This window comes from Phragmites australis, chromosome 23 (assembly GCF_958298935.1).
Source record: "Phragmites australis chromosome 23, lpPhrAust1.1, whole genome shotgun sequence".
NCBI lineage: Eukaryota > Viridiplantae > Streptophyta > Magnoliopsida > Poales > Poaceae > Phragmites > Phragmites australis.
In genome coordinates, this window is record NC_084943.1 from 1,866,141 (window position 1) to 1,936,835 (window position 70,695).

A 70,695-nucleotide genomic window follows, 5' to 3' on the forward strand; every position below is an offset into this window, starting at 1 on the left:
TTACCGGTAATTCGATTTGGTTTGGTTTTGTCTCCGATTTACAAATTTAACCAAATAAATTTATCTGAATTCTCATCGAATTTTGACTGGTTTTCACGATAATCGTGAATTTCCGGTTACTGTTGGGTCCCGGTTTTCGGCCTCCAAACAATTTTGTAAACCTCGGAAGGAAACTCAGCTTGATTCGCAAGCCAGTGCGCAGTCCATGTTTGTTCTGCACGTGTGCACAGAATAGTGTATATATATATAGACACACACAAGTATGTATATGCGCGCGCGCACGGTTCCTTAGCGAAGAGCTCAATGTCGTCGCCGATTCCGACGAGCTCCATCTTTTTGTCGAACCTGAAGACGTGCACTCGGCTCCCGGTGCTGCCGGCGTCGAAGATAACGGCGTACGTCTCCGACCCAGCCGGCGCATTCTCCGCCGGCCGGCTCGTCGATGATTCCGGCCTTCCGGCCAAGCACGGCATCGGCAGGTACCGCGCTGGGGGTACGACGAGGCCAGCTGCAGTAGGACAAAACGCCGCGATGCCGACGACCTGATGAACCATTGCTAGCTAGCCTGCTGCTGCGTATTGCAGCGGCCATGCGCGTGCTCCAGTCACCGTCACAGCGCACAGGAGAGGAGTGAGATACTAGGTACCGAGTGTTGCGGCGGAGTTTTGCACATCGGCACCTCTGGTATGGTTTGCTCCGCAATTCAAGCCCCTGACAAAACAATACAGATTAAGTTTGTTGTTTTCACATGCACTACATCAAGAAATGAAACAGATCTGTATGCATGGGCTTCTCCATACTAAAAATTTCCAAAGTGTTCAGGTGCTGATCCTATATTACACAACCTCTTCGGCATGAATTAACAATGTTTGCCTGGATCTCCAATCTCCATGCATACCACGTTCATGTTTGATTACATATTTTTCCCTCAATACCTTTAACTTTCAGGGAAAATCATCTTTCCAACTTTTGATGGTGTGTTTTTTCTTTATCAAAAGGATCATGCATGTGCAAGAGGACAGTAAGGCCTTGTTTGTTTGGGCTTTGGGTTATAGATCAGCAGCTTACTGAAAAATCAACTTACTTTGCTTAGCTTGACTTTACTGTGCTCTTTTATTAGATTGTTGGATAGCTTACTTATGAAAAGTCTGGATTATCACTTGTGTGCATTTGGTTTCAATGATCTTTCATCCCCTTTAATCTGATATTGATGTCAAAATTTTGTTTAAAAATATAAATTACATATTTAAAACCAATATTTATAATACAAATCGGATTTTGAATTCTGAAATTCAGGTTTTAGAACTTAAATTTAATTTGAAAAATCAAAATTTGGAATTATTTATTCAAAATCCGAAATATTGAATCCGCAGTCTAACTTTAGGGGGCTTGATATTCTGAAATTTAGATTAAAAAATTTTAAACTTTTCAACACAAACTTTGGAATAGATGAGGTGTTAGTTGCATATATAGAAATTTGGATGGTCCTAGAGGCAATGGCATTATTAATTCAGACTCCTTTATTTAAAGGAAAATCATAAGAGCTTTATTACAGTAATGTAAGATTACAATCACAAGCAGTTATCTAAACTGCTCGCGTAGCACATGCAGGAATTTTTTTCTCTTTCCAGCTAAAGCGAGAAAGAGAGTAGTGCTTTGTCAATAGAAAGAAAGGTGTCAATCCTAATGTTATCTTGTATTGTGTCAGAGAAATCAAGTGGATAAATGTTGTAGTTGATATATGTGATCAGTTATTGATAATGTTTGAATTGATTTGGACTTGATTAGCATGTGTTTGTTAATACTTGTTCTTTTTTATGACTAACCCAAGTTGAAGGAGAATGGAATGATTTTCTCTGAGTCCAGGTGATTTGTTCTCATCGGATTATTCGGTGCCTAGGAAATTAGCTTTCTCAAATGATCCGTGATGCTGATGCCAGAGGTTTTCAGTTTAGCGGCAAAATTTGAAAGACATCGGATAATCCGATGTTGGCTACTTGTGTTCATCGGACTATTTCCAGTAGAGAAGGATCCAAACTGAGTTCTGGTGAGTTGTACTCACTGGACAATCCGGTGATAAGCTGTGTGAACACCAGATCTTTTCTTACAGAGAGCAATTTTTCAATGAATAAGGGACTTTTGTGCATAGGATTGTCTGGTGGTGGACAGTGTGCACACCGGAGTTTATCACCGGACTAGTTCTTGCAGAGAGCAAATTTTCAGTGTGAAGAAAAAGCTACACTCACCGGATAGTCGGCGTTTAGAGGGTGAACACACCGGAATATCTGGTGTTCATGATTTCTGCATGATGTGCTTTCATTTGAGGATTTTTGTTTTGAGATAACCTGGAGATGGTTTTGGAGTGGGAGAAACATGTTTGCTTATTTCATTGTGTGCAGGTAATGGATGCAATTTGACGGTCGACGGTGAGATGATCGGGGCCAAGTGGGTGCTTGGAGCAGGACGATTAAGGAGGTCGGATGGAGTCTAGAGTGATCCTAACAGTACACATGGAGGTCAAGTGAAGCATGAGATGATTGATGAACACGACGTGTTGACAAAGTGAAGCGAAGTGGATATCGGTGCAAGTGACAAAATGGCCTAAGGGATCACCAGCGGGAAAGAGTTGCCAGCGGTTAATATCACAAGATGAGAGACATACGTCGACATCAGAGCGCTTGCTTGAGACAAAGCAAGTGGCGGCTAGTCATGCTTTAAAAAGCATACTAGGGTTTCATGGTTTGGCCACAAAATCGTGGGGGGACTGGAGGGTCACGTGGCATCCTCCCGAGGCTTCCATCAAGGCGAAGCTAAGTGGTGAAGAAGTCGTGACCGTTCGATGAACGTAGAAAAAATAGACCAAAATACCCGGTGGTACATAGGAGTGTATTATCGGTGAGGGGTATTTTAGGAACAAGAAAATATAAGGGGCAAGGCATCTCCCTAAGTCTATAAATAAAAGGTTATGGTTATAGAGGGAAGTTGAGCTAGCCATTTGATAGCCTAATGATAGGTTTTAGAGGAGATGAGAGGATAGGGTTAGTCTTTGTAATAGACTAGAGTTTTTGTGAGAGAAACAACTTATAATCTGTTTAAAATAGGACTGACCTCTTTGAGTAATGAAGTTTACGTTTTTACATATACTTAAATTCCTTTTTTTCTAGTCTTTCTCTATTGGTTCCCTTGCAAGTTTGCAAGTTTTTCTTTTCAGTTGTAATTTTCGTTTTTCTTTTGAGTTGCAGTTTTTTCATCTTTGTGAAGTAATCATTCTTATTGTTAAAGGCATAAACGTTCATATGCTTATGTATTTGAAAGGATCTTGAATCTTCTTCCCTCTAAATTATTAACTGGGAGAGTTGCTTCTTTTAATGACTATCTTTTTGCTTTATTCTTCATTTGAGTTTCAAGCTTTTGTGCACAAAGATACATAGAAAAGTCTTGAATATAACATATGATCCATATTCTATCCATGAAGTTATATTGTCTTGAAACTTTCGTTCTCGCTTTGTGTCTATAAAATTTATACTTCTGTTGTGTATTTTTAAGAGTATTAAGCGAATAAAGAGTAAACTATTTATTTTTAAAAAATCTATAAGACACCTATTCACCTCCTCTGATCATATATATCGTCCTACAATGTCTTTATGCTTTGATTCATGGCTGTCTTTGTAGAGGATTACAGCTAGGCTAGCTCGGTGCACGTATATATGAATCCATCGTGAAAGCTCAGTATGATCTGTAGCTCTCTTCCACGGCCCGGCCAGGGCTTCTAGCAAAGTGTGGTGGCCTATGCATATCCCACGGCACAAATGACTTGGTGGGCCGCCCATCTCACTCGACAGGCTCACTAACTGAATTGCCTTGTCATGGATTCAACGGCCCGTTGAAAGTCGCCTGAAAAGAGTTCATGTCTGCAAAGAACAACCTAACAAATTGTTACTTCGTCTCAAAAACAAATTGTTGTTTGTATTTCGCCTCTGTTTATTGTCTGCGTGCGACCATCCGCACCAGAAAGGGTCAGAGCAGCTGTTTATCATCAGCTTCTCTTTTTTAAGAGAAAGCAGTTGATTGGTAGTACATGATTCCTCTATGTTGAGCAGGTTAAGCTGGCCATACAACTTTTCTTTTTTGAGGGCATTCAGCCTAACCTTCCTGTTTGCATGCGATTATCATCGCATATTTTCGACCTCACTGGACAAATAGTGAAACGGTTGTGCCTCGCAATCATGTTGTCCAGAACTTCAGATGGAGATGTCACCTGTATAAGCATTTAAGAGATACTTTAGGAGTAGCACCAGAAGGCACACCACATGTCTGAAGAAAAATAAACTGTTCATGCACAACAAATTTTGGCAAAACAATTGTTAAAATTGCAGTTACTGAGTCCTCTTTGTGTGATTGATTGCTTCCTAGTTCCTACTAATATAAGCTGCTAGCAAAAGGCAAATAACTGCTGTAGCATGAGCAAAACCAACAAACCTGATGCATCCTGATATTGACAATAGGCCCCTGGCATATCATATGAATCATTAGCCAAATTTCAAACAGGAACAAGGACAGCTTAATCATACCTTCTCATGACATATTTAACTCCAGTTCACGTCGCTTTGGCAACGACAACACATTGTGGGGGTCACATCCTGATTGATTAGTTCCCTCCTAAAAAGACATCCTGATTGATTACCTAAATTGGGATAACTAGAAATATGGGGCGACAATTGGTGCGCTGTATGACCCCGTCTAACACATTCCATCTTCTGTTGTGTTATCCTTGAATATTAATTGTTTAAATATTTATTTGCAATCATTTAATATATACATATAAATGTTCTATTTGCAAATTTGTTCAAATATATATTGTAATCATGAATCCAGCACAGACTCTGCAGCATTATCTCGTAGACTGGTAGTACAAAGTACCAACAGGCAACTGCAAATGACAACTAAATTAACAATGTCTGGGTGAGTTCACAATCCCCCATAGAAGCTTCTTTTTTTTAAGGGATAGTACCAATGATACCGATGTTATTAAAAAAGAAGAGAGTTGATTTCGTTTATGAGAGAAACTGGGCTAAAAAACTTAACAACTGGCTGGCTGAAAACCGACAGACAATCTCGAGATGACAATACGACTTCAACTCGAATAGAACGACACCCACACAAAAAGACACAACTAAACAACAGACAAGATCAATTCAACTCAACTCGCGCACTGACCAACCAAACAACTGCCTCCTTCACAACTCAGATCGACACCTGCTCCCATGCCGCAACCCGATCGGCGGAGCCCTGCTCCCATGCTGCAACCCGGTCAACGGAGCCCTGCTCCCACGCCGCACCTCTCTATCGCACAAGTTGTCAGCGCATCGCTTTGGAGGAGTGCGCATCAGACCAGAACGATGTCGTGAAGCACCAATCCAGAATGAAGAGTGGCTGAGAATCAAGGACGTAGTGAAAAACCTACAAAAGAAGCTAGCAGATCAAGCGAAAAGAGCAGGGGCTTCTATATGATAATGCCACCTCCAAAGAGAGAATGATGCCCAAGGGCATCAACAACATTGGCAGCAACTGGGCCGAGCTTTCGCTCATGGCTCCCTACCCCAAAAACCTGCACAAAAGGAAACAAACCAACAACCAAGGCAGCAGCTGCGACACCCTCACCACCGCGCCAGCCCAACGAACAGAAGCTCCCCTTGTGCCTGGCCTGAAAAAAAAGAGGCGACATGGCAAGGGGAGGAGCAAACGAAACACCGGAAGACCGACCTCGAACCACCGACGCGCCACCAAACTCCCCACATGTCCAAACTCTATCTAGAAGCTTAAGCTACAGAAGCAACGAGACCATGCACTCTTCGACTTTGTACGCTCATATAAATTGTACGTGTACCCATAAATGGCTTGGTTGTAAAAAAGTAAGGAAATTATAATATCTATTCGTGTCTAATGAGCAGCAAAATACATTCTACCAGATTTATGAAAATAAACAATTAATAATTCAGATTCTTGAATTTGGATTATAGAATTAAGCTGTATTTTTGTATTGATAATTGTTTTAGTTGTTCATTTACAAACATCCTTTGTTCCTTGTATAAAAGACATCAGTATTACATGTTTTCTCATACGACCTTTGTATCAAAATAAAGGTAGGGTTACATACCATACGACCATATGGTTTAATAGAGAAATAGCAGATCGACTAGCAGTTGAGCAATCTAGTGTCATTCAGGGCTTGCCTACAGCATGCATACCTGCAGGGCCCAGGAGAATAAAGTGTCAGCTGTGGATAATATTATAAGGATAGATTCTGAACAGTGTTTGTCAATTTGGAGAAAAATATTAGCTGTAATCGGGTACCAAATAATCTTAGGGACATAACAACCAATCAGGGCTCTTATCTGAAGTATTTTTATTAATTTTTGCCCTGCCCTCTTTGGTCGTTTCTTATACTTTGCCAACTGCCATTCTGGATTGTGTCGTATGAAATACTAGCTGGTAGTATTTGTTTATGCACATGTCCTTTGTCAGATTCGGCCGATGAGCAAACGGGCTTAATACAGGAATATCGAAAGCGAAAACAGTGATCCTCCAAAAAGCTATATCAGTGAGAAGCGGCGACACTTGACTGTCAAGTGGCTGAGAAGAATAAAAACTCACCTGGACGTCGACAGAGAACTTTTCTACTCGTGTATGAGGTAAGTGAGTTCTTACGAATTGAAAATGGTTGGTTAGGACAGTAACAAGGCCGTCGCATTGATCATGGCAAGCCCAGCATCAGCAGCATGTTAGCTGCATGCGTGGAACTCAAATTCGTATGCTTTTTGTGAACAGTTAAGCAGCTCATTTTGGAACAGTTGGATGTTTACAGCATAACAGCGGATGCGCTGATGACTCACCCTCTCATTTTTGTGTGCAATTAACTTTTTAAACTCGACCACTTATACAATAGAACCAGTAGCTTTGCTACATGCAAATAAGTACATCATTAACTAGTAGAATTATCGTCAAACTATTTACACCGACCATACAAAAATTGCACTTCTCATAAAAAAAAGTGCCCGCTTTCAAGCAAACCACATACATGCTCTGTAAGCAGTGCGTGTGGTTCTATCTAGCGCATGTTGAGCAAGTTCCAAAATCATCAACACACTAACCACTGTCTTTCTCCAGATAATTTTGAGAGCGACATGACACTCTCCAACTGAGAGTTGGGGATAACATTGTTGGCTGGGTTGTGTCGGACATTCTAACCCAAATCAATCAGGTGCGAATGATCTTTGGTCCACCGATTTTCTCACTGAACCAATAGCAGCCTAGCAAGTAGGACTAAAACTGTTTGGTGCACCAAACAGAATAAATGGACATTTAACATTGCCAACTCGTCTAACTGTCCCTGCATGAATTGTGTGCAGAGAAAAAGAGAAGGGGAGAAGATAACTTACACGTTTGAATTATATACGATTGAGAAGCGGCAAGCTGTAGCTTTGGTTTCTGGTCCCATACTTGACAGGATAAACTACATCTCTAGCTCAAAAAGTTCTGAAGAATTTGGGGAAAAAAAATGTAAAAAGTTCATCTGGCCCTGTCGGAATATGGAAATAGCTCTAGATTTAAGCGAAACACAATGTATTTGTTGTGAGATTCTCTAAATTTTACATGAAATCTTTTATTTCTAGACCAATCCTTAGATTCAGATTTGGGCCTTTCTTTTCAGGACCCATGAACGATAAAACATAGGAATAGAGAAAACACGGGTTTTTTTTAACTCCGGACCCCTCCCCGGTGCCTTCATTGAAGGTATTAAATGGGACTGTATCTCACGCTACCCTAGGCATCGAACGTGGGTGGCTCGGGGGAGCTCCTGGCTCCCCTGTCGTCGCCAACCGAGCCCAAGCTCGGATGCAAAAAACAGATAATCAAGTCCAAAACAGAAAACACAGTAACACAGTATTTTAGGCATACAAGTCCAAAACAGATAATCAAAAACACATGAAAACTGCAAGAATTACTGTTTGTTTGGAATGCAGAAAAAAATAGAAATTTAAGTAGAAATAAGAGACGAAGGAAATTTTCGTTAGGTTAAACCTCATATTGATTTTCATTTAAGTTCCTATAAGATTATGATGCCACCACTTTGTTAGATCTTTTGAAGAAAGGCATTTATGCAAAGAGGCGTATAAAAATATTTCATATAAAATTCAATCATAGGAAGTTCCGTCATAAATCCTATGTTTTGCAGATTTTTTTTAAGTCAATTTCAGCCTCTGCATGTGAAAATTCACGCAGCATGGTTCTTATTACATCAAATCAGCACCACACTGAATTTAGAAAGAATAAAAAAGCTGTTACATATTTGAAAATATATCAACCACGAGAGAGTCTATTATTTGAAGTCCATCCGCGCTTAGCAAATAATTTCATGGCAATGATCTCCAATGTGAAACATGTCACACGGGTCTCTTCCTTTGATTTCTCATGCTGCGACAACGCCTAATATCAGAACCAATAAGTACATATAGTGCTGCTCCCCTACCAAAATACTTTGTTTTTGCTTTTTCTCCATGCACCTAAGCCAATTGCTGACCATATGAAGCCAATTGCTGACCTTATGAAGCCAATTGCTGACCTTATGAGAGATGTTTCTAGGTAAGGGTAGACTGGTGGAAATTTGGACTAATGGCCAAATCTATTTGGAAACTGGCAGTTAAAAAATAAGTGTTTTATCATTTCATTATTATTACAAAAGAAATATTTCTTATTACCATTCTAATTTAATTTTGCCAGTTTATCCTTTGTTAAAATGACTCCACGCAGCAACACAGAACATGTCATCCGCGTCGGGTCATCAGTGACGGCTAGGCTAGAACCGGCACTGATGAAGTATTATTGCCGGTTCGTAACATCCCGTACTCGATCATTAATTGAGTCGGGTTGAACCGACACTAATACTCACTCTTGACACAAACCGATACTAATACTATCACTGTCGGTTTATAATTCGAGCCAGCAGTGATGGTTGGAGCGGACCCAAAATTTTGGTTCAATCCGCCTCATCGGCTCTCATCGGCCTTATTTGATCCCCCGTTCATCCTCTCTCTCTCTCATCACGTGATAGAGCTAGATTAGGCCACAATGACCTCCTCCATGGCTAGACCATGATGACCTCCTCTACCCCACCGGCCTCCTTCATAGCTTGACCGTGATGGGATCTAGCGATCCATATCTAGACACGGTGGAAGTGAGTTCAGCGTTGCCCAGGCTGGTGAGGTCGACGTCCCCAAGGTTGGCGAGATTGGACTCCTCCAGGCACGGCGATGGTGGCTGCGAGCTCACAGCAACAGTAGTTGCAAGCGTGCAGTGACGACGGCTGCGATGGCAGAGGGGAGAGTGCGGCGGTGAGGAACGGTGACGTGCTCAGAAGGGGGTGAATTAGGACACTTAGAAACTATTCGGCTCCAAAAATTTCACAAGATAAATCTATCTCAAATTCTATCTAAATGTGCTCTAGGTTTATCTAGTGTCTCTACTCTACCGCTTAAGAGGATTGCAACATACTCTAGCAAGGTAAATTGCAAATAAGTAAATGAAAAAACATAAATAAGGTAGAGATACAAACTCAGCACAAGGGATTTTCATCTCGAGGTATCGATGGCATGAATACCACTCCATAGTTCACGTTGGAGCTTCACCAAAGATATGCTCTCGATCGGTACCGATCATGACTATTGAGTCACTAAATAAAAACAAAACAAAATCTCAACCTGAATAAGCCACTAAACCACCAATACAAAGCCTCATTACAAACCTCTATATCCCCTGTAGACAACGGTGTCACCGGTGACAGAACTTAAGTTCAACAAACCTGGGCCGTAGCCCCCCTCCCACATTGAACAAAAGCAAATTAGCACTAGGTATGCAGCCATGCTGGCATACATAACTTCATTTTAGAGTTATTTTTATTATAATTTATTAATTTCATTTGAATATGTATTTTAAACCTAAGTATTGGAAATGCTAATGCACCGTTCTTTTAATGGCTATAAATTGTACCGTATGTTAGTATTACGATTTAGCTCTTGAATATTTTTTAATTTTCTTTGTTTTTGGCCCCCTTGAAATTTTGGTGCCGAAGCCAAGGCTGGTCGATGGCAAGTTGGTACTGCAGTGCAGTGTCGAGAGGGTGCAAGGCCATGCTCGCACGTACGCGTGGATCTCTGCTCCCCAACAGACAGAACGAAACAACTCTTGTCCCCCCTGCCGCTGCCACGCGGGTCCCGCAGCGCACGATCTTTTGCGCAGGCATGGGTCCCAGCAATTGACAGGTCGGTTCGGGCCCCGTGGGTCCCGTCTGTCAGTAGCCTAGCCCGACTTCCTGTTGTGGCCCTTACTTTTTCTGTGGGCCTTAGCCCTTTTGGACCGTAGCGAAAGCAACACCCACGCGGAGACGCAACACGAACTCCCCTAAACCTCACGACCATGTGGACCCCAGCTTTATCAGGGCCGACCTGTCAGTGAGAATAACTAACTCGTCAGCAGTGCACTCGATTTCACGTTGTGTGTACGTAGCCGTGGCACCAGGGGACAGGCACACACCACGTGACGGGGACCGCGCCCCAGCTAGTACACTCACGTACAGGTGGGCCCAGCATATATTGGACCCACCTGTCAGACGGGTTGATGGCTGCTGCTACTGTGTGGACTCATGCAGACTGTGTGCAAGTAAATTGTATAGGACCTTCACAGAAAGACTTCACGTTCTGATTCATATCGTTTTTTTCTTATTCAATGGTTAGCATGTGTAGTAGAGAAAGATGAAGACATGTATCGTGTTGAGAGAGATCTTTTAAGGACTGATTTTATAAAATTTCCTTTCGTGTATGTGAGGGAGACTAACCCCCTCCTGCCGTCCTACTCTCCATCGTACATACAGTATATTTCAAACTAAAAATCTCATAGAGAAAAAAGTGTTACGGCTCGTTTGGTTGGTAAAAATAAACAACTTATAGCATCGTATTTAATAAAATAGATAACATATTAGTTTATTTATAAATTTAACATGTGTATTTAGTATCTCGTGTATAACCTAATTTCAGTATGTGGGACACCGAAAAAGCGTGAACGTAGTAGTTTTCGACACCTAAAATATCAAATACTATATTGTGCAACATATTCGATATCTAAAATACCAAAAACTATCTATATTCAACACCTGCCGAATACTCTAAACAATGACGGTATTCAATACCTCGGTTGCCCAATAACACCGCAACCCTGCACGCAATGCAAGCGCGCATGACATCAGTCGTACCTGTCAGTGGCGGGCACACCTAGGTATTAGAGTTCATGGAATAAGCATTTTTCAGGATTAGAGTTCTAATTTAAATCAAAATATTTTTATTACAAGTGACATATACACACATATCACACTTACACATACATTAGTACGCCTATCTTTTTGGGTTTTTAAATTTCAAACAATTGTCACCTTCTTTATCTCATGATCTAATTGCATCGTGTTATGATCGTGGCTTTGTCCAAATGGTTTTTTTTTTAGGTTTAATGATTTTGTTTGAAATTTTTTGGCGATCCTGTCATCAATCCATATGGCAATATGAAGTTGCCAACCTTTTGCTAAAGGTTGCAATCATATCTCCATATGGATCGGCGATAGAGCCTCTCGCCACACAGGCATGATGACATGACCTCCTATCGTCATATGATTTGGTGACTGATGAGCCTATGACTCTTTCGGATACGATCAATACCGTCAATAATCCTCAAATCATAGAAGGTCCAATTAAAAGAGCACGTGCACGATAATTAGACCACCAGGTGAACTCGTTTCTCGCTGTTCATGCTTTCTTGGATAGATTACTATTGAATTATTGTGATGTTTTATTGCTTATGAACATAGGAGAAGCACTACAACCTTACCCGGATATCACCCCTCAAAGGTCAAGTCTACTCAGAGTCGAGGTTGAGCTCTAGTCGTGGTCGTGGTTGAGTCGCATGACAGCACGTCAGTAAAACAGGCATAACTCTCTCATACGAAGTCCGTTTTAGGCAATTTTAGACATTCTGAAAAGCTTACGACAAGTACTTTCCAATGGATATGATCATTAGCATCTTATACTTAATTACTTCCATATTTTTTCTCTTCAGCGAAGTCGAACTTCTCTAACTTATTAGGCCATAAGACGTCATTCTTGATCGAATCAGGAACCATGTGCGGATCACCTCGTTCGTCAGTCCCCAATCTGTAGCTGATGGGCACGTGATCCTTAACAACAATCTTATAAACTCACTTGTATGACCCTAGAACTCTCTCTGATGCAATTAGCTCCCTTGTTGATGAGACCTTCGTGACCACTCCCGTAGGAATCTTCAAGGGACCTCGGACACGATGTCACTCCTGTGATTCCTCATTATTGTGACCCTCCGGAGCATCAAGCATCTGCTCATAAGTGAAAAAACTATTGAGAATCTATACGATAATATGTAGAATAGATGCATTCATCTACTTATGAATTACCTCATCGCCTCTATAGGCATCTGTTTGGTCCAGGTTGAGGTAGTGGCTCAGGCTACCTTCTTCAATGTTTGACGATGGCACAGCATCTTCTTCTAGCACCTAGATTAGATTGGCAGTTGGTGATGCCATCCCTTCCTAGGAGTTCTGCATAAGATAACGACGAGTGGTTGAGTATTGTACATATAAAGAGCAGAGGAAGGAGGGAGATAGAGATAAAGCCGACGAGGGAGGGAGGAATGTTGTCAAAATAGTGAGATAACCATGAAGGAGTCGATAGATAGAATGCATACACATATAATATTTTAGATGAGTACGTTATGACCACATTTAACAAAAAAAAGGCACATCTCACATAGCAAAATAGGCATAAAGGTACTTACAGTTGACACATTGATTTTATAAGTCACATCGATTTTATAAGTCACATCATCTTACATAGAAAAATAATGATGATTACAACCAGAACTAGAATTATGACATCTTTACACATAAAATTACATTGCTTATTTTTGAAGTTAGACAATTTTAGCTCGGCTTGAATGACTTGACTGTTATATACCACAACAACTTCATGTTTGGACTTGTATCCTTTGTAACATCCTCATTTGAATCCATTAACATATGCGTGGTATTTCTTCCAACTGGAGAACACTCCACTTTGTCGACCACAATGAACAACATACTACATCATAGCAGTTCTAATTTTCAGAGAATATATATGCAAAAATGATATACTACAAACTACACTAACACAAAAGACCATGCAGACATAATTCATGAGCCAAAAATTCTAATTCTAAAACAACCTTGAAAAAACTGCACTCTATCCACAGAGTCTCTACCAAATAAATATATAGAGCACCCAGTTTTTCAGTATCGATCACCTTCTGTGCAATTGCATTGAAAAAGTGACATAACCATATGATGATCACCTTTATGTATCCTGGCTTGATAACTTTGATTGCACTAGGGAGCATCTGCATCATCATCACATGATAATCATGAGACTTCATGCTGATTAGCTTCAAATCTTTTATCGAGACTAGTTTCTTGATGTTAGATGAGTAATCAGTCGGGACTCTCACCCCACATAAGTACATGCACAATGCCTTTTTCTCCTCAGGTGTTAGAGAGTAGCTAGTCGGGGAAAGGTAATGTTTTCCATTTAGTCCATCTTCAGGGTGTAGCTTTAGTCTGATTTTAAAATATACCAAGTCCTTACGTGACTTGATATCATCCTTTGTCTTTTCTGGTATGTCCAGTAAGAGGCTAAGGATGCTATCACACACATTCTTCTCAATGTGCATGACATCGATGTTGTGACAAATATTCAAGTCCTTCCAGTAGGGCAAATGCTTAAAGAAAATTGGTATCTTCTTCCACAGCATGTCGGTCGGCGTCTTATTTTTCTTCCTCTTTTTACCCTTTGGCGGCTTCCAAAAATAACCTTGATGTTCTTGACCATTTCAAACACTAGTGCGCGCTGCGAGATTTTGGGCCAGTACCTTGCTCGATCATATTATCAAAATGTTTATTCATCTTGTGGTATTTAAGAGTTTTGAGTAAGAACCGTCGGTGTCGCGTGTATACTACCTTCTGTGAGTATGGAAGGTACACAGACACGATTTTATCCAAGCATACTACACATCTTTGCTTCCCTTTAAGCTGTCTCGATAGGGGAAAAAGGGCAGGATAATCACTGATGGTAACGAAAATGATGGCTTTCAGCGTGAAGTACTATCGTCGAAACTCATCCGACACTCGGACCCCATCGTTCCACAGTTTCGCAATATCTTCCATCAATATTTTCAGAAACATATCTATATCGTTGCCAGGTTATTTTGGTCCTTAGATAAGAATGAACAGCATAAGGTACTTCCGTTTCATGTATAGCCATAGAGGAAGGTTGTAGATGGTCAGGACCACTGGCCAAGTGCAATGTGAGATGCTCATGTCACCGAAGGATTCATTCCACCGGTATTCAACGTGAACCTTATATTTCTTGGTTCTTTAGTGAAATCTGGATACATGGCATCGAACTTTCTCCATTGTCTAGCATCAGTTGGTTATCGAAGCTTAGTTTCATCCTTCTTGCGCTTATCAAAATGCCAACTTATTAGTTAAGAGTCCCTAGGGTTCGAGTACAAACGCTGCAAGCGGGAGATAACTGGCAAGTACCACATCAACATGGTAGGATTTCTTCTGTTCTTCTTCGCGTTGGAAGAAGTATTTTATTCATCACAACTAGCATTAATCTTCTTTTTCTTCACGTTGGTGGAAGCATCTTCGTCCTCAAAATTATCATTCCTCTTGTACCGACTCATATTGCACACTGGATATCTATCCAAGCCTTCGTACTCTTTGCGGTAGAGGATACAGTGGTTCAGACACATGTGTATTTTTTGCACATCCAATGACAATAGGCAGATAAGCTTCTTCGCTTGATAAGTAGTGGTGGACAAGGAGTTATGCTTCAAAAGCAGTTTGCCAAGATACTCAACAGATCCGAAAAACTCTTGTCGGACCATCCATTGCTAGCCTTCAATCTTAGAAGTTCAAACACCAAATGCAACATCATAAACTCCTTATCACACCCATTCAATTCTTCGTATAAAAGTTCCTTCGATGCCTTCTGTAACGTCTCAAGATTATCTAAACCTCCCATGTCTCTTAAAGCATACGGTTCTGCGTGGCGCAACATTTTCTCCAAATCGAAATCAGCATCATCATCCATCGTAACATCAGTGTCGCATTCAACTCCCTCGTCATCACCATCCACTTGATCAGCAGCGATGTTGTTGTTTAGTTCGCATGTACGTTGTTCGCCGTGTTCGAACCAACATGTGTAATTCTCGACAAAACCTCTCAAGATCAAGTGTGATTATGGTTGGTTTGTCCCACAATTTTTGGTTCTTGAAGTCAAAATATGGACAATGTATTTCCTTTATCTTCTTAGTCAAAGCGTTATTCTCGGTGGCTTGAATAAAAGTAGAGTCCTTTGATGCATATTTATCCATGTCTTGGCGCATCTTACATCCATGCTCTGTCCATCTTTAACTTCAACCACAAAATTAAATACATAAATTAATTAATAAGAAAATCATAATAAAAAAGAGTTTTTTTAAAAAAAAATGAAAATTTGGGCTTGTTAAGATTATAATATATCTACGCAATTGAATCTATAATGGGAAAAATTGGCTCAAAATAATATAGATTCATTACTCTCTCTCTATTCTACATCTAGATCTATATCTAGATCTAGATATATTCAAAATTCCCCATTCATGATAAAATCTCCTAGATACTAACCTCCTAGATACTAAAAACATCAAATTCCAGCTATATATTTGAAATATAATGTTAGAATCATATGAATGTACACAATTGAATCAATATTAGTCACATATTTTAGTTAATTCGAGGATCTAAATGGCTAGAACCATGGCTAGATCATATCTAAACCCTAATTAAGCCTAAAATCTAAATCTAAACTTTAAAAAGATGCTAGCTAGAAATGATATGTGGTTTACATAAGAAACAACATGTAGAAATGATTAATTTTCATAGACGATTCTTTATGTGAGTCACCTTTAGAAATGGAGTTATTTCCACATACAATTAACATAAGAAATCGTCTGTAAAAATTAATTTTCACATGCGGCCGAAAACCGCACAGGGGTCTAGCCTACTACTCAGACGATTTATCACATAAAACATCTGTATGAATGAATCCTGAATGTCTAAAAAATAGCTATTGTAATAATATTTTCAAAATCTAAACAAACCGACCTTAAATAATTATCATTTGTGAGTGCAGAAGCAGATAAGTGTGGACATGCAATGTGAAAATGGGAGTAGTCGGAAAAGCATATCATCTCTGCATGCATGGATCGATAATGTATGAGTGGATGTACTAGGAAATGATGGACCTAGCTAGCAGTACAATCTATATCTATAGAATCTGTATGTGAGCATTGCTTGAGTTTTAAGATTTTTTAAAGCAATATATTCAGAGTTTTAGAAATTTATAAGTTGAACCTAAGTGTATATTAGGATTGTTTGGGTGAATCATCTTATTTATATTGTAGACTAGAAGTATATACCTAAATCATTTTATATTCACATATCAGCATAGATTTGAGGTGAAGTTAGGAGTCGGAGCTCTGCTAAATAAAGTCTATATACGTTGGAATTTGGATGATCGATGAGTGAATTTAAAGCTCAAATCATGTAAACTATGTATGCCATTATATGGACGGTATTGATCATTCTTACTCTCCCCTTGTGTTGATCATATTTTGAAACGCTCAAGGCTATTGAAAAATATAGTGAAATGGATGGAGTAGTTACTCCTCTCGATCGAGCTTGTCATGCATAGATGGGTGCACAGAAGCTAGTGGACCCTGGTACGTCAACATTATTTGTATCACTGAAACCCAACAAGTGCTGAATACTGCACAACATTGCATACTCGCGTCTATCTCCCCGTACTTTCCTCGCCAATTTAAGTTAGATTAGTCGGGCCTCTTCTTTTTTGCTTATGGCTGGGATTTGATATCAAGCAAAATTTGGACCACAATGGTAAGCAACAAACACGTATAGCTTTTGGATTCGGCATGAAAAAATTCCACTAATCCTTGAGCATGTATATACTGTCAAGAGCGTTTATTTATATTAAGATTCATGTTGAAAAAATAGATAAAAAATCATATGATATATGAGAAAATAAATAAATAAATAAATATCAAATGTAAAGAATGAGCTAATAGATAAACCATATGTTCACACCAACACACCCCTTGTGATGTTGACTTTTTCTTTAGATTCAGGTAAATGGAAGTAAATTTTATAAGACTCGATCCTATAAAAAAACTTTCTTCTCACCCCATGTGATATTGACTTTTCCTTTAGATTCAGGTAGATGGAAGTAAATTTTATAAAACTTGATCATATGAAAAACTTTCTTCTCTGTAATGACACATATCAACTTACTCTCAAATAAGCTATTAGATCACATGAAGATAACATAAAATGACACATATCAACTTACTCTCAAATAAGCTATTAGATCACATGAAGATGACATAAATGAAGATCTTTCTAAATAGAAACATATATAATTTACTTTCGAGATAAATAACACTGATTCAAATAAAACTCCCGTAAATTAAAGCCACCAAACATAAAGAGTGTGAGGACAAATGTTGCATGAATGCATGTCGGCCGTCCAAGCTCTTTCAAAAGAGTCAACACTCAAGGCTGCATCACCTGCACTGAAGCAAACTCCAACCACCCCTCTCGTCTCCTGAATGCACGCAGCCGTTCCTCGGCTCGTCGCGTCTCGAAACAGAATTTTGGCACCTGCATGCGTACGTACGTACGTTACCGGTGTAATTTGTAATCTTGCAAGCTTTATCATGAAAGGCAGTGACACACGTCACTACTGTTTAGTATGAGCACATCCTACGCATCAGCATGCACTGTGCAACGACATTTTTAGAAGCAACAGTATAACTCGAGGATAAAGCGCAAACTCATACCACCGCACACTCATACTTTGCAGTGACTTGATGAACAAATGAAGCAAAACATCGAGGCGTGCATGAAGGATATGATCCGGTTGATGCCAAAACAGTTTTGTTTCTGGCAAGACAGCCTGGAACTGAAAGCAAGCATCTATTAAGAACCACCAATAGGCTTGGCAACAAGGCGGGTCAGGACCGAGGTGCAGCAAAAACATACCTTGACTTAAAATTCAAATTGCAAAACCTGAACTGAGCCCGAAACAGCTAGCGCGTGAAAATTCACCCATAGCCCTGAACCCAATGGGACCCGGAATCAAGGTTTTGCTTACCGACCGGAGCTCGGTAACGGGCAATCGAAAATTCGCGGTTACTGCCGTAACCGAACGAAAATTCAAAAAAAATTAGACAAAATTCATTTGAAATTTTTTTAAATTTGGGGGAAAATCGTGATTTTACCCGCTCGGTAACCGGTCGAATTAGACTGGTTACCATGCGGTTTTCTCGAATTTTCCGCATTGTTGGTAACCGCTCGATTTTCTTGATTTATCGAGCGATTTTCTCAATTTTCAGTGACGTTAAAAAAAACCCAAAAATTATCTCAATCTTGTAAAACCAATAACTAATTCATCTGAGCTTCAAATTAAGTAAAACAAATTTTGTTGGTTTTCTTGTAACATGATCTACATGATAAAAGTATTTTTACTCATAAAAAAGTTCAAAATTTTCTGTGAGAAAATGTATTTTGTTAAACCAAGTTAAATGCATAGTTTACTCTTTGCTAATTCAAAAATCATGAAACTAATTTTTTTAGTCTTCTTACATGATCCTATATCTTTTAAAAATACATGAACTCATGAATTAGTTATTGTAATATGCAGGATTGTGTAAATATGTTGCGATTAGATTAATTCATAACTGACACATCACACCTCAAAAATTAGTGAAACCACTTTTATTAGTTTATTTATACTATGATTTACGTAGAAAAAATAATAGTAGACATGAAAAAGTTAATTACAGTGTTGTTTCTTAACATATTCACTTTATGCTTGTGAACTTTGTAAAAATTATAGAGAAATTAATAAAACTCTAAATAAAGTGAAATCAATTTTAAAGATCCTCTTAAGATACGTTTTACACAAGAAAAATATGTGTTTGCATGTTAAACTTTTCCTTAACATGAGTTAATAACTGAGCTGCATGCTTCAACTTTTTTCATTTTTTTTCAAACTTCCTTCCTATAGAATATGATGTAAACGACATTATTTTTGAAAAAAATTCACAAAAGTTCTTATAATTGTGTCTAGTTTTTTTTAAGATTTTTTTTTTAATTTTTTTAATTTTTTGAATTCAAATTCGGTTACCGTTCGGTTTCTGAAACCGAGCCGGACCGAGATGGCCGATTATCGTGATTTTTACTCGGTAACCGTCGAATTTTTGAACACTGCCCGGAACCCGACAAGGACCCTGCGGGTGGGAGCTAGGTGCTGACTGAAGAGCGCGGGCAGGAGAGATGGCCTGGGGCGGGCGGAAGCAGAGGCGGGCACAAGCGACGGTAGGTAGCGGCGTGGGCTAGGGTTAGGATTAGGCTAGGGTGGTTGGGCTGGGGCACCAATTTGGTGGGTTGGGCCGGTGACTGTGCATTAGTTGTCGGGTGTCTGTGGATGAAAACTGCCCCTACACTTGACCCGAACACATATCGGGTTCTCGATCCACAACCTTGTGGTGTAAATTTTACACTCGCCCCCCCCCCCCCCCCCCCCCTTTAGATCTAACATCTGTGAGGACCCAAACCGCCCCGAAGGATCCGTTGCTAGCCCTAACCACCCGTGACCTCAATACATGTTTGCTCTAGCGATTTTCTCCTCCTTTTAGTGTTGGTTGCACTAGATGCTAATTCCAACCAAATTGAGCAAGCACGATCAATCGTGTAGTGCATTCATGTAAAGAAGTAACTGTGCAGGCTCCCATTGTCACCACAGAATGAGTCCGAGCGATGCCTGGAGAGATCGGGCATGCATGTGCACGAACAAGTGAAGCAGGATCGGAGGGACCCGATTAGTACGAACAGGTACAATTCAAGATGATGGCCGGGGAGAAAGGGAACTCAAAGTCTCACCAAAGCAGTAGTAGCAAAGAGGTGCATGTTTTTTTTATCTAGAGTACAACCGAGACGCATACTTACTCATATATACTACTCACTTCCTACAGGTCCAGTGTTTTAATAATGGTTGTCCACTGCTAAAAAATCGATAGCAAGGTACGTTGTATATTTGAGCCGAAGGAGCTAAGATGAAAGCGAAATAAATAATTTCTGATCTGATCTGTACATATATGGAAATAGGTATGATAAGTTATTTTAGAAGTTCTATAGATGTGGATGCGGATATGAATAGCTTTATATAGATACGAATATGGATATGATATTAAAAAATTCGATAGATATAAATTGTCAGATTTTTAGTTCAGATTATTCGCATTTTACTAGGTCAATTTCCTCCGGCCCAAACCAATATTGTCTATAGAATAGAGTATAGATTTTATCCGTCTATGCAATGTAATATTTTAAATAATACTATTAACTATTTCCTACCATATTATACTCATGTTATGAAATCTATAGTATTTTTATGTGCCAGTGTGAATGCATATTTCTCACTTGTAAGAAATAGAAATAACTCTCAGTTTATTTTCGTTATAACCGAACCTTGTTATATATATATATAGCATAATATATATTATTTTATATGTACTTGCCTAGATGCTAGATCTGTTTGGACTCTTTTAGTCTTTTATTGTTTCCTAAAAAAGTAAGATTTTTGGCTATGCATATGAATGCGCATACTCACAGAAATTTATCCCAATGAAAATGATGAATGGCTTCGAAATAGAGACAAAACTCACACAATCTTAACATTAACCAGCATGATTGCTATCATGCTACTTGTTATATGCACGGCTATGTGCGCCAGTAATATCTGACTGTTTTAGTCTATTTCTAGTCCAATCTCAACTCCGAAACAATTCGTAACTGCAATATTCACATTTGACTATGAATTCGATAAAAAAAATAGATACGAATATGATAAGAGTATTATCCATCCAAATCTGATATATTTTTACTCTACTGAAAGCTAATTGGGTTTTGAGATGCTGGAGTGCAGTAGTGAAAAAAGACCCACGAGAGTATGTATAACGAAAATATTTCTATTAGGCTATGATTATAATTTTAGTGATTAATAACAATAATTTTATTGAGACTAACATGTTTGTCAAGAATATATGTTAGTAGACCTCATTGATGCAATACATTAAGAAGCCACCATAGCCAGAAGAAAGTTTAATTGAATTGGAGAAGTCACAAGAAAATTGACCTCACCGGAAGGTCTAGTGCAAAAGAGTTTGCACTCACCGGAGCTTTGTACGCATAAGGTTGATAGCCTCACCGGATAGTTCGGTGCTCTGTGTATTGAACTTAGCAGAGTATTTCTAACAAAGGGGGAGAAAACTGAGGACCTCACCAGATAGTCTGGTGATCTGTATAGGGTAATATCGGAGCATTTCTTGCAGAGAAGAATGCGAGTGCAGAAGACTAAAGATCAACTAACTGGAAGGCCCGGTGCTTGGTTTGTGCACACCAGAGTATAACATCAGAGTACTGAAGAATGAAGATCAACTCACCAGATAGTCTGGTGATCACAGAGATTGTTGCACCGGAGCATTTCTAGGGAAAAGAAAAGAAGCTTTAACTCACCGGATGGTCCGGTGTGAATGGAATGAACACCAGATAAATGCACCTGAGTATTTTACATAGAGAGGCTGCAAAGACTCAGATGGCTCAAGATAACTCACTGGAAGGTCCGGTGATGGATTTAAAGGTACATCGGATTGTACAGTATTCACATAGGCTTTGAGTGGAGTTCTAACGACTAGTTTCTGAGTTTGTACTCACCGGATGATCCGGTATTAGTACTTCTGTTCTCACCGAATCATCTGATGTTAATAACTTTTCTGAGCTGTTAGAAAAATGGCTAGTTGGCGGATTTGAGGCTATAAATACCCTTCCACTCGGTCATTTGACGTGTGGCATGCTGCTGGAGTCTAGAAGAAGCTCATATACACTTGAGAAGACATCCAGGCCACTAAATTACTTAAAGTGATCATCTAAGGCGATTGAGCACAAGATTAGAGAGTGTTTAGTCCTTATATACCTAGAGTGAGGTGTAGCTAGGTGCTGCAGCTTGAAGAAGGGAGTATGTTAGCACATTAGAGTCTTGATGATTGTCGGTATCTTGGGCCTTGGTGGCTCAAGTTTGTTGACCCTCTTACTTATTGTGGAGCGGCGCCAAGACACGTTTACGAGGACGCAGAGACCTTTTTTTAGTGGCTCAAGCTCCGAGGTGATCACAGCGGCAAGTGGCCGGAAGAGAGGTTAGTGATAAGATTTTTATCTTAGTGGCTTGGTGGCTCATCGTGCTTGAGACCTTGTCTTGATAACTTGGTAGCTCAAGTACCGTGACCGGAAGAGACTTGGTGACTGAGAGCATATCCTTTGTGTAGCTCCAACGTAGACTAAAGGTATCATTCATACCATCGATACCACGGGATAAAAATCTCTTATATTGAGTTTGACTCTCTGCCTTATTTACGTTTTTTCATTTACATACTTATAATTTACCTTACTATAGTAGGATGTAATCCTCTTAAGCGATATAGTAGACATACTAAATAAATCTAGAGCATATTTAGATAGAAATTGAGATAGATTTATCCGGTGAAGTTTCTAAGTCAATTTGTTTTATGTTTTTAAGTATCATAATTCATCCCTCTTAGTATCACGGTCCTCCACAATATGAATACGGTTGAGTCAAAATACATCACATAATTATTAAATTTTAACAACTATTGATATTAACATCTATTATATACGGTATATAGTCAATTTTTTTTAAAAAAATTAGTTTACATTTGTACATCTATATCCCAAGGTGTGCTCGCCACTATATACATATGTGCACGTCCTAACCACGTGTTAAAGACGCATTGAAGAGCTTAGACCTTTATTATGTGAGCACACACATTCTACTTAACACGCACGTTCGCCGCTTACTTAGAATCAGAATCATCTCAGTATGGATCACAAATTGTGCAATTTCGAGGAAGAGCATGCCAGCTGATGATAGCAATGATTGTTACTGATTGCATTTTGTACTGTTATATAAAGAATCGCGACTGTTGTTCGATGTTAACTAATCGCGGCATAGCTAAACAACATGGAGAAATGTCATGGTATAAAATTATAAATCCACCTCTTCCATATTTATCATGTAGTACTTCCCATGGAAAAATTGTGACGTTTGCCAAAGAATTTCTTATTCAAGTATGACGTTTCAAATGCTATAAATTCGTAGTTAATCTATGCAAAAAAAATATATATTGGGAAGACGATCTTCAACTCCCAATTTGTTGTCCGGTTGTTCCAATACTCCTTATTGTTTCGATGTGAGCACTAGTTGACAACAAATTTCGGAAAATAAAGTTGCCTATGTTTTTCCTACCTTGTATTCCAATTCTCAAAATGCTTTCACCCACTGTCTAATTATTGCCGTGTTCATCGGGATTCTATTTCTACGTGCATGAAAAGCTGGAGTCCGTTCAGAGCCAAATTGTATACGCCAATTATTAGTAACACCCGGTAATCATGAATAAATTCCAAAATTTGACCGTCGGTTCAAATTTCCAACTCCCCGCCCGCAATGTTTTAACCGCAGATGTAGCAATACTGTTGCTTTACAGAATTGCATTTACGAAACCTGATAATAAGAAAATGCGTTAAGAATCAATTTTTATACCCAACAAATATCCCTAGAATTTGGAAATTCTCTGGATCCGCTATTGCTGACCTCTCAATCCAAGCTTGAAACCCATCCACTCTTGTTGGGCAAGCAAAATGAACAGCCTAGAATTGAAGAGCAAAATGAACGCAATTCAAATCACTCCACCGAATTTTTCCCCAAATGTGACATTGATGGAGGGAAACTGAAACGAGGGAGAAGAGAAGAGCCCACTTTTCGTTCTCCTCCGCACCGTCTCCAACCAGCGTATTAAATTCACTGTGCCGCTGCAACTTTGTTGTCACAACCGTGCCCCACCCCAGCCCTCCCTGTAACTCCGCCTTTTCACCTTCCATCTCTCCTCTCCTCTCCTCTCCTCTCCATGGCGGGGGGCGCCTGCTCTTGGGACGCCATGGACGTCTACGAGGCCACCAAGGCGGTGTTCGCGCGGGTGCACGCGCTGGACCCCGACAACGCTTCCAAGATCGTGGGCATGCTCCTCATCCAGGACGACGGCGAGAAGGACTTGATCCGCCTCGCCTTCGGCCCCGAGCACCTCCTCCACTCCTTCGTCGCCAGGGCCCGCGCGGAGCTCGCCGCCAAGCCCTCGTCCCCGCCGTCGCCCGCGCTCGGGCCGGTGCAGACCGGGCCGCCATGGGGGATGCCGAGCCCCGGGGCCGAGCAGCAGGCGCCGTTCGCCGGCGACCAGGTGGGGTACGACGGAGGTGACGCGTTCTACCCTGAGGAGTACGACTGCTGGTCGCCGGCGAGCGGCGGGCACCGCCGGAGCTTCTCGCTGAGCGACGCTGAGGCCGCCGCGGCGGGCGCGTGGAGGCCGTGCCTGTACTTCGCGCGGGGGTACTGCAAGAACGGCTCCTCCTGCCGGTTCCTGCACGGCTTGCCCGAAGTCGACGCGGCGGCCGCAGAGCGGGAGATGGTGGTCATGCGCACTAAGGCCATGGCCGGCGCGCGGCCACAGCAGCTCATGGCGTCCGCGTTCCCCTTCTCGCCGTCGCCGGAAGGCCTCAACTTCCTGCTTGAGCAGCAGCAACAGAGCGAGCCCCAAAGGTGCCACCTTTACCGCCCAAGATTGCATTTTCGTTTCGGTCTCATGTCATTTTCGCGTCTTGCTAATTTTGGGTTGCTGTTTCAGGGCCGCCATGCTGCTTGGCGGCGAGGACATGTACAGGTTCTCCGTGCGCTCTCCTCGGATGGACCGCGGCGACCTCATCGCCAACCCCGCCGCGCGGCAGATCTACCTGACATTCCCGGCCGACTCCACCTTTAGCGAGGAGGACGTGTCCAACTACTTCAGGTACCAAACACGCCGCCATTGTTGCGTTATGTTCTGTTCGGACTAATGGATGAAATCGATGGATTGTTTTGCGATCGAGCAGCATGTACGGGCCGGTGCAGGACGTGCGGATCCCGTACCAACAGAAGCGCATGTTCGGGTTCGTCACCTTCGTCTACCCGGAGACAGTGAAGGCAATCCTCGCCAAGGGCAACCCGCATTTCGTGTGTGACGCGCGCGTGCTCGTCAAGCCCTACAAGGAGAAGGGCAAGGTCCCCGACAGGTTCAGGCACGCCACCCCTTGCCTTCCTCCACCGCACGTTTGAACATCGCTTGCTCTGACGATTTCCGTTGCTAAAGAAAAATGTTTTTTTACCGTCAATTTTGTTTGATTGCAGGAAGCTACAGCACCCGCACCATGGCGAGTTCACTGGCTGCACGACGCCTACCGGATTGCTGGATGCCAGGGACCCCTTCGACCTGCACCAGCCACAGATTGGTGAGTATTAACCGTTCTCTACATGCATGCATTCTTGCCGCATTATGCTACAGAATTCAGATGTTTAACAGGTTGATTTTGCAATTGTTAGGGCCAAGAATGATGTATGGAAACACTGCCAACCGCGAGGCATTTCTGAGGAAGCTCGAAGAGCAGCAGCAGGCAGCCGAGCTGCAGCAAGCCATTGAGCTGCAGGGTCGCCGGTTCATGGGGTTGCAGCTTCTCGACCTCAAGAACAGGGGTCACCATCTCAGCTCCCCCCTCGTCTCACCAATCGCTCCGAGACAAACTGATGACAAAGGCAGCGTCAATAGGAATGGCAATGCCGTCCATTTGGAGGATGTCACCATCCAAGGTCTAGCCTTTGATCTTGACAAGTTCTTGGCTCTTGCATTAATGAGGTGCTTGCAGGTTCAGAGGTTGTAACTCCATGAGTCCATGGTTTCTTGTTGTAGATAACAAGCTGCATAGCCTTGCCATGAGTGCTCCTGCATCTGCTGCTATCTCTGCAACTGCTGCAGAAAGCAAGCATGAAGAGCAGCAAAAAGAGGAGGATGGTGATGGCACTCCGAAGCAGGTAGTCAACCCTGGGGAAGAAGAGAAGAGGGAATCTGGCCCTGGGGCAACAACAGCCAATGTTGCTTGTGGATTCCAAGAAAGGTAAGATTGTTGTTCTGGGAGTAAAATATTGACCAAATGCACACTAAGGCCACAGGCTCACAGGGTATTTCTTTTGGGGAAAGGAAAGAAAAAAAAAGTAGAGAAACAAAGCAGACTTGCATTACCTTTTCCTTTCTTTATCTATATGTCATATGTATTCCCTCTGATTGAGTCAAATGTGCCTCTAAAAGCTATTGTAAAAGGAGGTGAGGTATATAGGGTGTTAAGAGTGTTGATCATAGGTGCACTTGATTGGAAGTAACAAAAGGGGAAAATAAATGCATTGGCAAAGGGTAGGGGAAAGGAGAAAAGGAACTAATGACCAGATGGGTCCCACAAATGTGTACATACATATATACGAATATGTGCATGTATGTATATGTGTACATATATATTTACATGTATGTGTAAGTATACATATATGTATATATATGTGTACATATACATAATCTTTTTTGCGAAATTCCAGAAAATAGCGAAAGTAATAATAGTTATATTGATAAATTGGCTGAAATAATCTAAAATGCATAGGAAAATATCTAAAACTCAAAAAACATGAAACAAATTTAGTTAGGTTCGTATCACTGTCGTGCACATGTTAAAATTATGTGCTTGTATAAAAGTACCACTGTTTTTCCCATAATTAAATGAACGTGTTAAATATTGATAAATTCATAAATAAATATTAAGATGCCCAAAATTGATGAACCTAATTTCTTTTGTCGTGTTCTGTCCAACAAAAAACAGGCGTGGCGTAGGCGCTCCAATCCGCCTAGTAGTTATTGTTATCCAGTTTCTTAGTGCAACATGTTCCCCTTTTTGGGGGATCTTTCCAGGATTGATATGTTTCTTGCTGTTTGAATTGTATTTATAGTGGCGTGGAGAATTTGCCTGATAGCCCCTTTGCACCCCCCACCAAGGCCTCCATTGATGCTGCTGCTGCAACTGCTCACAATGGTAACATCAACAACAGAAGCCCTTACCATGTGGCTTCATCGCTCTTTCCCTCAACACCCCCCACCCTTGAGCTGCCCCCCTACAGCTCATGCTTCTTTCAAGCACCCAGGTAAAACGCCAAACAGTTTATGTTTTCTTAATTGTTTGTTTCAGCAGAATTTACTATTGTTACTATGTAGTACTAGTAAGAACTTGTCCACTTGTGTTTCTTCAGGTTTTCCTCTGGGCATGAAGCCATTGGGCTGTGAGTATAATGCAAAAAGGGGTCTCCTCTCCTCCAAGCTGGGAGTAAGTATCAACAGCCTTGGCTTTTGAGTGTGCTGTAACAATCAACTGCTCAATCATGATGCATATAAAATTAGCCTCCTGTCAACCCCTCCTGATGGTTGTGTTATTGGTTTTTTATGTGTGTTGTCTGCAGGGACCATCATGACCCCATTAAGTGGAGGAAAGGGTAGAAAGATTTAACAAATACTAGGTGTATCTTCAGAGGAACAGCAACAACAACAAAGAAAGAAGTCTAGGTTGTTTAGCTCTAGGCCTCAAGTATATGATAGTAGTCGTATAAATAATAACAGTCGTTTAGTAGCTCCCGCCAGTATCAAGAACAAGATCAACAAAGCATCATCGTGTTGTATGCTCCTTTGTAGTGTGGATCTTAGTATGATACAAGTATACCTTAGCTGGTGTAGTAACTAGTCTTGGTAGCCGGTTGTTGTCAAGTGACATTGCTGCATACAGACATCCAAAGAGAAACAGGTAGAGAGTAGAGTGGACAAAAGCCAGACAGACAGACTGCAGTGACAGAAGGAAAAGTGGTGAGAGGGGCACTGCTGGACCAGATCACTCACGGGTGCAGAGAACCAAAGAGGAATCATCTCATCAGCAATTCAGCACTGACCACTCTCATCATCTGTATCCTCCTTTTGCCAATGCGCTAGTCATGTATGGATGCAGCAGCAGCACTCCTAGTCTCTGCATCCAACTTATGCTATTCTCCTTTCCACCCTTCTAGAACAGTAGAAGCTAGTAGACAAAGAATTGGAAAAGTAATTATCAGTCATATTTGTCTTTGGAGTAGTATGTTTTTACTGCCTACTATATTTATACTGAATGCGATCTGTTTGTTTAGATTCTTCTGAACAGAACCGCGTTTTCTGATTCTGAAGCTCAAAGGTTGAAATCTATTCAGGTCCCCGAGATTCACAAGCAGTTCAAAAGGGTTGAACATCAAATCTGAAAATGTTTATTTAACGCCAATGCTATGTGTGACCAGCTAAGTTGGTTGCAGCTGGTTAAAGAGGTAGATTTTGCTGCGATTTGTAAGTTTGAAATTTTGCTTGTGGAGTTTGGTCCGGTTTGCCGATTATTTTTGGGCAACCGAAAAAGGCAGCGTGTGAGAGTGAGGAGAATCTGGTGGAGTGAAGTGATGGGATCCAAATCCAGAGGGGAACAGTGTCCCGTGAGTGGTGGGCAGGGAACTGGATTCTCTGTTTTAATTGCGATTAATGCAGAGATTCATTGTGTGAACAGTGTAACGAGTCAACGGCTACAGTAGTCTGTATTAATTAATCGATGGTACTGTAGTAAAGCTGTAGCAACAGTGCTGTTGCATACTGTAGCACCGCATTTTACTGTTCATATGTTATTGTAGCGACAGATCTAGGCTGCCTATTTTTATCCGACGGTGCATGTTCACTTAATGCAGAGGAACTGTAGCCTCTCTGTATTGGCAATACAGGTCCGGTGGGCAGTGCCGCAACGAAGATTACTGTAGCACATAGATGTAGCATTTTTAATGCTCACAAAATTATTGCAATCTTATCTATCTATATTAGATCTAACGGTTTATAGATCTCATAGGAAAAGGTGGAACAAGGATTGTAATAGGGCTCTATTTCTCAATAACATGCGGGTTTTATCCTATTAAGGGTAGGGTTCAATTTATCAACGTCGAAATTCACGGCTACCGAGTTGGCAGCAGCAGCAGTACTCTACATAACCAGGAGATTGTTGGAGCTCTGGTCGATGTGCATCGTAACCAGGAGATTCTGGAGAAGGATGAAATGCGACGGTGTCCCATGCCTCGAATGCTCAACCATTGCAGTATGGATTACTGGTCCTTGGAGGAGGACTTCACGGGTTGAAGAAAGAGGTTACGCTGAACCCTACGCTGAACATGCATGGCAACAGTGCCTGCCATTCCAATGAGACGAACCTTAGGAAACAGCGCAGCCTTTACTCAGTTTTGGACTCCTGCATGCATGGTTAAGACCTACCTGGTCAATGTGTACTAGGTGACCGATGTTCCTGCCGCTGCTGCAATAAACAATTAACACGGTTCATCAACATAATCTGATCTGCTACAAACAAGCTACAGAGTTGGAACCCAAGCATGAATCACGCGATGGTAACAGCGTCGACATACATTCATGGTGGAGTTGGATAGAGCAAAGCTCTGTACACAGCATGCCCGGATGCTCCTGAGTTCCGGCCTGAAGGTTTTGCAGTCGCACAGGCACAGGCACAAACACAGACCTGCCCATACTCTGTACTACTAGTAGCAGTACTGTACTACTAGTAGCACACAAGGTTCGCGGGGTAACCGAAAAACCGCGGTAACCGCGATTACCGGTCAAAAATTCAAAAAAATTCGGAGAAAATTCATTCGGCAAATTTTAAATTTTTGCAAAAAAATCATGTTTTTGCCCTTTCGGTAACCGAGCGGTTTGGGTCGGTTACCGAGCGATTTTCTCGCATTTTTGATTCGGTCGGTTACCGAGCGGTTTGGCTCGGTAACCGCTCGGTTTTCTCGATTTATCGAGCGGTTTTATCGAATTTCAGCGCAGTTCAACAAAAAATCTAAAAAAGGGTTCAATCTTGTAAAATCAATAACTAATTCATCCGAGCTTCAAATCAAGTGAAACAAATTTTGTTGGATTCCTTGTAACATGATCTACATGATAAAAGTATTTATACTCATAAAAAAGTTCAAAATTTTCTGTGAGAAATTTTATTTGTTAAACCAAGGTAAATGCATAGTTTACTCTTTGCTAATCCAAAAATCATGAAACTAATTTTGTTAGTCTTCTTACATGATCCTATATCTTTTAAAAATATATGAACTCATGAATTAGTTATTGTAACATGCATGATTGTGTAAATGTGTTGCGACTAGATTAATTCATAACTGACCCATCACACCTTAAAAATTAGTGAAACCACTTTCATTAGCTTATTTATATTATGATTTACGTAGAAAAAATAATAGTAGACATGAAAAAATTAATTACAGTGATTTTTCTTAACATATTCACTTTATGCTTGTGAACTTTGTAAAAATCATAGAGAATTTAATAAAACTCTAAATAAAGTGAAATCAATTTTAAAGGTTCTCTTAAAATACGTTTTATACAAGAAAAATATGTGTTTGCATGTTACACTTTTCCTTAACGTGAGTTAATAATTGAGCCGCACGCTTCAATTTTTTTCATTTTTTTCAAACTTTTTCCCTATAGAATATGATGCAAACGACATTATTTTTGAAATTGTTTTTTCACAGAAGTTCTTAGAATTGTGTCTAGTTTTTTTTAAGATTTTTTTTTGATTTTTTTTGATTTTTTTGATTTTTTCGAATTTTTTGAATTCAAATTTCGGTTACCGAGCGGTTTTTGAAATCGGACCGGACCGGGAAGGTCGGTAACCGCGATTTTTGAGCGGTTACCGACGGTTTTTTGAACCCTGGTAGCACACTTGCCATTGTTCAGACTGTCAAAAGCCACATTTTTACCAGATAACTACTCCCTCCGTTTCCATTCAATTGGCCATTTTGACCATGACACAAACCCAAATACAGTCATCTTTTTGAGTGGATTGATAAAAATACCTCTAAGTAATTAGGGCCACGTAAGCACATTGATGAAATTTCTAGAAGAAATTTGGCCAATGTCTGGCGCGCATATTGGAAATTTCTAATACAGGTGTCTGCCGTTCCTTTTATTATGGTGGGCCTGCGCTGGTATGGTAGGCCATACTAAGAGTAAAATTGGAAATAAAATCTTGGAATATGTATAGTGTCAAGTATTTGTAAAAAAATAAAGTGGTCAAAGTTGATAAATGTATTTGTAAACGGATGGTCTAGATCAGTGTGTCAGTCAAAATATGGTCAGAGTCAAACAAACGGTTCAACTCCAATTCAGCCCGGACTACACTGCAACACCAGGCATGGGATAAGCTGCGGTGAACCACCACCTGTAGAATCTTGTGTTCCCTAATGCGAATATTCTAGTATTTGCAAGTGCTTTCTCTAATTTACAAGGTCAAGAGAATGTCCAGAAGCAGTAGGGCTTTCGATTCAGACACTGTAGTGACGATCTCCCTGTAGTATCAGAATAGCTTTTCTTCATAACGTAATTCTAGAGTAACTAAGAGGAGGCCTTAAACATGTTTATTTGTGGCAGAGATCGACATATTGGTCCAGGCAAACTGAAGCCATATAGTATCATCTAGCTGCTACTCAGTTTTTGCTGTTTAGAAATATGGGCTATGCTCATTTATAATTCTTGGAAAGCTCAAAGATTTAATTATGTACTATCTTTTTAGTCCCATTTTATTAATGGAGGTGGAGAAAGACTCTAACTTAAATATAGTTATATCCTTCACCTAATTAATATATGTGGATATGAGAACTAAGAAAAAACATGCATGCACTAGCCTCACTAGGGTGGGCGAGCGGTATCTACGTGAACGGTCCGCCAAAATCCGGTCTAATGTTTTGCGCAGGTGCAGCCTTCTTTTATAATTTTGATTTTACAACATGAGATGATCTATGGTTATGAGATATAGAGATCATATTGGTTGAGAGTTCGATTATAGCACGTCTCAACCACACGATTTTTTTTTTCTAAATATATCTACTGGTCGCCTCGACAACATATACGCGAGTTAAGATTTTTGTCTCTTCCTCTCTGCTAGGCCGTCATAGGTAGACTACTCCATCTCACGAGTCAGCGTGCATCAAAGATTGGGAGAGCATGTCTCTGTAACCCATCGTTCTTGAGATCTTGCACTGAGAGAGGGCGGATCAAGTTTCCGGGAAACGCTCGGCATGATTGATCGTAATTTGCTTTCTATATGTCAGCTTCAGCATCAACAACATGGCATCTTCGACACCTCCAAAAGGAGATCAATCTCCTACTGTTACTTCTCTCTCTACAGAAGATCAGTATGCTCACTGCAATCGTATATGTTATTTTCTCATATCTCTCATGATCTATTTTCTGTTGTTTCTGTCATCGAGTATATTAGAGAGATATTTATGCATTATTATTACATACATGTCTAGAGTATGCCCCTGCTATATGATCATGCTAGTTTATCTGTTCGAGTTTATAATTTATTTATGGATTAAATTAAATCTAAAAGTGCTGATTTTCCGACAATACAAAAACCTCATTTTAGGCACTTCGGTTTAGTGATCTCATGTGCGTATCGTCTCGGTAGATCTGTTCCTTCTACATGACTAAAGGGAGCTCAAGCAACGTTGCAAAAATCAACTTGGTTAGAAGGGTGAAACAATTGCTACAACGGTTTGATTTAAAAAGAAATAGGATGAAACATTCTAAATCACCTATTGCACCATTTAAAATCATAGATGAAATCCCAAATCAACTATTGCAAGAGTTGAAATAAGCCGATGCAACATTTCAAATCACCTAATGCAATATCTCACTTTTTACCCCCACGGATGTTTGCTTTTTCTCCGGATTTTGCCCTCCGACCCCGGTGAGGTGTGCTAGTTGGATAGTAGAGGTTACACGTTGTCACGGACGTGGCATGGTCTAGACTGCAGCTGGACCAGCAGACCGGGGTGGTCCACTTGGCAGACGGTGGTAAAGCTCTTGGCGTATATGAGCCGGACACCAGGAGGACAGAAGACAGTCGAAGAGCACAAGACAGAACAACCTTCTTCCCCAAGCCTTCTTCCTCCTCTGAACTATCTCTTCTCCATTTCCCAATCCCCACTGCGACTCTCCTTCCCAACCTCAGTGCTCTACCTCTAGTGTCACTTCTCTACTTGCCCTCCTGTTCCTCTTCTAATTGTACCATTTGACTTGTTGAACTGGTTGAGCTGCGATATGCACTTCAGTTTGGAGTGGAATCTGGTGTTCTGTGTGTTGATTGAGTTCTCGATTAAGCGGGAACGTGACACACGTGCTCGCGCGAGTTCAATGGCGTGCGCCTCAGACCCTCAGCAGCAACTCACGGAAAGGGAAATTTACACAAGAGATTCATGCTAGAGAAATAAGTAAAAAAAAATTATAAAGTGTACCAGAATCAACATATAGATAAATATTATAAAGAAAGATGATGATCGAGATAATCAACATATAGATAAATATTATAAAGAAAGATGATGATCGAGATAGATTATATGTATGTAATATATTGCGAAGTTGCATTTTCCGCAACTCACCGGAGAGCACCTTGGCCAGGTTTCCTGGTCAGCCCCCAGCACAGAGAGAAAAAGGAGAGAAATCTCGCTGGGGCAGCGGAGCAGTGCGTGCAGCAAACAACAGGGGCAAGCTTAGCTCTGCTCCCTCAGTTACTCTCTTAGAAAAAAGATATTTGGTTCTTCGCGTATTGAGATAGAAGTAGAAGTGTAGAACAACATCACGAAAAGCAACGGTTCGTCGTCGTTCAGCTTTGAGAAAGAACGAGGCAGCAAGTACATGACACAGATGGAACACAAATAGTACTTACTCCTTACGACTGCACCATGTACCAAGGTGCATGCACATATATGGTCCTGTTATTTATGTTTTGTACCGGCCACAAACGGAAACTTCAGATACCATGGTGTAGATGCGGCCATGGCGTACGGTTACAGGTGTTTTAACAGTGGCAATATTCAATGTACGTAGAGCTGGAACTTGTATGGAAGAACACTACCTCCTCCACTTAGTTTCTCCCATCTCTTGCGCTTGTCGGGTTGGAGCACGGCCTGACGTAAACCCCAATGGCATCAAGAAGCCAGCCGGAGCGTCCCCAGAAGCCAACGATGCAGGCGCCGTCCGCCGCCGGGACAGAGAAAGGCGTCCCCGTCGTCCCTGCTGCCTTGTCGCTGCCGTACGGCCCGTAACTTCTGCCGATGTTAGTGCGGAACGTCAGCGAGGTGATGACAACGTTGGGGACATTTGCGAAAACCCCGATAGTCCCCTCCACTGCGGTGACATGCTCGCCTGCACAAAGGTTGATCTGCTCGTGCACAAGACAAGTAGAACTAATCGATCAGAGGATTTTCCAACTAATCTTTCTTTTGAGAAAGTGTTGCTGAGTTCTTTTTTTCTTTTTTTGCGAATCAGGCAGGAGCTCTGCCGATTTCAGCAAGAGGGAGAGAAGAGAGAGAGAGAGAGAGCGATAGTCTTGTTGCATGCAAGTAAACAAGGGTTGATTAACTAGCAACAGCCATTTGAGTAGGAATACAAGACCTAACTTGTTATAACGATAAGAGATAATAAAGCTTATTTTATCAAAAAACCTAGGGATTATGTCGTTACCGTGGCACGAACTCCTCTGGAACCAAAGGAATGTGGGAGCCCCCATGGACCGCCCATCCAGTTCACCCCATCACCGGCTTGGGAGTACTCGCAGGCCAAGGAGTGAATCACGCTGGAATGGTACACGATGATGCTACGGAGGCGAGGAGCGCTCCGGCCACGCATGTAGAAAGGCTGCCCACCGGATCCACCCCATGGGCCGACGCTGATCACGCCCCTCGGCTGCATCCATCATCCGTGAGACGATCAAACAAGTTCATCAGAGGCAAAGGACTGAAGCCGATCAAACGAATAAAGATCATGCAATGTAACTTTGGAGTAAAATAGATTGGAATAAAAACGATGCCATGTATATGATTGAAATGGCTCGGAGTTCAGAACTTCAGATTACTTGATGCCCTTTAGCTCTGAATCTGATCATGCAGATACCCCTTAAAGTAGACTAGTGACAATTGATTTATTGCAAGTATACAGTTACTCGCAAAAAGAATACAAAGATTACCGAAGTGTGATTTCCGTGGTATCTCTTGGCCTTGGGAGTAGCATTGCTCTTTAGATCACCCGTTGTGCCGTAGGGATGCTCAGGTCGCATAGAACTTCCGACACGAGGGCTTGCCGGGACGAGACGTATGAACTGATGTCTTTCATCACCAACAAAATCCCTGCCTTGTCCATTGGTATACCATAGCTCCTGACATTAACAAAATAAGTTTTTCCTTCTCAAAGCATTGCTGGTTGTCGATGGAACATTGGGCAAGCAGGGAGAGCACAACTCATGAGCAAATAGTACGTTATTGTCGATGATCGATCACCTTTGTCACATAGTCGAGGACCCCTCTGATGCTGAACCTGACGCTGACGCTGTCCGGCCTCCTCTCTAGCGCCCGGCCGAGCTCCATGCCGACGAGGAAGGCACAGGTGTACATGCAAAGGGGGACGACGACGAGGATGAGCAGCACGGCAGCCCCAGAGAGTCGCGGCGCCATTGCTGGGTCGATCTTTTTTCTGCAACTGCTGCGAGCTGGATGGCAGAAGCAAGTTGCTGGACGGAAGCATTAGTATACATATTGGCATGGTGATATAAAAAACTACTCCTACTACAGCTTATCGATCGTATCGATTGATTCATGTTGTTCGTCGTTTTCCGTGTCTTTGTCAATCCGCCGGTTCAGCGACGTTGATCGGAAGTAGAATATTGAACTTTGGATTCAGTAATCGTTGCCATCAACACTAGTAAATTCCAAACGAGGACAAATGGATCCAATAAATCGTCGGTTTATCAGTAGATATTTAGTATTCTTTTCTCGATGAACGTTCTCTTTGTCGGGTAGGTACTCGCGTACAGCTACTTCGTTGGACTGTATGCCTTGGGCCACCTTGACAGATTGGCTCCCGAGCTCATCGGTCATGCTGCGCGCCGGCGTCGATGTGGATTGCTTGGCTGCCGGATTCGCCCGCTCGCTCGGACCCAGAGGGACATGAGAAATGCCGGCCACCCGCTCCTTGTGAAGCATGTTAATCTTCTCTTACGGTGTAAACAAACCCTCCATTCTTCACCTTCTCTTATGGGTAGTACCCGGGCACCTGGCAGCTCTAAACTCTCCTTTAATTTTTGGACATGAAAGAGAAAAAATAAAGGAGAAAAAAGAAAAAGAAAAATCCCTATTTATATTTTATTTGTCAGGATTTTAGCTTCTAATTACACATTACTTTTGAGGTTATAGATTAAAATAAGAGTAAATTGCACAAAACGCTAGGTTTTAAGACCATATTCTCATTTTACACTAGGTTTTAGACTTACTTTCACAATACACATGGTTTTTAGCTCAAACTTTCTCACTTTATCCCACCTTTTAACCTTCACCAGCCTTAAATCTATCCGTTAGTCTCACAAACACTTTAGATGAGCCACTAGACTGCCACATCAACAACTGACATGGATTTGACGGGAGAATAATACCGTTGACACCGTAACAGATCAAATGATGCATTTAAATGAGTCTTGCATTCCCTTACTCCATAAACATGAAAATATTTTGACATGATCATGGGGTCTTAATCTCTCTTACAGAAGCTTAACCAACTTTCACTTCTCAACTATTTAAGCAAGTATCAATCTAACTAAGTATTGTTAAGTATATCATTCAGTCACAAAAGTAAATCCAAAAGCTTTCACTCCAGCAATCATCTTCCTAATCTGAAAAGTGCTCTCTCCAGCAATTTGAGAAGCATGCATAAAGAACAAGCACATCTCTTCTGTGCAATGCACCTTTACCCTGTCACCATCATTCCTAATATACCCATAGTCTCTTTCATTCATAATGTGGTAACTCTTTAAAGCTCTTCTGAATTGGCGACCATCAGCGAAGCACATACCCTTGCAAAGTTGCGTAGGGTCCAATATTTGGTCCTCGTTCCACATCAACCTCTTCTCAAGCAATCTACGTGGCCTACTCTTCTTCCTTTAACCCATTTTCAATACAGTGCTCTCATCACCAGCCATATCATCATCCTCGGATCCAATGGGTTCTTCACCACTCTCACTAGGAGGATATGACAATGCAAGCACATCCTTGGCAACAACAACCTTCCTTTGAACCGGCTTCCTCTTCTTTGTTCTTTTTCCTTAAATGATTTTTTGTAGGACCGAAATTAGTGACTACAGGGGGTGAATAGGTGCCTCAACAAATTTCTTTCGAAACTGATGGTCTTCTCTTAATTGATCACCCAACTCACTCAAAATCTTAGCGGAAGCAAAAACACTAGAGAGACTATTGAAGAAGAAAAGTTCTTAGACAAGATGACTCCACAGATAGTATATGACCTGTAGACTCCATGCAAAATCATTTAATCTATCTTTGTACACAAAAACTTGCAATTTTGAATCAACATAAACTATCCAGTGACTTAATCTCCATTTTTCTCCTTACACTGAAATGCTCCAGTGCTCACACTTACCACACACCGGACTTGCCGATGATGTCAAAAAATCTCACACCAGACTATCCGATGAGGAAAAACATCTTGCATCGAGACAGAAATTCCAACTCGAACTTTGGTTAACCATAAGTATAATCATCTACAAACAAGTTCATACCAATCAAAATCAATTCAAATCCAACATTATTAATAACTCATCACAATCAAACTAAAATAATTATTCACTTATTCTCACTTTCCTAGCCTAACCTTGGTGCATGAGTCAACTTCTCTAACGTGAGTATCATCAATAGTGGTACACAAGTCCTGACAATCAGTGCCACCTTCACAATGCTCATTGGGTCAGCCAGAAACTCCTTCCTCCTGTTCAACTCTTTCTCTAGTTCAATTGTCTCCTTCTCGATGTAAACCTCATCTTCACTGCAACTTTCATATAATGCTTGTACATCATCGCCATTTCCTTTGCCTTCCCTAGCAAAATCACAAGCTACCTGCATTCCTAGGAAGGGGGCCGCCTGCGCCGCTGCTCGGAGGCATCCGGCTGCTCGCTCGTGACCGCGCTGCTCTAGTTCTGTGCGGTCACGCTGGCACCGCTTCGATTATCTATTCTGAGGTCGCGAGAAAAAGGAAGGGGGAAGTGTGCTGCTTATTGGGATCGATAGCAGCAGGCAGGTAGTAGAAAACATTACCCCTCGTAGCCTAATTCTCCCGCTAAATACACCTCAGTGACGATGTGACAGTTTAGTGGTTAATTCAAAGTGTTTCTGAGACTGATGGATGGGCCTAAGTCTAGTGAAGGTTAAAAGGTGAGGTAAAATGAGAAAGTTTGAGCTAAAATATGTTGTAATGCGAAAGGAAGTCTAAAATCTGGTGTAAAGTGAGAATATGGTTTCAAAACCTAATGTTTTGTGCAATTTACTACTAAAATAAAATGGTTTAAAACTCTATTTTAGTTTAAAATAGGAATAAGATGACTCACCTAAATACACTCATACACTCAGTGTACTTATAACTTTAGCTCATAAATTCGAAACTAAAAAAACCTAACTTCAAAAAATTTAGAGCTAAAATTCTACCAAACAGATCTTCAGAGATTATACATCTATCACCACCTTCATTGGAATGGATGGCTGCAGAGCTCAAAGGCAGCTGGGATCTTGAGGCTGTCCTCTGGCCTCCGCAGATGCTAAGGGCATGTTTGGTTTTTGCTTTCCTGCTTTGTCTTATCCAGGGTTTAACTTATCAACGGTAATCCGTTAAAATTCACGGTTAACAAGCTTACCGCTCCAGTTCGGTTTCAAAAAGCGAACGGTAACCAAATTTGAATTCAAAAAATAAAAAAATTGAAAACAAATTCTAAACAACTAGAGACAATTCTAAGACTTATGTGAAAAAAATTCAAAAATAATATCGTTTGCATCATGTTAAGGAATGTGCGGCTCAGTTATTAACTCATGTTAAGAAAAATCTTAACATGCAAACACATATTTTTCTTGTATATAACATATCTTAAGAGGATCTTTAAAATTGATTTCACTTCATTTAGAGTTTTATTAATTTCTCTATAATTTTTACAAAGTTCATAAGCATAAAGTGAATATGTTAAGAAACAACACTGTAATTAACTTTTTCATATCTACCATAATTTTTCTTACATAAAGCATAGTATAAATAAACTAATAAAAGTAGTTTCACTAATTTTGGAGGTGTGATGGGTCAGTTATGAATTAATTTAGTCGCAACACATTTACATAATCCTGCATATTACAATAACTAATTGATGAGTTCATATATTTTTAAAAGACATAGGATCATGTAATAAGACTAAAAAAATTAGTTTCATGATTTTTAGATTAGCAAAGAGTAAACTATGCATTTAACTTGGTTTAAATAATACATTTTATCACAGAAAATTTTCAACTTTTTTATGAGTATAAATACTTTTATCATGTAGATAATGTTACAAAGAAACCAAAAAAATTTGTTTCACTTGATTTGAAGCTCAGATGAATTAGTTATTGATTTTATAAAATTGAGCCAATTTTTGAGTTTTTTGTTGAACTTTATTAAAAATCGAGAAAACTACTCGATAAATTGAGAAAATCGAACGGTTACTGACAATACCGAGCAGTTACTGACAATGCGGAATATTAAGAAAACCGCTCGATAAATCGAGAAAATCGCTCGGTAACCGGTCGAGAATCTAACATTTTTTGTCCAAATTTTAAATTTTAGCAAATGAATTTTGTGAGAATTTTAGTCAAATTTCGAGCAGTTATCGCGATAACCTCGCATTTTCGGTTAACGAACGGGCTCGATAATCGAAGCCCATTCGGTAAGTGAAACCTTGTCTTGTCTTGCTCCAAACCACGGAAAAATTTGATCTGTTATATTCGATATATCTGGTTTATTGGTGAGCCCTGGTAGAAAACTTTTATCATATTTATCGGTATTTTATTTAAATTTTATCTGGTATCCCAAATAAATCATATTACTGATGACTTACAGTAAAAGAAACCCTGCTCCAAACATACTCCAAGTTGCTGTGGATTTTTTTCCTTCCTTTTTGAGTTTATTAGTTGGTGTAGATATATGGGCTCTTTTTTACATCTAACTACCTTACGGCCCATGGGCCACCACTGGCCACATCTGTGTGGAAATTTCTGAGCCCATGTCCATCGCAAAGCTTTTGCGATGGACAATGAGTTATTTTATTTTTATATTTTTTAATATAAATAATTAAATAAATATATCTTGTATAAAAATATTTATAAAATAGACGCCTAGCACCCTCTCATTAAACGGTTAAAGGGCAGTAAGCCCCATCAATACGCGGTTAGCCCACTGGTAAACAGTGCTAGACAAACTACTGTTCACATATCAATTTTTTCGTCATACCATGTCTGTACAAAACAGTTATTTTTTGTTGCTCTAAAAATCTTAAATCTTTTTATATGTATTTTATAATCCATTTGCAATCTATTTTAATTAGATTCATCCAAAAAAAAAACTAATGTAGAATTTAAACTAAAATTCTCTAAGAAAGTCTACTTTATAACTTCAAATAATTGTTAAGGACTCAAATAAATTTTCAAAAATCTAGAAAAAAAATCACTAATATTCTTCTTATGTGATAGACTATTTTCTAAAATTATTTTTTTACCCTAGTTATATGGTGAAAAGGTGAGTTACTTTGTAATGCTCTATTTATATGTATTTTATTATTTAATGTGATATTCTTCTTTTAATTCAATTTGAATTTAAGCATATACACCCCTTGACTGCGCCAGAAGTACTGTTCATAACTCTATTTTCCCCTCTCATCTTCTTTGTACAAAGTTGAGTCGTATGGTCACTTCGTGTCTAAAGCCTGATTCACAGCAGATATGTTGTCATTTCATGCTTAAAGCTTTATCATGTGATCACTTTGTTTTAAAAGTGTGAGTCCTGATAGAGATACTCTGCTGGTAGCAAAGTGTTGTCATTTCATACTTAAAGCTGAGCCGTGTGGTCACTTTTTGTCTAAAGGCTGACTCATGACAGAGGTGATGTGTTGCTGGGTGTGGTTGCAACAGTGTGTGTTTGCAATTGATGCTGTGAACGATTATAAAAGATAATACTGAACTGCATATGTTATCCCTGTCCCAAACACAAGCCAAAGTAAAAAGATGGCAAGCTCTGGTATGCCTACATTTGTTATACCATCGTCATTGTGTAAGTGCGGTACTGCATGCAAAATAGAGGTATCCCATGAGTTTGAAACCTATGGAAGTAGATTTTTCCAGTGTTCAAACATTGATCCTTCATCCGTGTGTCATGTGGTTTAAACATTGACCCTTCGTTCGTGTGACATGATCATATTATTTGTAATTGAATAAATTGTACCATGTCATGTAACATTGTATTTTGTTTGCACGTGTATTAGTGGTAGGATTCATAATGTGAATAGTTTTGATGTGAAAAGTTGCAAGCTAATAATTTATTGTCTGACAGGACAGCACATAGATACGTTCAAAAGTGGCTAAGATTGCTTGATGTTACGCTTTGTGATGGTACGAGAACACGAGTAATAAAAACATATATGATAACATAGTATTTAAATAAACATCCTACATGATATGATAACTGCATAATAGAAATAATATAAACATATTAAAGTACTATCTAATGGCGCAGTTAAGGGCCATCGCTATGAATTTTTAGGTGAATTCAATTAAAATAGGTTGCATATGGATTATAAAACACGTAAAAAAAAGTTCTAAAATTTTTGGAGCAACAAAACACCGCTGTTTTGTACAAAGAAGATGGGAAAATAGAGTTATAAACAGTACTCCTGGTGCAGTCAAGAGGTGTATATGTTTGAATTCAAATTGAATTAAAAGAAAAATATCATATGAAATGATAAAAATACATATAAATAGAGCATTATAAAGTAACTCACTTTTTCACCGTATAACATACGGCTATAAATAATTTTACAAATTAGTCTATCACATAAGAAAAATATTATTGAATTTTTTCAGATTTTTGAAAATTTATTTGAGTCCCTAATAATTATTCAAAGTTATAAAGTAGGCTTTCTTAGACAATTTTAGTTTAAATTATACATAGTTTTTTTAATATAATTAAAATAGGTCACAAATAGATTATGAAATAAGTAAAAAAAATAGAATTTTTAGAGTAACAGAAAAAAATACTATTTTATATAAATAAGATACGGAAAAAAAACTAATCTATGAAACTCCACCCGTAGGCTAAACTCCCTTATCATGATAAAGAGGTAAGGGCTGAATGAACTGCTTACCACCCTCTAATGGCGAAGCATCTAACCGTCCTCTCAAGGTAGAGACACTTATTTTTATAAATATTTTTTCAGATATATTTATTTAATTATTTATGTCAAAAAATATAAAAAAAAACCACCGTTCATCGCGGGTCTCTGCCTTGGCCTGCGCCGCTCGCCCGCTCCTAAGCTGAGCCATCCGCCACCGCCGTCGCCATGCTCGGCCATCTCCGGCAATCCCTCCGCGCTCTTCACCGCCCACCCGCCGCCGTCACCTGTCGCGCCGCCAGCCAACCTGTCTCCTCCCACCCGTGAGTTCCTTCTCCTTCCTTCCGCGACCACCTACCATACCCCCACCTTTCTTTCATCCTTCAAATCACCATGCTTGTCTTCCAGCAAATCAACACTGCTAGTACTTACTTAGGGCGCAGTGCGCGCCGGGTGCGCAAAGCCTCAGGATGGAACGGCTAGTTTCACTTTTAATTGCAAAAAGATTGTTGCTTTATGCCGAGTTTGTGGAAACCACTCTGTATTTGTTTAGCTCTTCATAGTATGATACTCCGATTTTGTGCTTCCTCGTAGTGTTGTCAAGTGCCGATTCATGTTGCTATTGCGACAGTATAAGCATCATTTGGAATTTCCTCTTCTCTGTGTGCTCACTATGATTGCACCCCTATACTTTTTAATGTGTTGTGTGGGATGTAAATGATATGAAAAATTTATATCTATCCAACTAACCGAAAGCTTGCGACACTATCAGCTCCGACTCCGATTCCGAGAAAAAAATATAGGATATCATACAGTACGAAGAAATAATTATCCGGCACTATCCGTGTCTGATTCCAACTTCGAGAAAAAATATGGGATAGGATACAGGATAAGCTATATCTGTCCGTATCTGATCCGATTTCACCCATAGGAAATAAAGTTGTAGATAAAATATTAGTTTTTCTTTGGCAGGTGCCGGTATATGTGACGGTGGAAATTGTAAGTTTTTAACTTAATTGCGTTTCTTTTTACCAGCTTCATAGTTTATGGTTTCGTAAGAAGGAAGTGTTTCATAAATTTCCCTTTTTCATTTACATTGTGCAGGTTCTGGAATTCGCATATCGAGGTACACTCTTCTTCATCCTAAACAAGAAGTTGCTCTTCCTTACTTCCTTTACTTATAAACTATTTGCACCTCTGATTTATCTGTTTAGCTCATAGCTGGACAGTGTAACAAGCATACTACTAGAGATTTCTCCACTAATAATAAAGTAAACAGTGGTCGAGTGTATCAGCAAAAGGAGTTGAAACCAACTACGCCCTTGAGGGTACCCACATTATTATGAATTTTTGTTTTGTATTTATATTTACTCTTTGTGATTCTTTCACGTTACTGGTCCTTCTGTCTGTTTGATCACTATTCAGATACCCTTGAACCTTGGAGTTATTTCTTTTAGTTGCTCGGCATGTCATATAGTGCAATTGATATTCAAACTAGATGCCATCCTGCATCGTTCATACTGGGAGGATTACTTCTTTTTCTTTCCGCAATAACTACAGCCCTGGTAGCATGGCATAGTTCCTTGCCCTTTTTTCCTGGTTGCTTCCTTATAAGGTGCTCTTTTTTGGTGCAATGGTTCCCTTTCTTTCTCCTATGATTCTGGAGGTTGGTAGATTTATTTAGCTTTACAACCCCTGGAGTTATATAAGATGGGGATTGAAGAATTTGACTTTGTTTCACAGGATAATGACATAATAATTGATCGCATACAAAAGAGCACAAGGGAACTGAAACAAGGTCCGATTGGGAAAAATCTGTCCTCGGCAGAGAAAAGGAAATTTCTTATCAACACTGTATGTACTGATAGTTTTGATATCATTTTTTTACCTTGTACAGTTTGATATATCATGTTTTAAATGATAATTATACGTTAGCTGAAGCACGCTAATCATGTGTATAGCTTTTACAACATTGTGAGAACTATATGTGACAATGGAAAGCACATTGACAACATATTCTAGCATGTGAGTATTCCATTGATTATTCACCATATATAAACTGCATGAACAGTATTGGTAAATTTTGTAGACAATTTTCTTGCACTTACATGATAGCAGTGGGTTCACTGTTCACATGATTTCCTTGGTGATGGAAGGTGAACTGTTTATAGTTGTAATCAACATGCCGCTTGGTTTTGATAAAAGAAAGATAGCAGCTTATTCATTACAATACGATGAATACAATACGATGAATTGTTTTCCTAGGAAAGTCAGTTATGGGAGCACCTCTAGCTCTTGCTTTCAATTAGAATTGGATTATATCCTCCTTGTATATCAAGATTGGATATTTACCTGGGTGCACAAATTAAAATCACATCACTTGTGCGTCCTGAAATTTATCAAGAAGCTTTTTTAGTGCAGTCATTTAGCTGCTGTTGCTCAGTGCAACAAAATTACTAACTAAAATGTGCTCTAAATGCAGCTCCTTGACCTTGAAGATTCAAGAGAAGCTGTTTACAGCACCCTAGATGCTTGGATTGCCTTTGAGCAGGATTTTCCTCTGGCCTCGCTAAAGCAAGCACTTTTAGCTCTTGAAAAGGAGGAACAGTGGCATAGAATTGTCCAAGTATAGCATATTGTGAATTGCTTGATTTCATTTACATTTGTCTTTTTGTACACTTTGAAGCAAACTTCGGCTAACACATACTCAGGTGATAAAATGGATGTTGAGCAAAGGGCAAGGAAATACAATGAGAACATACGAGCTATTAGTGTGTGCACTTGAGAAGGATAATAGAGCAGAGGAAGCACATAAAATCTGGCAGAAGAAAATAGCCCATGATCTGCATTCAGTTCCTTGGTGTTTCTGCCGTCTTATGTTGGCTATCTACTACAGAAATAATAGTCTAGACAGGCTTGTCAGGGTATAGACCTTAAACTACTTATCTTCTAATGCAGTTTAGATTATTTTCACGTACTTTCATGTGACAGAAGAACTTATATGAATGACTTTCCCTGTCTTTTTTCTGGACTTAGCTCTTCAAAGAACTAGAAGCATATGGTCGTAAACCTCCAAGCAAAGATATTATCCGGAAGGTTGAAGATGCATACGACATGCTTGGACTACTAGAGGAAAAGAAAGCTCTGCTTGATAAATACAAAGATATATACAACAAGCCATCTAGAGATGATCGAAAGAAGGGCTCTAAATTAAAAAAGACTGAGATGAACAAAACATCCGGTTAGTTTCCATTCCTCATGCGAATAATTCTTTCAAACTTTGTGTACTACGCCTGACATTTTCCATTCCCTTCAGATACAGAACTTAGTTGTTTTAAGAGGATATATGACAAGCATTTTTTAATCTTTACTCTTAAGAGTATTCACCCAGCTTTAAGAATTCAATTAATTTGTTAGGACATGACGACTTCTAACATTCTTATTCTTTTCTCAGCTGATAAGCAAAGCAAGATGGAAGCATCTGAAAATCTGCCAGATCATTGTTGCCTTTCAGATAAGGAATCAGCTGTCACCATTTAGTCAAGATAAGAGGCAACATAAAGTACTGCAATCAAATCTGAACCAGACGCTGGCAGCATTAGCGATCATCATGCCCTCAGTACTGGTTTGCCCTTAGCAGCTGTCTAGCTGATGCAGCCAACAGTACGTGCCAACCTAATTTGATAACATGCCATCTCGTTTATTTCTGATGTTGTCAATAGTTGGAGCTAATCTGAATTTTCTTTTTCTTGGCTTGCTTAGGCCAAACATATCTATCCTGCTACCATCAATAGTTACTCTCGTTTTTGTATTTGTAGAGAAAACTGAGATTTTTGGGTTTGTACTAAAAGAGTATCGGTGCTTCCATTTCTTGTTGGCATCATATTATGCTATCTAGCCCTCTCACGATGTATCACAAATTCACAATTATCAAATCTGTACCTTCTGTTTTTTATTTCAGTTTGTGTGCAATGTTTCTAACTAGAATTATACACCCATCTAATATAATCTATAGTCTTAATCAAATGTATCGTGTTAAGTAGAGCCAAACAAAGCTACATGTTAAGTAGTGCTACTTTAAAAGTTCAACAAAACTCTCTGTTAAAGAAGAATCTGGATAGTTATGATAGCAAGTGGTAAGCTAAAGCAGTGACTATATCTTGCTTTTATGATGCCTTGTCTTCCCTTTCCCCTCTGGCAACGCGGGCCTTGAGAAATGGTGGAAACATACATTGGAAACTTTGGACGCAGCATTTTTGCTGGGCCCAACCTGACAAGAGCTATGTATATGGCTACGTGCTTTTGTCTCAAGGAAGGCTCTTGGGGGCTATTTGGTTAGGGGCCAAAGGGAGAGGTCAAATTTTAGCCGTGTACTGAAAAGGTAGTCTCTGTTTGGTTTGAAGTTAAAATTTGATTATGCTTCGAAAAAATTTGGCCAGCTAAAATTTTTGTATAGTGTTTTTAGCAAATTTTGGACGGCTGAATCATCCACCAATATTTTTGGCCAGCCAAATTTTAGCTTGGCTTTAAATCAAATGCTATTTAAGCAGCTAAAAGTTGGCACTGCTCAGATTTAGTCTCCAACCAAATTTTGGTATAACCTGTTGGGGCCAAAAACCAAACAGCACTTGATCTCTTCCTCTAATTTTGGCTTTTGACCCGGAGAAAAATTATGATGGAACTCTAGCTGTGTAGCATAGTGTTACGAGTTTAGTTCCAGTTTGCATGCATACTCACTCGATGGATATGCATGATGATGAGACCGGTGTTTCTGGCATGGGCCACTACAGGACTCTGCGTCTGTGTGCTTGGCTCTGGAATGAACTTGTGCACATCGCATCTCCCTTTTGGACATGTTTCCAGTGGCTTTTCTGCTTTGCTCGTCAGCGAATAATATTGCCTAATCCTTGCAGGAACGTGATAATCATTGGTGTGCATTATATCAACTCCAACCTGATCTCTTGTCCTCCTTGGAACGCTAAAGCCTACTGTTCTGTGCTCTTAGCATATAACATCCTTGGAAGATCTGTTTTTCTGTCTCTTGCTATTTTACAGTAGCTTAAATTGACTGCTTTAGAAAGGTGGAGACTATCGAAGAGGTTGAGTTCGCTACGGTTCCTGTTGTTGTTGGAACAATTCCTTCCTATTATCAGCGGTGGTACAAGCAAATGTAAGGAGGCAATAGTAAAGTATCACCAGGAAGTCAATAGTGGTTTTTTACTGCATTTCAGGACAACTGTAAGGTCACCGCATTGTATTACACGGTTCAAACATCAAGACGGTAGCATGTTTGGTTATCTGTATCTACTATTCTAGTCTGATCTGGTTGATGTAAATATGGTCTCATCCTAGTCTGGGATAGAAGCTTGATTCGAGCTTCGTTACGCAGTCTGGCCCGATGAATATAGATGTATATACTTATCAGTGTTATAAAATCATCTTCATACAAGTAATCAATCATAATATCAACTCTTGTATCTGCTTATACGCTTTAAATTTAATCAACCAAACAGAAAATCAACTTAGTCACTTAGATAGATACAATCAATCAAATACTCTTTTTTTTTTAATAAATATAACTCTACTAAAATCCATCTGATAAAGAAACACACCTTATTAACTCTGTCACCAACCCAGTCGTCTGAACCTAAGTGGGCAACATCCTTTCTCATGCTACTTTGCCTGCAGCCCCATGCGAGATTTCATCGCTCACCAATTCTCAGTTTACTCCAAAATAATGCAAGTGCAGAGCACCTTTTGGCTTTTTCTCTGAACGCCAAACAATCGCCACCATTAACTGTAAATGAATTGGATGTAGTTTGCACTGGTGATGACAATCTGATTCATCGGCTGGCTGGCTGGCTGGCTGGCTGGCTGATTGACGCCAAATAATATAGGGATAATTATGTATGCAGTGAGGCAGTGATTGTGAAGGCAGCGCAAATGCGGGCGAGATGTTGGTTTGTCAAGGCAAGAATCAAGAATGGAGGTACACTGTATAATATATAAGACGAACAAGTGTGCAAGTGGTTCCGACGGTATTGGAGCATCGCAAATGACATGCATGCAATAGACATTAGCAATAGAAAAATGTTTGATGGTTTCAAACCTCGGCATGAATTACGCAGTGGTTTGCTGGCGACCATTGAGCTTAATATCCTATCCACTACCCAGCCTCTGTCTGGTACCCCTATAAGAAATTACAGCAGAGCGACTGACACTGGCTTTGAACCAAGTATTACAGAAAATAAATTTTATAAAATTCTATTTAGAAAAATTCTTGTGAGATTTTATTCACATTATAATCTTATGATTTCACAGCTCGACTGAAATAGAGAAAAGTGAGCGAACACGTAGAATTTGCTTCCAGTATTGTCGGTAAACGGAATGTTCGATGGCCTGCTGATATGCGTGCAGACGATGAGGTGGAAGCTTTTGTTCAGTGTAGGAGTACTCAGTTTCTTGGCACATTGGATTTTATTTGGACACGTCTGATGGAGGAGTACTAGTTACTGAACAGATCCATGGCTGGTAGAGTGACAGATGGGTGAAGGATAGGGAATAAGGGATCTCGGCTCTATTCTAGTGCAGTGAAAGACAGGCATGTGGCTGCACTGTGAAGCAAGCAGTGAAGAGGACAAATGCATAATTAAGCTACTAATAAAATCGACGAACCGGATCGAGTCGATCCGATTGTATTACAGTATCAAGCAGAGTGAAAACTAACTGTGGGGAGAGAGAGATTAATCCAATCCTGCGATGAGATGACGATGCATGGAGCATGGGCGGAACGGTAGGGATCACTGACAAGGACAGCACACGATCTTCCTTCCTTTGTGCTGGGTTCCCCTCATTTCTGTCGCCTTCTCCGTTTCTGCTAGGAGAAAGGATGGAATCGTCACTGAAAAGGAGCGGGCCGGGGCACCGCCACCTGACCTGGGCTGGCTACTGGCTACTGGCTACTCTTCCCCAATCTTTCTTTGCTCAAGCATACTGTATAATAATTTTTCGTTTCTGCGTCCAATTGATGCTTTACTGATGCGCCCAATTGAGCTGTAAACAAATTTGTTCTGTAAGCACTGCTGCTGTTTTATGCACAAGCACAGGCAGTTCGGTTTGTTGCATGTGGATTTTAAAAGGGTACATGTTTAGATAAGGGGCTTGAACAGAAGGTTCAAAATTTCTCAGGCAAATTTGGAAATTTAGACAACATACGCGACCGTATTTGCGAAAATAGACAACATGTCGATGTATTTGCAAATCTAGCACTCGTATTCGGTATCTCAAATACCGAAATTTGAATTTCGGAAACTGAAAATCCGAAAACACCGTATTCGGCAACTGAGGTGCCGAATACGGCACTGTGGGCTGTATTCGGCACCTCAGTTGCCGAATACACCCTGTACTCTGCTGTATTCGGCAACTGAGGTGCCGAATACAGCCCACAGTGCCGTATTCGGCACCTCAGTTGCCGAATTCAGTACATCATGTCACTTCCACGTCCTGTCGATGCTTTCGGTGTGTGCGTGCCAGCGGGATGCTGCTTTTGCGCTTAATAAAAGCCCTGGCTCGCAGAAGAGAGAAGGGAGAAGAGAAGAGAGCAGCAAAGGAGAGAAGGGAGAAGAGAAGAGAGCAGCAAAGGAGAGAAGGGAGAAGAAAAGAGAGCAGCAGTGGAGAGAAGAGAGCAGCAACGGAGCAACGCTAGGAGAAGCAGCTCGAGCAGAGGGGGCAGCCGGAGAGGATCAACGCGAGCAGCAACCGCGCTCAATTTCCTTAAGGTAAGTTTTTAGATTACGTAGTTAATTAGTAATTATAATTAGATTTTTCTTAGTTCGTTCAGAAGTATATTAATCATTTCGTCAGTATATTGTTAAATTCATTCAAGTACATTTGATTAATTATATTATTTTGGTAAATTAGAGTATTTAAATTAATGATTTAGTTGGGTTATATAATTTTTATTAGTAAGTGTGATTAGATTCTTTACTTAATATAGTAACATGAATTTACGGGATTTAATCTAGGTAATTAGTTTTATTAAAGTAATATAATTACGTAGTTAATTAGTAATTATAATTAGATTTTTCTTAGTTCGTTCAGAAGTATATTAGTCATTTCGTCAGTATATTGTTAAATTCATTCAAGTACATTTGATTAATTATATTATTTTGGTAAATTAGAGTATTTAAATTAATGATTTAGTTGGGTTATATAAGTTTTATTAGTAAGTGTGATTAGATTCTTTACTTAATATAGTAACATGAATTTACGTGATTTAATCTAGGTAATTAGTTTTATTAAAGTAATATAATTAATCAATTAACTTGATTAATTAGTTTAATCACTTAGGTTTGGTAGAACCGTAGAAGATAGTGTCCAGTAGCAACAAAGATGCATATTAGTTGTATATTGCACTATTTAGTTAGTATTATTTTTGTACTTATTATTTATTACATGTATATTTATTTAGGAGATACGGTATGATTTTCCATATTTATTATGGAGAACGTCCCACAGTTTTGCACGGGAGACTTGTAACAATTCAGAACTGCCAGCACATAGAGAGTTCGGTTGAGGTACCTATTGATCTAGATGGCCTGAAATCACATATTATGCGCCTTTTGCGTGTGAACCAGCAGTCCCATACTGTTGTCTTAGAGGGTGTACGGCCGCGGCTTGTTCCAAATAGCTCGGTCATTGTCCATACGTTGTTCGAGATGAGTAGAAACAACGCATGGGCTTTGTACTCACGCAAGGCATTGGAGGAGAACTTTGATATGGCGGTGTACGTAAACATAGTGTCACGACTGGTGCAAGGTGATGCAGTGACCACTGTGGAAGGCTCAAGCCAGGAGGTGATGCATGAAGAGGATGGAGGGCATGTCGGGGAGGGCAGTTCCAGTAGAGAGGGAGGTAGAGTGGACCCTGGTGAGGTCGATGCAGGATGCATGGATAATGAAGACGGTGGTAGCGGGGATGAAGAAGCTGCTGACAATGATGACCCGGTCCCGGCAATCCAGTACTTTCGTGGTACTGGGCTCCTGGAGTGTGTCGTCGTTGAGTATAACACCTTATCTAACTGGGGATACCAGAATAGCGACATTCAGGTCGGGCAACAGTTTCGTAACAGAGGGGAGGTCATCCACTTTATTAGCAACTATGCTGTAATAACAAGAAGGGACCACAAGTGCGCCCGGTCTAACCCTACGGAGTATGAGGTCAGGTGTACGAAGCACCCGAATTGCCCTTACTTCGTACGAGCACATCAGCCGAAATATGAGAACTATTTTGTGATTAGTAGACACACCCCACATACATGCAGCGAAGAGGCTATTAGGAATGTGAGCCACGCCGTTGATGCGAGGTTCGTAGCCCAACTCCTCATCACGCTTATTGGCACAGAAATTTGTTTGTCGCCAAAATCGATTATGGGGGAGGTGCACACTAAGACTGGCATGCTTATCAATTACCACACCGCGTGGCGAGCGAAGCAGAAGGCGTTGAAGATGCTGTTTGGAAGCTTCGAAGAGTCATACAACAATGCTCCGAGACTGCTGCAGAAGATTGCCATGACGAATCCAGGGACTCAGTGGGCCATGGCGGATGAGCCGATCAGGCTAGATGATGGGTCATATAGCACAACTGACCGATACCTCATTAGGTTATTCTGGTCCTTTGGACAATGCATCGAAGCATTCAGGCATTGTAGGCCGGTTGTATGCGTGGATGCCACATTTCTAAGCGGCAAGTTCCATGGTACCCTTATGACAGCAATGGCGACGGATGCAAATAATCAGATCATTCCTCTCGCCTTTGCAATGGTTGAGAGTGAAAACAATGATAGTTGGCTGTGGTTCCTCACCTTGGTAAGGACACGTGTCGTGGGAAATAGGGAACGAGTTTGCGTCATCTCAGACCGCAACAAGGGTCTTCTGCATGCGTTGGACGTGTTGCACGATAGCACAAACTGCTCCATTGCATGGCCTGATGTGGAGAGAAGATGGTGCATGCGACACTTGGGCGCGAACCTGTACACAAGGTACCGCAGCAAGTCGCTTGTAAAGAGATTCAAAGGGCTATGTCTTCAGAACCAGCAGGCGAAGTTCAACGAGATATGGAGAGAGTTAAATGAGACCACTCGCAAGATGATGGCAGACCAGCAAGCAGGGGAGGATCAACTGCGGGCGCAAATGGTTGGGGGCCAAACTATCGTTAGTCGTTCACGTGGTACATTTAGCCAGTGGATAGCGGGGAAGCCGGCGGAGCGTTGGGCCCTTATCCATGACACTCATGGTGCCAGGTTAGCGCATAGAATTGTAATGATCATATTGTACCGATTCTTATGCAAATAGCCATTCTAAAATTATTGTATCCTATGTTAGGTACTCCATCATGACAACGAACATAGCGGAGGCGTTCAACAATGTCCTGAAGGGAGTACGGGGCCTCCCGTTGTGTACCATTATTGAGCTCACATTCTACAGAACGGCGGACTACTTTCGAGACCGTGGTAATGCTGCTATGAAGTGCAGCACACGGTTTTCACCTAAGGTGGAGCAAATCATATCAAGAAGGAGGAGCAAGGCACACTTTCATCGGTCGAGGATCTACGACTTGGCCAACAATGACTTTGAGGTCATGTGCCGCCGTAGGTATGCTTCAGGGTATAGCGCCGGGGACACCGTGCAGCAATGTCAACTTGGACCTAACGAGGTGAAGTGCACATGAAATAAGCCAAAACTGCACCATATCCCGTGCTCGCATGTCTTAGCCGCTTGCAGGGACATAGGTGGCAATGACGGATCACAGTACGTATCACCGTACTTCACGATCGATGCATTGAGGAGCACATGGCTTCCAAAGATGCGGTCCTTTAACATCGGAACCAACTACAAATCGATCGAGGGCCCTAAGTGGGTACCTTATCCACGAGCACGACGCACAGATCCTGGAAGGCCTAGATCTACGAGGCTGCAAGGTGACATGGATGAAGCAGATGCTGTTGATGGCCTTCGCAGGTGCAAACTTTGCAAACAACCTGGACATGACAGGAGGACTTGCCCGACCCGTCAGTAAACTATCAGCCCACTGTCAAACTGAACTATCTTAGAGACTTTGTATTGTAAAATGTTATTCACCTGTTAGTTGTACTACTTATTGTGCATTATGTGGTTTGCACTGTACCCCTTTAGACAAGAAGTGACCATTGTATTGTAAATGTAATTTTATTTATTTATTTCGTGTTTCTTAAATATTCATGGATCCGTGTTTTGATGCAGAGACAGAGCGTAGGTAGTCAGTGAGCAAGAAATCTATGGCGGGATCCTCTAGTACAGGCTTTCCATGGACACCTGCAACGATCGCTATAGCACTTAATGCCTCCTTACAGGTTGTGCGCGAAGGAAACGATGATCCGTTAAAGGAGAACAACATAATCCAAGCCGTGGCGAAATTGCATGCAAGACCCATATGTTCTAGGTTAACCGCGCCACTCCAATGTGTAACCACCGAGGACCTTAGGGCCCTCTTGTATCACCGGCGTCAAATGTATCTGAGGGTCCGCGAACTGGCCGACCATCCTTCTGTGATAGGTTTCTCTAGGAGGCAAAGAACGATAGTAATGTCGCCAGACCAGTATGCATCCCATATTCAGGTATGTCATATAAACATTTGGTCACCCTATTTATCTTATTTCCATTGATTCGAACGGTCCTCTTCTGCGTCAGGCTTTCCCGGAAGACGAACAGTTGATGAACAAAGAAATCTCACACTTCTTGACGATGTGTATGCTCTTCGGCGGGGGTGTGATGCCTGGTTCGCGTAGAAGACGACGACAGTCAGCGAATCAAAGGGGTACAGAGGCGACCTCTACGAATCATCCAGATAATGACGAGGACAAAGACGATGACGATTTCATGCCCCCCATGCCTAGACGTTCGAACAGAAATACAGGAGAAAGTTCTAGGAACACTGCAAGAGGACGTTCACGCACAACATCGAGATGCCATACAACTGATAGGGAAATAGGACGTGGTACCACCTCGGAGAAACCTCAAGATGATGACGACGACGACGATTTCATGCCACAACGACCCCGCCCTCTGAGGCTTCCATCTCCGGAGGACACCGATGACCCTGAAAATGATGATGGATTTGCTCGTACTCATTTTTACAACTTTCTAGAACCACCTCGGAGACGACAACCATCTTACCCGGATAGCTTTGACCATCGCACCTGGAATTCTTACGCTAATTTGCGTCGCCACTTTCCTTCGCCCTAAGCATCTATTGTAACCCTATATATTTTATTCCCTTAAGGCATGATATTATGTTCTTTAGGCGTATCGTACATGATAATGTTTGTTGTTGTTCGCTCTTTATGTGTAACCTCTGTACCGGGTTCCATGCTACTTATGCTTTACAACTACTATTGTTTCCTCTGTACTGAGAATTTCTTAAATTAACAATACAGTGAATAAGACATAATAGGGATGACCTCGACATTAAAATCAATAATACATGTGTCATGACAAATTGTCCTGGCTACTCAACGGCGACGATGCCTCACACAATCTCCAGGCGTGTAAGCGTCTGGCGGGTGTGTGGCTCTCATCCCAGCAGCCTGCGCAGGCCCCTGCCTTGCGTGCCCTTGGTCGTCTTCATCATCATCTGCCTGCCCTGTGGGAACCCCACCGAACGTGTATCCCGCCCCGCTTACTCGGCTCTGCATGTACCATGCCGAAGGATCCTCGTGCGGAAGTGTGGACGGCCCTAGAACGTGCTCCGATGGAGTCCAGTGTGCCGAAGGCTCGCCATGCTGGTACCAATGTGAACTTCCAGGTTCATTGAGATCATGGGAGGACTGTCCGCCGAGTAGATCAGTGAAGGTGGCGGTCGCATGCATTGCAGCACCCCAGTCAAAAGCATTAGGGTCGCTCCAGCAAGGGGTTTGCTGCGTGTAGTCAACAACGTCCTCCTGATGAGTAGATGCTGCAGCCGGAGGTGTCATCGTAGCCGGAGGTGCTAGTGAACCCAGCGTAACCTGCTCGGGCGCAGGAGGCTGCGTGCACTCCTCGGCCTCAGCACCGGAACATGAGACATGACGCGCCGAAGCTGAAGATGTATGTCGTGATTCTGACCGGACGGGTTCCTCACGAGCACTGGATGACCGCCTGCTGTGGGAGGACCACCTGCTGTGGGAGGCACGAGACGGGTCCATGGCATGTTGGTCGTACCCCCTCCATTGCGGGGCACACCCACCTAGACCACGTATAGCGTTTAGGAAGCGGGATCCTCTTGTCCTCATGTACTCCCGGAGAGGGTTACGATCCCTCTGCGATGATGACCTGCTTGGTTCCCCAAAAGGTTGATCCGCTTGCGTATGCATCTCATACGCCTCTTCAGTCTGTATAAGATGAGGGACATGTCAGTAATACACAGATTTTTCAAAGAAAACCAATATAAGTAACGCATCACTTACCACAACATGAAGTAGGCGGGCACGATCCTCGGGGAAGGGTCTGGGACCCGGCTGTACAGGTCCGCTGAGTAAGGTGGCACGCGTGCGCGGACGGTACCAAGCAAGGTAGTCCCAGTACGTGGCCTCGTCGTACTGTCCAGCAGTAATGATGACATCCACCGCAGCTGATTCTGTCCACCTCCGTATGTACTCGGCATTCTTGGATGCCTAGTCCTGCGTGCCTCCGCCCCCCTTTGAGCTCCACCTGTACGTGACATAAACAGTTATAATTTGTTAACATGGATAACCAATGTACTAAGGCAACATACAATAACACACTTACTCGTGCGCCCGTCCGGCGTCTCGTGGTGCTGGAACAGGCACCACCTGTCGGTACCCGAACTGCCTCTGTACACGTTCTGGAGAATATACTTCCACGCAGTTCATGTACAACAAGAAGCATGTGGTCAACCATAAGTCTGCGTCACGGCTACAAGAGGATGCCAGGAGTCCACCATCTGCAATTTCTTTTACTCGTGTCATACGCTATGGATCCCAATCCACTAGATCAGCGCTAAGGATGTCCAGGTCACTTATCACCCTGGAGTAGTTACCATGGTCTTGCTGCTGACTCCATCTTAGCCTGGCATGAATCCACCGATACCCCATCGTTGGCCTTATGTCATCTGCAATGCCATCAGAGATGTGAACTGGGTAGTAGCACTTGAGCACCCAAGGTCTGGAAACCGGGAGGTACTCCCAACTCCATAACTGTAAGAGATGTAAGCACCCTGTAATGGTTGCCTTCATCTTTGTTCGCTGGGTTGCATCACACAATCCTCTGTAGGTTGCAGCCAATACTGCAGATCCCCAACTGTAAGATGTAGGCTCATAAGGATGTGACGCGAGGTGGGCTGCTAACCATACAATATGTGGGACGACATAATCGCCTGCCGTGTTGCAGAACATGATGCCTCCGAGCAGAACGTATAAGTACACCTCATAGTGTTGCATAAGTGTATTCTCGTCCGCATCCAGTGGGCATGGACCGAACTGTGTCAGCTCATGAACCCAGGACATGGAGAGGCCAGCATCCTTCCCGTCGTATTGCACACCAAACCTATAAGATGCAGATGGTCAATGACGCTTTAATAGCACTGTAATATTTTAAATGCATTACATAACAAATAATTACCTATCTGCAACATAACCCTTCCACTGCTCCCTTGCGGGTCACGAAACTATTAACGGGGCACCCCTTATTGGCAGCCCGGTCAGCATGGCCACGTCCCGCAGTGTTACTGCCATCTCACCAAAAGGAAAGTGGAAAGTGTGTGTCTCAGGACGCCAGCGGTCGACGAGACCTGTGAGCAGTGCCTCATCAATTGCCGGGAGAGGTGTCCTACCACCGACCTCCATGGGAGCTCCGGCCATCATGAGAGCGAAAGGTAGTAGTCCCGCCCGTGCGAGTGGCTCGTGGAATCGAGGGTCCAACTCCTTAATCTTGTGCACACTCCGGGCTTGTAACGGACTCAACTGCATGAGTTATCCAATACATGTACAGCGTTAGTTCAAAATTCTCGTACCAATGAAATAGCACATATAAACGTGGTACCTGTTGTCCTCTGAATATCATCCTTCCCCTATGGTTCTCGTCGTACCGCTGCTGAAGAAGCTCGGAAAGACCACCATGAGCCATGATAATGATTTAAGGCTTCATGGTTCAACAAATAGGTGAACAACAAATTAGAATATATTACAAGCTTCATAATATTGTATCTGCTAAACAAAGGTACACATAATTTTTTCTAATTTTACCGGATAAGGACATTCATATAATTATACTAAGGACACAATCTAATTACAATGTTGAAAGAAATTCATGATATCAAACTAATTAAATAATATAATTATATAGACTAATCAAATTCATATAATCAAACTAAGCATCGTAATTAATTAATCTAAGTACTCTAATTTATCAAATAATTTAATTCATTTAATCTAATTAAATAAACTAAGTACTCTAATTAATTAATCTAAGTAATCTAATAACGTAATTAAATAATCTAATTTATATAATCTAAGTACTCTAATTAAATAAACTAAGTACTCTAATTAAACTCTAAGTACTCTAATAACGTAATTAAATAATCTAATTTATATAATCAAAGTACTCTAATTTATCAAATTAATATAATTAAAAAAATGTAATTGAACGGATTAAACAATCTACTCTTGAAAAACTAATCTACTTCGAAATGGACTAACCAAATAAGCTAATTACTCTAAATAATATTACTAACCTAAGTATTAAATAGGTAATATAAGGACTAACCGGTACGAAAGCTAATTAAGTGCTTACGTTGCTCCTCTTCTGCTGATGCTTCTCGCGTTCCTCTGCTCCCTTCTCTTCTCCCTTCTCTGCTCTGCTGCTGCTGCGACCTCAATTTATTCAGCAGAGCAGCGATCTCTCCGCGTGTGGCGCCAAAACAACAAATGCATGCACCGGCCGAAAGCATCACGGGAGGGAAGGGAAAAATGATTGATGTGACGTAAAAGAGATTGATGCGACGCAGCAAAATCGGTGGCAAATCGGTCGGCCGGCGTATTCGGCAACTGAGGTGCCGAATACGACACTGTGGGCCGTATTCGGCACCTCAGTTGCCGAATACGGTGTTTTCGGATTTTCAGTTTCCGAAATTCAAATTTCGGTATTTGAGATACCGAATACGAGTGCTAGATTTGCAAATACGTCAACATGTTGTCTATTTTCGCAAATACGGTCACGTATGTTGTCTAAATTCCCAAATTTGCCAATTTCTCATCATCTTTTTATATCCGTAGACGTAATTATATTGTTGGAGCCTAATCCAGTGAGTACGTTAAACTGCTATAATGCTACAGTAAACTAACTTGTTAGTCTCATATGTAAGATCATTGCATTTACTAATTCAAACAATAAAACATCTTTATATATCATAGACAACAAACACTCTTCTCAAACCTTATATTCGCTCCTTGTACGTATAAATTAGCCACCGACGGCAGAGGAGAGCAGAGCTACGTATAAATCAGCCCACCGACGGCAGAGCAGAGCAGAGCATGCTACTACTCCGACGCTTGTTTTCTGTCAGGGAAGGAAAAAGAAGAAGAAAAAGACTAGTTTCATGATCCATGGGACAGAGGGACACACGAGATTGGTCAGAGACGCATCCAAAGCAAAATGCAAAAGCAAAGTTCACTCTCCGGGTAAGAGAGAGAGAGAGAGAGAGAGAGAGAGAGAGAGAAGGGAAGGGGTCCAAGTTGGCCCCGCTCCGCTTCACTCTCCAGCCTCCACTTGAGTCGTTCCACAGGAGGAAAGACAACCGCCTGCCATTCTTGCTTCGTCCGTCTAGCTCTATGCGGAAGTAATTAGCAACGCTCCCAGCAGCAGGAAGAGGAGGCAGAGCACGGGAGCCACAGCCACTGAGCCAGTAGTATGAAGGGGCACCAGCATCAGTGCTACCAGCAGCACTCCTCTCCCTTGCTGCACCCCAAGCGCCGCTGCACCGCCCTGGCCGCCGCTGTGCCGGCGCTCGTCGTCGGCTCCACCCTGCTGCCACTCGTCTTCCTCCTCGGCCTCCACCGCCCTGGTATGCAGCCTCGCCCAGGATCCGAGCTCCTCTTCTTTTCGTCCTCCTCAACTCTGTTGCTCTGTCTGCGTAGGCTATGGATCGGAGGAGCGCGCTGCCGTCGTCATCAGCACCGTGAGATTCCGGCAGCCACCTTAACGTCTCTTCCCATGCTGCGCTGCATTATTCTTATTTCTTCCTCTCTGCGCCATCAGGAGTTGGCCGGTTTTGGAGCGCATAAGCAGCATCTGGATGGGGAATCCAGCAAGCACAAACTACTCAAGGTACTACCACTGCTACAGTCCTTATGCATTCTTCTTGCTTTCCTATGTTGGCGAAATAAATTGTGATTCCGCAGCAAATGTGGTATAATTTGTGTCAGCTGCAAGAATCAAGTTGATTTTTTTCAAGCTGTTTTTGGGGGGAAAGAGAAATTAAATAGTCGCCCTTGCAGATTTAGGGCGTTCATGCGCTCCGCGTGTGCGCGTGTGCGTGCGCGTGTTTTGTGGACGTGTGCTGCGTGCTCTCTGACGCTTGACAACCTACTGCATTTGTTTCAGAGCTTGCGCTCTGTTACTACTCTTGTGTGCGGCATCCCAAAATTGTTTGTTTGATGATTTCACCGATAAAAATTAAATGTTCCTAAAACTGCTGCCGCTGTCAAGATGCTCTCTTATACCTTCTAGAGTTCCCTTGTATGATTCTTCTTCTATTGGTTGGCCTTCTCTATATTCTTTAACCACCTTTATGCCAATCCATAGCTAAACTAAAGAGTGAAGCGTAACCACACACACACACACAAAATTACATCGCGGCAGAATTAACAGTCTTGTGCTAAGTATATTATATAACTCGTGGTATCAAATAAATGAATAGATTCAGATTGTGTGTTGCTCGAATCCGCAAACCTGTGCACAATTAGCAATTAGCTAGTTAGATTAATCACTTAGCCACATTGATATTTACTGGCTTGCGTACAACAATCTTTAAGAGCCTGCTGGACTGAAAAAACCAGACGTTTTCTTTTCAATCTTGTCTAACCTCCTCTTGTTTTAACGTTGTGAGCAGGATGTTTCCAAAAGGAAAACGTCTGGATCTAACGGAATTTCAGCTGAGAAATCTGGTAGATTAAAGTCGAAGAACCTTGCTGTCAAATCTAAAGCGAACCTCATGGATGCTTTCTCTTTAATTGACCTAAAAAACTACACCTACAGAAATAATGGTAAGCATAACGAACGGACAAACAGCCAGACAATACCAGTATCTTTGTTCGAAAACACACACTACCAGTGTCCATCTTACTGTATTCAATGGTGTTTTAGGACCTCATACACCCAAAAGATATCAATTGAAGGACTTTTCCTGGAGATCAGAGGTAATAGTCAATCTCTTTGTTTTCCTACATTTTTTAGGATTTAAGTTGTCTGCAACTCTGCATTTTCGAAGTTAAACAATACTGGAATAGCCTCGCCCTCGAGGACATGCCACGTCGTATGATGCTTGTACGGTATTGCTGATGACTTAATCAATGGGGCTTCACAATCAATGATTTTCATGCATATAAATAGTAAACACAAAATGCGACTTGTCAATCAGTTTGGCATCAGTAATATTCAGGCTAGATTTTGCACCTTCACAATTGCTCGTTAGATGTTCTCCTTGTATGAGTCTTTCCCCTTTAAACTTACTGTATGTTTTTCACCTTTATTAAGATTTATCCATGGTGAAAAAATTACTGAAGAACTTTATATCTACTGAACAAGTTCTTTTAGGTCATTGGAGATGTATTAGGTCATAGTATAACTCCACATCTGAGGACGTACTGATCAAATATTGTAACACCTTACGTCCAAAATCAAATATTGTAACACCTTACGTCCAAAATTCGTTTACAGCTTAGTCCACCTGTGGGGCGGACCCAGATACACATAGCACCCCACTTACACTTCGTCCTTGTTTTGTGTAAAATGATTAATCCGGAGGTGCTATGTTTAAAACATGAAGGCTTATAAACTGGTCCTAACCTATTTAAACTATCAATGTGGTATTAAACCTATCACACCGGAACACTTAGGCCACACGGGTCAGAACTAGGAACACTAATGGGCCAAGGTATTACATTCCCCCCCCCCCCCTCCCTCTTCAGTGCTGACACCCTTGGCAACTTATCGCGTGCATCGAGAGTTGCTTCTGATACTAGCTGTAATACCCCGCGTCCAAAATTCGTTTACAACCCAGTCCACTTGTGGGGCAGACCCATATATGTATAGCACACCGCTTACACTTTCGTCCTCGCTTTGTGTAAAATGATTAATCCGTAGGTGTTATGTTTAGAGCACGAAGACTTATAAGCTAGCATAACCTATTTAATCTACCAATGTGATACTAAACTCACCACATTGGAACGCTTGGGTCACACGGGCCGAAACCAAAAATACTAATGGGCCGGAAACACGGGGTGTTACAAATATCCCTAAGAGGTGAAACTGGTGCTACATTTAATGTTTTATTATAATATCTATTAATTGGACATAAACATATATGCATTCATCATTAGTTCTTCATCAAACCCCTTATAGTAGGGCCAAGCGTTGTTAGTTCAAATATTTTCACAACGTTTTTCTAGTCGGTGGTGCAGGATATGACTCCTGTACTCCTGTGATGATATGTGCTTTAAAAATAAGGCCAGACATTTTTTTTTTTACTTGTGGATCCTTCAGAATTGTTTTGACTTTTCTATAATAGGAAACTAAATTTGTTTTGCGACAGGATACTGCTGTTAATGGGAAAGAGAACCATGGTCAAGAGACAATGCATGAGGAGAATCCCAAGTCCTGTGAACTTGAATATGGAAGTTACTGCCTCTGGTCTGTTGAGCATAAGGAAGTAATGAAAGATGCTATTGTGAAAAGGCTTAAAGATCAACTTTTTATGGCAAGAGCTCACTATCCTAGTATTGCAAAACTGAAGAACCAGGAAAGGTTTACACGTGAACTGAAGCAAAACATCCAAGAACACGAACGCATGCTCAGTGACACCATTACAGATGTCGATCTTCCACCATTGTTAGTCTCATCTTAGCTTTAAAATCTTATAATCTTTTTTTTGTTTTTACATAAACTTTGCACTTAATAAATGATTAAAATGTGGCTAGCACAATTCATTAGCATTGCTTCTTTTTTTCTTGTGTTAAGTCAATGTCTGCTTTTCTTCAAGCAATGAAGTATTTAGCATAGACAATTATGTTGCACGTGACTTAACTTTTATAAATATTGCAGTGCAATTTTTTTTTGTTTATTCTGTCCTGTAATTATTTCTGAAGGAAATGCTGCGTACTCTTTTCAGTTTTGCTAAGAAGCAAGAGAAAATGGAGCACACAATTGAGAGAGCTAAATCTTGTGAAGTAGGTTGCTCAAATGTTGAACGAAAACTTAGGCAGCTACTTGATCTAACTGAAGATGAAGCTTATTTCCATACAAGACAGAGTGCATTTCTATATCATCTTGGTGTCCAGACCATGCCAAAAACTCACCATTGCTTGAATATGAGATTGACAGTAGAATATTTCAAATCCAGATCAATTCGCATGGACCAGTTAAATAAGCAGAAGCTTCAAAGCCCTACATTCCGTCACTATGTAATATTTTCCAGAAACTTACTTGCAGCTTCGACCACTATCAATTCAACAGTTATGAACTCCCAGGTATACAGTTCTGTCCGTATAATTGAAAATTTTATGAGGTAATCATCTGATTGCTAAGTTGTGTCATACAATACATTTCAGGATTCTGGCAGCATTGTTTTCCATTTGTTCACTGATGCGCAAAATTTTTATGCAATGAGGCATTGGTTTGAAATAAATTCATACTTGGAGGCAACTGTTCATGTAACTAAGATTGAGGATCACCAGAATCTCTCTAAGGATGTAGATTCTCTTGAGATGCAACAATTATGTCCTGCTGAGGAATTCCGTGTCACAATTCGTAATCATTCTGAACCTTCCCACAGGCAGATGAAAACCGAGTACATATCTGTTTTTGGCCATTCACATTTCCTCTTGCCCGACCTTCTTCCTAGCTTGAATAGAGTAGTTGTTCTGGATGATGATTTGATTGTCCAGAAAGACTTGTCATCTCTTTGGAACCTCAACATGGGTAGTAAAGCGATTGGTGCTGTCCAGTTCTGTGGAGTTAGACTAGGTCAGTTGAGAGCATATGTTGCAGAACATAGTTTCAACACCAATTCATGTGTGTGGTTGTCTGGCCTGAATGTCATCGAATTGGAAAAATGGAGGGACCTCCGCATTACCGGGTTGTATGATCAGTTACTCCAAAAGGTTAGTAGCGCTCAACATTCTTCATGCAGTCCTATCCAAAGGAAATCATATTAAATTATTAATTTGTTGTGACGCAAAAATTTGTGGTTCATGTAGTAGCCCTGGTCCTATCCTTTCACCATAACCCTCTTATCTTAATTATGTCAAGAAAACAGCACTCACCTGATGTTACCTTTGCTTATTGTAGTTGCAAAAGGACAGTCTGACATCACAGCGACTGAAAGCACTCCCTGTAAGTTTACTTGCCTTTCAAGATCTGATATATCCTTTGGAAGACTCATGGGTTCAATCAGGTCTTGGACATGATTATGGAATTAGTCATGTCCATATAGAAAAGGCTGCTACTCTGCACTACAATGGTGTCATGAAACCTTGGCTTGATTTGGGGATACACGGTTACAAGAGCTACTGGAGGAAGTACATGACTAATGGTGAGAGATTCATGACGGAATGCAATATACATTAATAACACGGCATGAGATGCACCGCACACTGCATTTGTGGGAATTTGAAGCAACAAACCTCATGGACTTGCTTAAACAATGGGATTATGACGAGTGGAAACGGTTATGATGAATCAAATACAGCTCTGATGAGGCACTGCTCCAATTCCAAGAGGAGGATAAAATGGTTTCTTCAAGAATGAACAACTTCAGCATCTTAAGACGTCAGAAAACACCAATATGAAATCTTTGAACTAGGTTGTAGACTTACCGAGATATATTTGATTCACTGACCTGTTTTTTATACAGGGGGAGAGTTTTTTCATTTGTGGCGTTGAATTGCAAAAGTGCAGTTCCTTGATGCACATTTTTTGTATAAATTCTTTCATGCTATTCTTTTGCTCCTTGTATAAAAGCAGCACTGAGAGTGTTGGCTGTGGAACGGCATGTACAGAGAAATGCCTGAACCAGCAAATATTCGCTTGTAATTCTTTGCCACTAGGCTGACTCTTGTCATTGTGGGATGCTGATATCCCATTGACGGCATGCTGTATGTTTGTTTGCTCTGCTCATTAGCATTCAGTTTGTATTTGAGATCTTTTGTGTTGTACAACTCCCATTTGTTTCTCTTACGGATTGAGAATTCAGATGGTTGAGCCTAACAACGGTCTTGCCACCAAGCACAGCAAACGACAAAAGAAACGGATATTTTGGAGGCTAGCATAATTCGGCACTGCTCAATAGCTCATCGTGTTTTCTTGGAGGCTATACCTGTAAGGTATATATAGGCACAGCTCAGCATACGAAAGTCCTCAATCGATCGGTCAGAATATGTATAGATAGTAGAAAGGTCTGAACATTCAGTTATATTGATCTTTGACATGATGCTAAGCGGAAACTGTTTGGTGATTCCTGTGTTCTGTCAGGACCACTTCGGTAACTAGAAATATATGTTTTCTATGAAGGACATGTAAAAAGGACATGTAAATAGTGGATAGAAAGACTACAAGCTATAGAGCGCACTGTGAAACAAAGGAGAAATTTTAGTTCTGGTGTTAAAAGTCATGAAGCTTAGGACCATGAGGATGATGGCCTTCCAGAGGACACCTACAGTGTTTCTGCGACTCCCAGTACCTCTCCATATCAAACCTTTGCGTGGCGCAAAGCTTTTTATGCCTTGACAAAAACAGCCTCTCCATGACAGAAACCCACAATCGAAGCACATAGGAATAATGTGCACATTACTGCATTGAAACTGCAAATTACTGTAATTACATCTAAATCTTGATGCTATGTTAGTTTAGCTAACTACACGGCACATTACTGCGAATTCCATCTGCATCTTGACCTATGTTACCTCTTGATTATACGGCACCCAATGTTGCTTTTTTCCTCGGTCTTCTGGTAATATTGGAACAGAGGAATATTGGAGCAGGATATTGCTCTGGGATTTTTCGGATTTAGCTCCGATTTGAAGCGATCGGTAAGGATGCAGATCCAAATCCAAACAGGCCAGTAAAAGGGAATTATTGGAATAGGAATTCGGAATAAATAACCCGTCATGAAAGCACCTTGTTTGGGTAGCAAGGAGTAATAGAAATGAGGTGATGATCAGAAATGCGACCTTCTCGGGGTGGAGGTAGGCCTTGTCCCGGAAGAGCAGCACGATCCCGGCGTCGTCCATGGCCCCGCGAGCGCCTCGGCCCCGCGGTGCGTGCGCGCGGCGCCGGCCTCGACGCATGCGTCGAGGAGGTCAGCGTACCCCACCACCTCGTCCCGCCCGTCCCGCAGCCGCCGCTTGAGGGCCTCGACGCCCACGAGGCGCAACCGCCGCCGCGCCTCCGCCGGCGAGACCTTCCGGCTCCGCCTCCTCCTGGGCCGGGCTCGGCGGTGGTGGAGAGAAGAGGCGCGCGTGGAGAAGGGCCGCGGTGGCGGTGGAGGGAGACGGCGGGCGGAGGATGAGGCGGGAGGAGGCCGCGCGCCACATGGTGGTGGTGGGGCGGTGGGTCGTTGTATGCCGGCGTGACGGATATTTTGGGATTTTAGACAACAGACACCGTCGTATTTGCGAAAATAGATAACATATTAACGTATTTACAAATTTAGCATCCGTATTCAGAATCTCAAACGCCGAAAACTGACTTTCGGTAACTCAGAATCCGAAAACAGCCCGACCCCATAATTTTCGGCAATTCAGTTGCCAACTCAGTTGCCGAAAACACCGTAAACAGTGCCGTATTCGGCAACTCTGCATGCGCCGGCGCCCGGAAGAAGCTAGCAAGCAAAAGTGCATAAAAGTGCATGTTTTTTTTATTTAATTCACGATTTTTTTTGAAAATACAAAAATAGTCCAAAAATTCTAAATGTTTTCATGATCAAACTAGAGATCACCGGTAACCCATTTTAATTAGTTTGGTCCAAAAAGCCTGAGCCAATATTTAATTAGAATTCTCCAAATAAGTCAACTTTTATAAATTCTAGCAATATTTAATGTCTCAAATAATTTCTAAAAATCTAGAAAAATTCACTAATATTGTTATAATGTGATATACTAATTTATAAAAATATTTTCATCCCTATGTTATTTGGTGAAAAAGTGAGTTCCTTTATAATGCTTCGTTTATATGTATTTTTATCATTTCATGTGATATTCTCTTTTTAATTCAATTTGAATAAAAATAATGCAACATGCACAAAATTTTGGTTCTCATATTAATATTAAGCCTTTGTAATGCTCCATTTATATTTTTTTATCATTTCATGCCAAATTATCTTTTTAATTCAATTTGAATAAAAAATTCAAACATGCCCAAAACTTTGGTTCTCAGATTAATATTAAAGCCTTTGTAATGCTCTATTTATATGCATTTTTTATCATTTCATGTCCTGTCAAAGGTATTATTTTTTTATTTTGATGTGTTACCTTCTTTGTTCACTTGCTCCATAATTTCATCAACCAGTAGGATCTTCAAATGATATTTCATATTATTGTTGTTCTTCACACCATGCTCAAGTTGTGTTCTTTTATTAGATATATTCTACTAGTGCTTGATGGTATCTGTTTTTTTCACCAGTCTGGTTTGTTACCCTGTTTCATGCTATTAAACTTTTACCACCTTTTTGTATTGCCACAGGTGGTGCTCTCAAGCCAACAGATGTTGACCAACTGTGGGTTCATGTTACATGCGCCTGGTTTCAACCTAAAGTCTCTTTTCTAGTTGATGCGACAATGGAGCCAGCAATGGGCATACTGAGCATCCCTGTAGAGTACTTTAAGAAGGTTAATACTTTGATTTGGTATTTTCTCAATTTTGTGCAAGATATTTATTGTCTGTGCTTATTTGTTCAAATCTCACTTAATCTTTGTTAACATGATGCTTTCATGTCAACTCCAAACATGCGTTATATGCAAGCAGATGCATGGTGCCTGCACCCAGTGCTGTAAATGCTCTACTTATTACCATGCAATGTGTGCATCAAGAGCGGGATATCGCATGGAGGTAGACTGCTTCTGTCACATTTTGCGATGGACATTTATGATGACAATTTTGTTTGTTTATCCATTTTTATAATTAATTCAGCCTGTGCAAATCTTATTAAATGAGCATACAATTATTATCTGCTCTACGATTCGCAGTATTCAAGCACATACTTCTCACTAGGCTATCACTTCATTCTTAAGATAGTTTGTGCTACTACCTTTTGTGTTTAACATACGTCATAGGAAAACTAACTTCTGTAACTATTTCATTTGTATTAATGTCCAAACAGTTCCATTGCAGCTAACACTTAATATAACTTAATGTGCTGTCCTTCAAGCATAACTTGTCACATTTGTTTACACAATCCATCCTTTGATGTAATAATTTTTTATTCAAATTGAATTAAAAATATAATTTGGCATGAAATGATAAAAAAAAATATAAATGGAGCATTACAAAGGCTTAATATTAATATGAGAACCAAAATTTTGTGCATGTTGCATTATTTTTATTTAAATTGAATTAAAAAGAGAATATCACATGAAATGATAAAAATGCATATAAACGAAGCATTACAAAGGAACTCACTTTTTCACCAAATAATATAGGGATGAAAATATTTTTATAAATTAGTATATCACATTATAACAATATTAGTGAATTTTTCTAGATTTTTAGAAATTATTTGAGGCATTAAATATTGCTAGAATTTATAAAAGTTGACTTATTTGGAGAATTCTAATTAAATATTGGCTCAGGCTTTTTGGACCAAACTAATTAAAATGGGTTGCTGGTGATCTCTAGTTTGATCATGAAAACATTTAGAATTTTTGGACTATTTTTGTATTTTTAAAAAAAATCGTGAATTAAATAAAAAACATGCACTTTTATACACTTTTGCTTGCTAGCTTCTTCCGGGCGCCGGCGCATGCAGAGGCCGTATTCGGCAACTCAGTTGCCGAATACAGCACTGTTTACAGTGTTTTAGGCAACTGAGTTGCCGAATACGGTGAACAGTGCCGTATTCGGCAACTGAATTGCCGAAAATTGTGGGGTCGGGCTGTTTTCGGATTCTGAGTTACCGAAAGTCAGTTTTCGGCGTTTGAGGTTCTGAATACGGATGCTAAATTTGTAAATACATCAATATATTGTCTATTTTCGCAAATACGGCGGTGTCTGTTGTCTAAAATCCCAAAATATCCCGGCGTGTAGAGGTTAGTTTTTATTGGTGGGCCCACTAAAAAGAATCGTGTCTGACACGTTAATCAACTCTTAGTGAGCCTTATATATCAATGCCAACGTCACATATACAATTACTTCTTTCATTTTTCAATACTAATCATTTTTAATCATTTTATTTATTTTCAAATACTTATCACTTCATATTTTTTGACGTGGTTTTTAATTTTATCCATATAAAATATCTCTTATCCATCTATTTACGGTAGGTTATAGAATATTTAGGCTAGTTTATAAAGAGTATTTTTGTTATTTTCTATTTAAAATTGGTACTATCCTGATATGTCTTGATATGCATGTTTAATAAAAATGATAAATATTAAAAAACAAAGAGAGTATATCAGATAATTTTTTTGTGGGTATTAAGGCTGAAGTACCAGGGGAGTGAATGAATGGGGACCATAATAGCAGATTTCTCTCCTTTTCGCCTCTACACAAAACAAAGTACTATAACAGTGTGATGTCGTCTTTGGAGTTAGCGTCCCGAAAAACAAAGGATCACCAAGATCAGATCAGGTATGCTCCAAGATAGAACGCGTATGAGAGAGAGATCGCATGCCATCCTTTTTCTACAATGGAGATGGAGAAGAGTCGCAGACGACTTGTAGTGGTGGGCGGTGATAGCTTTAGCTTTGAGGCGACGTGCAGTGCACTTGTCTTTTAAAGGGCCTTAGCAAGTATAGAGCCCAGCTGTACAGACTTATCGTCTTTTCAATAGACGATAGAAATATATAATTGTAAAATTTTAAAATAAACATATATTTTTTATTTAAAAAATATATAAAAATCTAGCCCTAACCTTGGCTAATAGATGAAAGGCCCGGCCTGACAAATCGTTGGGCCATTCAAAGTACATGCTCCAGCCTGCGCATTTCAGCTCGGCCCACAAGTGCCCCGCCCGGTCATTGCAATTTGTCAGGCCGTATCCAACCAAACATCTGTTGTTTCCTTTGCAATTCTATGGATTACAGAGAATGTACCGTTCTGCGTTGTTTTACATGGTTTATTTACACCTGTAGTATTTTTCTCTCCATATCTCATACATCTCCAAAAGAAACTTGTGCACATGCATTTTTAAAGAGTTTGTACTATTTTTTTTAACAGGACCTCTTTACCCGATCTTCTTTGAAGACCTTTACGGAGAGGTGCAAACCCGGGTTCAAATCCTGAACCGGCGGAGACACTCCTATACGTGTTGTTAGTGAGCCACGCGCTCATTCGCAGTTTGCACTATTTTTAGTACTCCTACTCTTGTTTTTCAGTGCTATGGAGTATCAGTATTATACAGCCGTTATAATGTGCCCTCTCAAGTAAAGTACATGATCATGCAATCTCCTAGGTGAGTCAATCGGTCGGATGAAAAGGATTTGGGATGAGCGTCCGCTCGGTAGCAGGCCGTAATGCAGATCGGATGGATGGACGAATACGGCTTATGAAGCACAGTTCATTCTCACGTTTTACGTACCCCTTGCACTGTCAGTCTGCAGCTGCCAAAATCAGGGAACACAGGTAGGGCAAGATAAATAATGCACCATCATCATGGCAAGCGTGCAA

General features: G+C 40.8%; 7 protein-coding genes and 1 pseudogene across 9 annotated transcripts; 5 read left to right on the plus strand and 3 right to left on the minus strand.

Moving 5' to 3' along the window:
• Positions 1-24,136: 24,136 nt before the first annotated feature.
• On the plus strand, positions 24,137-28,381 carry LOC133906470 (zinc finger CCCH domain-containing protein 53-like). 2 transcript variants are annotated; one of them, XM_062348387.1, is made up of 9 exons: positions 24,137-24,956; positions 25,042-25,203; positions 25,286-25,465; positions 25,581-25,681; positions 25,773-26,036; positions 26,137-26,341; positions 27,216-27,407; positions 27,513-27,586; positions 27,720-28,381. In XM_062348387.1, the coding sequence occupies exons 1-8, from the start codon at positions 24,271-24,273 to the stop codon at positions 27,544-27,546; spliced, it is 1,824 nt and encodes a 607-aa protein (XP_062204371.1). In that variant the 5' UTR covers positions 24,137-24,270; the 3' UTR covers positions 27,547-27,586; positions 27,720-28,381. The 2 variants fall into 2 exon arrangements, with proteins under 2 accessions (XP_062204371.1, XP_062204370.1); XM_062348386.1 differs by having other exon boundaries at positions 24,142-24,956; positions 25,286-25,471.
• Positions 28,382-34,046: 5,665 nt separating this feature from the next.
• LOC133906437 (mannose/glucose-specific lectin-like) lies at positions 34,047-36,431 on the minus strand. The gene is made up of 4 exons (XM_062348346.1): positions 35,670-36,431; positions 35,360-35,548; positions 34,858-35,079; positions 34,047-34,555 (listed from the first exon to the last, which is right to left on the minus strand). The coding sequence occupies exons 1-4, from the start codon at positions 35,841-35,843 to the stop codon at positions 34,259-34,261; spliced, it is 882 nt and encodes a 293-aa protein (XP_062204330.1). The 5' UTR covers positions 35,844-36,431; the 3' UTR covers positions 34,047-34,258.
• Positions 36,432-42,716: 6,285 nt separating this feature from the next.
• LOC133906673 (pentatricopeptide repeat-containing protein At4g18975, chloroplastic-like) lies at positions 42,717-47,763 on the plus strand. 2 transcript variants are annotated; one of them, XR_009907826.1, is made up of 8 exons: positions 42,717-42,891; positions 43,673-43,694; positions 44,312-44,422; positions 45,051-45,194; positions 45,280-45,492; positions 45,605-45,809; positions 46,023-46,231; positions 47,482-47,763. XR_009907826.1 is itself a non-coding variant. In XM_062348640.1 (7 exons), exons 1-7 carry the CDS (start codon positions 42,797-42,799, stop codon positions 46,106-46,108), a joined length of 876 nt encoding a protein of 291 aa, XP_062204624.1. In that variant the 5' UTR covers positions 42,717-42,796; the 3' UTR covers positions 46,109-46,523. The 2 variants fall into 2 exon arrangements, 1 of the variants encoding a protein (XP_062204624.1); XM_062348640.1 differs by lacking the exon at positions 47,482-47,763 and having other exon boundaries at positions 46,023-46,523.
• A 4,767-nt stretch (positions 47,764-52,530) lies between these two features.
• Positions 52,531-53,661, plus strand: LOC133906740 (uncharacterized). The gene is made up of 2 exons (XM_062348725.1): positions 52,531-52,868; positions 52,951-53,661. The coding sequence occupies exons 1-2, from the start codon at positions 52,576-52,578 to the stop codon at positions 53,294-53,296; spliced, it is 639 nt and encodes a 212-aa protein (XP_062204709.1). The 5' UTR covers positions 52,531-52,575; the 3' UTR covers positions 53,297-53,661.
• Positions 53,662-53,663: 2 nt separating this feature from the next.
• Positions 53,664-54,849, plus strand: LOC133906738 (uncharacterized). Its single transcript, XM_062348723.1, has 2 exons — positions 53,664-54,221; positions 54,295-54,849. Exons 1-2 carry the CDS (start codon positions 53,883-53,885, stop codon positions 54,847-54,849), a joined length of 894 nt encoding a protein of 297 aa, XP_062204707.1. The 5' UTR covers positions 53,664-53,882.
• A 266-nt stretch (positions 54,850-55,115) lies between these two features.
• On the minus strand, positions 55,116-56,163 carry LOC133906739 (uncharacterized). Its single transcript, XM_062348724.1, has 2 exons — positions 56,049-56,163; positions 55,116-55,973 (listed from the first exon to the last, which is right to left on the minus strand). The coding sequence occupies exon 2, from the start codon at positions 55,953-55,955 to the stop codon at positions 55,116-55,118; it is 840 nt and encodes a 279-aa protein (XP_062204708.1). The 5' UTR covers positions 55,956-55,973; positions 56,049-56,163.
• Positions 56,164-59,318: 3,155 nt separating this feature from the next.
• LOC133906108 (probable galacturonosyltransferase 7) lies at positions 59,319-64,966 on the plus strand. The gene is made up of 9 exons (XM_062347891.1): positions 59,319-59,662; positions 59,736-59,776; positions 59,857-59,925; positions 60,710-60,863; positions 60,964-61,016; positions 62,411-62,706; positions 62,987-63,344; positions 63,426-63,977; positions 64,165-64,966. The coding sequence occupies exons 1-9, from the start codon at positions 59,509-59,511 to the stop codon at positions 64,441-64,443; spliced, it is 1,956 nt and encodes a 651-aa protein (XP_062203875.1). The 5' UTR covers positions 59,319-59,508; the 3' UTR covers positions 64,444-64,966.
• LOC133906109 (calcium uniporter protein 6, mitochondrial-like) lies at positions 63,683-66,439 on the minus strand (annotated as a pseudogene).
• Between the last annotated feature and the right edge of the window lie 4,256 nt (positions 66,440-70,695).

Coding starts and splice junctions, on each gene's coding strand:
- LOC133906470 (XM_062348386.1), top strand. CDS start 24,271: ATGGCGGGGGGCGCCTGCTCTTGGGACGCCATGGACGTCTACGAGGCC. Junction 25,682..25,772: donor CCTGCACCAGCCACAGATTG/GTGAGTATTAAC, acceptor TGCAATTGTTAG/GGCCAAGAATGATGTATGGA. Junction 26,037..26,136: donor GGAGGATGTCACCATCCAAG/GTCTAGCCTTTG, acceptor TTCTTGTTGTAG/ATAACAAGCTGCATAGCCTT.
- LOC133906437 (XM_062348346.1), bottom strand. CDS start 35,843: ATGGCGCCGCGACTCTCTGGGGCTGCCGTGCTGCTCATCCTCGTCGTC. Junction 35,080..35,359: donor ACCACGGAAATCACACTTCG/GTAATCTTTGTA, acceptor TGATGGATGCAG/CCGAGGGGCGTGATCAGCGT. Junction 34,556..34,857: donor CCAGAGGAGTTCGTGCCACG/GTAACGACATAA, acceptor GTGCACGAGCAG/ATCAACCTTTGTGCAGGCGA.
- LOC133906673 (XM_062348640.1), top strand. CDS start 42,797: ATGCTCGGCCATCTCCGGCAATCCCTCCGCGCTCTTCACCGCCCACCC. Junction 44,423..45,050: donor GGAAATTTCTTATCAACACT/GTATGTACTGAT, acceptor CTCTAAATGCAG/CTCCTTGACCTTGAAGATTC. Junction 45,195..45,279: donor AGTGGCATAGAATTGTCCAA/GTATAGCATATT, acceptor ACACATACTCAG/GTGATAAAATGGATGTTGAG.
- LOC133906740 (XM_062348725.1), top strand. CDS start 52,576: ATGCGACACTTGGGCGCGAACCTGTACACAAGGTACCGCAGCAAGTCG. Junction 52,869..52,950: donor CATGACACTCATGGTGCCAG/GTTAGCGCATAG, acceptor ATCCTATGTTAG/GTACTCCATCATGACAACGA.
- LOC133906738 (XM_062348723.1), top strand. CDS start 53,883: ATGGCGGGATCCTCTAGTACAGGCTTTCCATGGACACCTGCAACGATC. Junction 54,222..54,294: donor AGTATGCATCCCATATTCAG/GTATGTCATATA, acceptor CTTCTGCGTCAG/GCTTTCCCGGAAGACGAACA.
- LOC133906739 (XM_062348724.1), bottom strand. CDS start 55,955: ATGCATACGCAAGCGGATCAACCTTTTGGGGAACCAAGCAGGTCATCA.
- LOC133906108 (XM_062347891.1), top strand. CDS start 59,509: ATGAAGGGGCACCAGCATCAGTGCTACCAGCAGCACTCCTCTCCCTTG. Junction 61,017..62,410: donor ACTTTTCCTGGAGATCAGAG/GTAATAGTCAAT, acceptor GTTTTGCGACAG/GATACTGCTGTTAATGGGAA. Junction 63,345..63,425: donor CAACAGTTATGAACTCCCAG/GTATACAGTTCT, acceptor AATACATTTCAG/GATTCTGGCAGCATTGTTTT.